Consider the following 72,089-nt stretch of genomic DNA (forward strand, 5'->3'; position numbering starts at 1 on the left):
AGGGTCAGGACTATATGACTGTGACAGCCCACTGGGTAGATGTATGGACTCCCGCCGCAAGAACAGCAGCGGCGGCACCAGTAGCAGCATCTCGCAAACGCCAACTCTTTCCTAGGCAGGCTACGCTTTGTATCACCGCTTTCCAGAATACGCACACAGCTGAAAACCTCTTACGGCAACTGAGGAAGATCATCGCGGAATGGCTTACCCCAATTGGACTCTCCTGTGGATTTGTGGCATCGGACAACGCCAGCAATATTGTGTGTGCATTAAATATGGGCAAATTCCAGCACGTCCCATGTTTTGCACATACCTTGAATTTGGTGGTGCAGAATTTTTTAAAAAACGACAGGGGCGTGCAAGAGATGCTGTCGGTGGCCAGAAAAATTGCGGGACACTTTCGGCGTACAGGCACCACGTACAGAAGACTGGAGCACCACCAAAAACTACTGAACCTGCCCTGCCATCATCTGAAGCAAGAAGTGGTAACGAGGTGGAATTCAACCCTCTATATGCTTCAGAGGTTGGAGGAGCAGCAAAAGGCCATTCAAGCCTATACAATTGAGCACGATATAGGAGATGGAATGCACCTGTCTCAAGTGCAGTGGAGAATGATTTCAACGTTGTGCAAGGTTCTGATGCCCTTTGAACTTGCCACACGTGAAGTCAGTTCAGACACTGCCAGCCTGAGTCAGGTCATTCCCCTCATCAGGCTTTTGCAGAAGAAGCTGGAGGCATTGAAGAAGGAGCTAAAAGGGAGCGATTCCGCTAGGCATGTGGGACTTGTGGATGCAGCCCTTAATTCGCTTAACAAGGATTCACGGGTGGTCAATCTGTTGAAATCAGAGCACTACATTTTGGCCACCGTGCTCGATCCTAGATTTAAAGCCTACCTTGGATCTCTCTTTCCGGCAGACACAGGTCTGCTGGGGTTGAAAGACCTGCTGGTGACAAAATTGTCAAGTCAAGCGGAACGCGACCTGTCAACATCTCCTCCTTCACATTCTCCCGCAACTGGGGGTGCGAGGAAAAGGCTCAGAATTCCGAGCCCACCCTCTGGCGGTGATGCAGGGCAGTCTGGAGCGACTGCTGATGCTGACATCTGGTCCGGACTGAAGGACCTGACAACGATTACGGACATGTCGTCTACTGTCACTGCATATGATTCTCTCAACATTGATAGAATGGTGGAGGATTATATGAGTGACCGCATCCAAGTAGGCACGTCACACAGTCCGTACTTATACTGGCAAGAAAAAGAGGCAATTTGGAGGCCCTTGCACAAACTGGCTTTATTCTACCTAAGTTGCCCTCCCACAAGTGTGTACTCCGAAAGAGTGTTTAGTGCCGCCGCTCACCTTGTCAGCAATCGGCGTACGAGGTTACATCCAGAAAATGTGGAGAAGATGATGTTCATTAAAATGAATTATAATCAATTCCTCCGCGGAGACATTGACCAGCAGCAATTGCCTCCACAAAGTACACAGGGAGCTGAGATGGTGGATTCCAGTGGGGACGAATTGATAATCTGTGAGGAGGGGGATGTACACGGTGATATATCGGAGGGTGAAGATGAGGTGGACATCTTGCCTCTGTAGAGCCAGTTTGTGCAAGGAGAGATTAATTGCTTCTTTTTTGGGGGGGGTCCAAACCAACCCGTCATATCAGTCACAGTCGTGTGGCAGACCCTGTCACTGAAATGATGGGTTGGTTAAAGTGTGCATGTCCTGTTTTGTTTATACAACATAAGGGTGGGTGGGAGGGCCCAAGGACAATTCCATCTTGCACCTCTTTTTTCTTTTCTTTTTCTTTGCGTCATGTGCTGTTTGGGGAGGGTTTTTTGGAAGGGACATCCTGCGTGACACTGCAGTGCCACTCCTAGATGGGCCCGGTGTTTGTGTCGGCCACTAGGGTCGCTAATCTTACTCACACAGCTACCTCATTGCGCCTCTTTTTTTCTTTGCGTCATGTGCTGTTTGGGGAGGGTTTTTTGGAAGGGACATCCTGCGTGACACTGCAGTGCCACTCCTAGATGGGCCCGGTGTTTGTGTCGGCCACTAGGGTCGCTAATCTTACTCACACAGCTACCTCATTGCGCCTCTTTTTTTCTTTGCGTCATGTGCTGTTTGGGGAGGGTTTTTTGGAAGGGCCATCCTGCGTGACACTGCAGTGCCACTCCTAGATGGGCCCGGTGTTTGTGTCGGCCACTAGGGTCGCTAATCTTACTCACACAGCTACCTCATTGCGCCTCTTTTTTTCTTTGCGTCATGTGCTGTTTGGGGAGGGTTTTTTGGAAGGGCCATCCTGCGTGACACTGCAGTGCCACTCCTAGATGGGCCCGGTGTTTGTGTCGGCCACTAGGGTCGCTAATCTTACTCACACAGCTACCTCATTGCGCCTCTTTTTTTCTTTGCGTCATGTGCTGTTTGGGGAGGGTTTTTTGGAAGGGACATCCTGCGTGACACTGCAGTGCCACTCCTAGATGGGCCCGGTGTTTGTGTCGGCCACTAGGGTCGCTTATCTTACTCACACAGCGACCTCGGTGCAAATTTTAGGACTAAAAATAATATTGTGAGGTGTGAGGTATTCAGAATAGACTGAAAATGAGTGTAAATTATGGTTTTTGAGGTTAATAATACTTTGGGATCAAAATGACCCCCAAATTCTATGATTTAAGCTGTTTTTTAGTGTTTTTTGAAAAAAACACCCGAATCCAAAACACACCCGAATCCGACAAAAAAAATTCGGTGAGGTTTTGCCAAAACGCGTTCGAACCCAAAACACGGCCGCGGAACCGAACCCAAAACCAAAACACAAAACCCGAAAAATTTCAGGCGCTCATCTCTAATCAAAATGTCTACTTACAACTCTCATTTTCTCATAGGAATAATCCTTCTAAATGTTTGCTTTCAATGGTTTCAATGGTATATACTGTATATTGCAAGGCTTCAAACCTAATTAACACAGTGTTTTTCTACAAACAGAGTGTCATGCATCATTATACCATATGAGAACAATGACCTGCTGTGATCTGGAAATAGTCTTGTGATAACAGCATCCAAAATATGGTAGGAAAAGTCATGGTTCTAACAAGATTTCTACACAGTTTGCCTACAGTAGCTGCTGGTTGTTTGCATAATTTGTGAGCTCTTGGTAGCTCACAACCAGTCAAAATAGAAAACCAAATATACAGGTATAGTAATTATAATAATTCCTAAGAAACAAGATAGGAGTGCCCAAATGCAAAATCTAGTCTGCCCCTTTTCTTTAATCCCTTTGCTAAACTTATTTGTTCCATAGTTCCTTCTTAGGATACTCTTATTCCTATCACAAACTTGTTTAATTTGCTCTCCTGTCTTAGCCTCTATCACCTCTGATGGGAGGCTATTAACTTGTCCACTACCCTTTCTTTGAAGTCATATTTCCTAAAATTTCCCCTGAACCTACCTCCCTCCAGTTTCAGTGCATGTCCTCGTGTTCTAATACTTCTCTTCCTTGAAATAATGTTTCCCTCCACCTTTTTAAAACCCTTGATATATTTGAAAGCTTCTATCATGTCCCCCTTTCCCTATTCTGCTCCAAACTATGCATATTAAGATATTTGAGTCATTCCTCGTCATTTTTGTGATGTAGGCCATGCACGATTTTAGTTGCTCTTCTTTGTACAGTCCCTAATGTATTTATAACCTTCGGGAGATATGTGATAGGATTTAATGGAATCCTTGTGATTGCCCCTTAAAAAAGTCCAAGTTCGGCCGGCACCCCGCACCAATGTCAGTCTCGGACTCCATTACAACCAAGAATATGGCTTGCTTTCTCATTGCTATGTTACATTGCTTACCTGCCTTCAAGTCATCTGAAATGGTGACTCCTAAATTCCTTTCCTCCTCTGTAGTTTCCATTATAGTACCTTTAATGCTATATTTAGCCTTAAGTTTTTGAGACCCAAGTGCATGATTTTGGATTTTTTTTTACATCATACCATCAATAGGCATAACTTCAATTGGCATACTTTCCTTTTAATACTATTTTCAATTTACCAACATTTAAGAAAGCAATGGCCCAAGTACAGATCCCTGGGGTACTCCACTGGTAGCCTTTCCCTTTTTAGACTGTACTCCATTTACAATGACCCAGTTTTCTATCCTGTAACCAAGTTCTTATCCATTCAACCATCTTAGAATCCAATCCAACGCTTTCCAGTTTATTTAGCAGTCAGCGATGTGGCACCATGTCAAAATCCTTACTAAGGTCTACATAAGCTACATCTATGGCTCCCCTTGATTTATTACTTTAGACACCTTGTCAACAAAGTCAATAATATGTGTTGGGCATGATCTCCCCCCCAATAAATCCATACTATTTGGGATCGTGCTAGTTGCTGGATTTGAGATATTACACAATGCTTACTTTTAATACCTGCCTTTTCCTTGCTTCCACTTTTGGAAAGTGAGACTACAGTTTATCTCTTCCAGTCCACTGAAATTACCTCTGTAACTAGTGACTGGTTGAATAATTCTGGTAATACATAGTATAGTATAGTATAGTATATGTTTGTTTAGACCTGATTTTGTAAATTAAATTGTACAATGCCAGAAGGTAATTGTTTTTATCATATTTGCCTTGTTTAATGCTAACATTTTACAAATAAGAATTACACTGTATTTGAGTCATACTATAATGTGAGCTGTCAGTATATTATTAGAAGTTGTTGGCCGCAATTGATTCAGAATGTTTTTACTCAGCCTTATGAAATCCCCAAAATTCTGACTCATTACATAATATTATAAAAATTTATAAGCATTCTGCATTGGTTACCTGATGCTGCTCTGCTAAGGTGTGAATCCCCAATGCAAGATCTCAATGGTTACAACAGTAATTGTAACATATAGCTTCTAAAGGTCAACATGAATTTTTCATGAAAGACTTCACGACAGCTGTCATTTTTTTCTTCAATTTACAGAACACTAAAATTGTAAGGACACTTGGGAAATTCAAGGTAACTCAGCACCAAGGGTATACAGTTGCTATTCCTATATGTCAGTTCTATTTACAGAGCACTGGGTAAATAAATATTTGGTCTGTTTGAACTAAACTGACACCAACTTGTACTTTTTTTTAAAGTTTGAAACTCAATAACTTGTGATTAATTCTAGAATTTTGTTGTTCTGCACTTTAAGAAACAAGGACATTCTTTAACAAAAGAACTTGCTTTGTAGCTATGTGATTAATTTCATTGACTGCCTCCTGCTGAATTGCCATATACTAGTGTCAAATGAGACTATATTAGGAATAAAATGTGCCAAATTCTTTTATTCTAGCTAACACTTTATTTGAGAATTATAGATGTACATTGAATTCACTTTTAGATACATTCCAAAGAAAAACATTGAGCTACTAGATAATATATCTTCTTTCTAATGAAAACGCAGTACTGTTTTTATAGACTATACAATATATACAGTGGCCTAAATTCAGTAAATTAAATGTAAATGAGTTAGTCTCTTAATGAACAGAAGTATTTTGTACTATATCACAATGACTTATAATGTTTTTGCCATGTAATTTTGGTTTAACTTACTATAAATTGAAAAATTGCAATGTCAATGAAGGCAGGAGGGAAGGCAATAGTTATTTGAAATGTTAAATAGTTAAGATTTCACATTTAAGCCTATGCAATTCTATTTATAATTGATGTTATCTTATGAAGGACCTTCTAATAAATGGTATAATATTGTATAGACCTATATTACAAGAGAGCTGAACATCAAAAGAATTGTTTTATATCATTTATAATTCTATTACTAGTAGAAGAAATATGAACAGGTGACTGACTTACTGTACATCACATTGCAGGAGCACACTTGGGGGGTGTTTCTTGTTGCCCAAGGAAAAAAATGTTTAAAGCAGTGATGCTTTTGCTCCCATCGAGTAGCTTCCTGCCAGCACAGCTCCTGCGAGCTGGCAAGTGGCTATCCACCACATCCCGAGTCACAACAGCTGCGTGTGACATCAAACAGCCACCACGGTCCGCCCCTGAAATGGTCTGGACATGCCTGCATTGTCCAGACAGTGCCCCATCAACAGTGTTCTAATGCCGTTGGCACACCCCCCTCCCGCCCCATGATGTTAGCATCTCACTGGGCTCCCGGGGTGCGCAGGTGCACTCCATAAAGGGATTCAGACTGCGATTGCTGCCATTGGAGCCATCCAGTCTGAATTACCACCACTGTACAGTATGTCATAATGTGAATTGGGGGTACTGTGGGGCATAATATGAACTGGCTGCCCTACAATGTGACATTATGTGAACGAGGGCACTACTATGGTTCATAAAATGAACTAGGGCATTATTATGACAGTTGTTAAAATTATTGACTGCTGCAGGGAGGTGTCTCTCTAGAAGCATTGGAACGGGGGCCCTTCAAAATGTTTCTACTGGGCCCACACATTTCTGGCTATGCCCCTGATAGTGGAGGCAGAGTATGTCCATAGAATATTGGCACATGTCAGTGAGGCAGTGATGTGCTGCTGCCAGTAAGGCAATGATATTATACTTTTCTGTGAGTGTCTGAGTGATGCTACCATTTACCCTTGTGGCGTGATAGTGTAGTAGCACTGTAGCGGTTTTGGTGACAGCTGGAAATAGTTCAGTTGTGGATTTACGCTGGGAAGTGTGTGGTCTTTGGGAAATGATGTACGGTCATGTGATCTAGTGTGCCCAATCATGTCAGTGGGATTTCTGTCATTAAAACACGCCAGTTGAATATAGCCTGTGGCAATCTACATAAATACATGTAATCAAACATTGTATGTTTGTTTTAACTCTTGACAATATTTTTTTTATGTTTAATATGCCTGTTGCAGCTAACAACTATATCCTCAAATTATTTTTCCAACATGATAATAATAGTCTTTCAAAATATACAATGTTCAAAATAGTTTTTACTATTGGAATGTTTCACAGAGAGGATATCTACATTATTGCAAAGGTCTTCCTCTTGCTCTACCAACATTTTATACAGCATTTCTACTGAGTGATGAGAACATTGCAATTCAGACCGTGCTACTGATTCATCACTGTTTCTACTAATTATACCTCAGAGTTTCTCCTTGACCTGTCAATGTCTAACCTGTATTGAGTGAGTTATTTAAGTTTTGAAATCAATGAAAGTACTGAGGCAGATATTTTTGTGAGTGGCTGTCTATTTACTGCTTTGCAGTGTGTCTTCTCAGAAATTACCAATTCAATCATGTGAACGTATTAAATCTAAAAGTCAGAAAAGAATAACTGAATTTTACTGACAATTTCAGTTGTTTTGACAGGTGATGTACATTAGTGCAACTACGGGGATTTATATTCTCACATAACCCTTCTGCTTTTGTCTTCATTTTATTATAATTGGAATTAAACTCATATATTCTATCAACTATAATTTTACAGACGTTATTCACTAAGAATATTCAACTACTTATTTTTATTGTTTTAATTGAAACTATGAGACCTGGGGGTTTATTTACCAATATTCATGTTTTTGACGTTTTTAAGGGTGTTTGAACTCGAATGGTATCGGGTGCATTTTACTGCAACTTTTTGAATCCTGATACGGTTATTCACTAAGCTGCCGAGTTTTGCACAATCGTTTTTTCCGATGTCGATGTGATTCGTAATATCAGGCAGTGTTTTACGGGAGTGATGAGTAAAACACTGCCTGACAAAACACAAGGAATCCCGGCCGGATCTGTGAGATCCGTGCAGGGCATCATTGTGTACCTTAAAAAGTTGTTTAAAGTCTTAAAAAATCTGGAAAAAAAATTGCGTGGGGTCCCTTCTCCTAAGCACAACCAGCCTCGGGCTCTTTGAGCCGGTCCTGGTAGAAAAAATATGGGGGGGGAAATGACAGGGGTCCCCCCATATTTCTTCAACCAGCACCGGGCTCTGCGCCTGGTCCTGGTTCCAAAAATACGGGGGACAAAAAGCGTAGGGGTCCCCCGTATTTTTGGAACCAGCACCGGGCTCCACTAGCCAGGTACATAATGCCACAGCCGGGGGACACTTTTATACTGGTCCCTGCGGCCCTGGCATTACATACCCAACTAGTCACCCCTGGCCGGGGTACACTGGAGGAGTGGGAACCCCTTAAATCAAGGGGTCCCCCCCTCCAGCCACCCAAGGGCCAGGGGTGAAGCCCGAGGCTGTCCCCCCATCCAAGGGCGGCGGATGGGGGGCTGATAGCCTTGTGAAAAAATGTGAATATTGTTTTTAGTAGCAGTACTACAAGTCCCAGCAAGCCTCCCCTGCAAGCTGGTACTTGGAGAACCACAAGTACCAGCATGCGGTGGAAAACCAGGCCCGCTGGTACCTGTAGTACTACTACTTAAAAAATATACCAAAAAAAACAGGACACACACACCGTGAAAGTATAAGTTTATTACATACATGCACACCTCCATACATACATACTTACCTATGTTCACACGAGGCTCGGTCCTCTTCTCCATGTAGACTCCTTGGGGTACCTGTGAAAAAAATTATACTCACATAATCCAGGGTAGAATCCGACCTTTGAATAATACACGTACATGGCAAAAAAAAAAAAAAAAAAAGGAAACCCGACCACGCACTGAAAGGGGTCCCATGTTTACACATGGGACCCCTTTCCCCGACTGCCAGGACCCCCCCCTGACTCCTGTCAATGAGGGTCCCTTCAGCCAATCAGGGAGCACCACGTCGTGGCACTCTCCTGATTGGCTGTGTGCTCCTGTAGTGTCTGTCAGGCAGCACACGGCACAGATACAATGTAGCGCCTATGCGCTCCATTGTAGTCAATGGTGGGAACTTTGCGGTCAGCGGTGAGGTTACTTTCGGTCAACCTCTGACCTCTTGATTTAAGGGGTTCCCACTCCACCAGGGTACCCCGGCCAGGGATGACTAGTTGGGTATGTAATGCCAAGGCCGCAGGGACCAGTATAAAAGTGTCCCCCAGCTGTGGCATTATGTACCTGGCTAGTGGAGCCCGGTGCTGGTTTCAAAAATACGGGGGACCCCTACGCTTTTTGTCCCCCGTATTTTTGGAACCAGGACCAGATGCAGAGCCTGGTGCTGGTTGATTAAATGTGGGGGAACCCCTTTCATTTTTTCCCCCATATTTTTTCTACCAGGACCGGCTCAAAGAGCCCGAGGTTGGTTGTGCTTAGGAGAAGGGACCCCACGCAATTTTTTTCAGTTTTTACACTAAACAGACCCTTTCCCATAGATAACCATGCACAGATCTCACTGATCCGTGCATGGTTATCCAAACTCGACTGGAAAAAGCAGGTCTATTTTTTTGCTGCTTTTTTTAATGAATCGAAAAAAAACAGACCCGCACTTGAGCACTCAGAAACTAACACTCAAATACGAATGAATAGTGAATGCCCGTATTCTATGAAATAACAGCCGCGTTTGACCGATGGTCTATTCATTCGTATTTGTGAACGTTTTCATTCAAACCATTACGAATAGTCCAAACACTGCCGAGATTGGTGCTTAGTGAATTCCCGGATTGGGACTTAGAAAAAAAAACACAAATCGGACAAACTCGGATTCTTAGTAAATACTGGCCCTGGTGTAAAGAGGCTAATTATGCTGAACCAAATTGTAAGTTTAATACCATGGGGGTTATTCAGAGTTGTTAGCAAACCCAAAAAGTTAGCTAATAGGCAAAACCATGTGCACTGCAGGTGGGACAGATATAACGTGCAGAGAGAGTTAGATTTGAGTGGGTTACATGTTTTCTGTGCATGGTAAATGCTGTCTGCTTAATTTCTACACTGAAATTTAGATTTCAGTATGAACACCCCCCACCGAAATGTAACTCTCTGCACATATTATATCTGCCCAACCTGCAGTGCAACATGGTTTTGCCCAATTGCTAACTTTTGTGGTTTGCTAACAAAACTGAATAAGGCCCCATATCCAGTTTCAATCCAGATCAAATGCAGTTTCAGTCCAGCTATTTAGTAAATGCTATTCTCAATTACAGTTTAAGACCAATAACAAATAAATACATATTATATATATATATATAAGTTGTAACACTGTAGGGGTGCAAGGTGCCTTTTCCCGGGGAATATGGCAGCCCGCAGCAGCTGAGGAACAACACAAGTCCAGTTTCTGGTACAACTGACCCCGGCCAGTTTTATTGAAACAGAAAATAAAACAAACCCCAAAATAAAAATACCTTGCCTGTCCGGCACTAACTAAACATAAGATGTTCCTAACTGTCACTAAACAAAACACAGAGTTCTTCAGTACATACTGTATAGCTTACTTGCATCAGAAAGCGTGTCTCTCACACACAGATCCTGCAGCCTTCCCAGGCAGTCTGCCCATACTAATCAGGTTAGAAGCACTATAACACTCTTACACAGCTGAAACCCTCATTAGCCCTCTGTGAGGCCAAAGACCCGAACTGGGCCCAATGTCTAGAACTCGCCTTATCTCTCTCTCAGAGCCTTTACCCAGCTTTTACAGCAAACTGAAAAGGTTCAGACAAAACAAAAAGCATTTTTCCTAGAAGTTAACATTTTCTAAAACATGTAAGACAAGAACCTGGGACAAATATACCTGCCCTCAAACACTATCCCAGTGTTCTTGTCACATATCCCCCTCCCCTGTTTCGACCTAGGGGCCGGAACACTTGTAGCCCCCAAACAGAAGATGCGAGACAATGCATCTGCGTTGGCCAATTGTGTTCCCGGTCTATGTTCGACAGTAAACTTAAAGTCCTGCAACGCTAGAAACCATCTAGTTACACGAGCATTCTTGCCTCTATTTACATACATCCATTTTAAAGGGGCATGGTCTGTCACTAGTCTGAATTGTCTACCCAAGAGGTAATATCTCAAGGTATCTAGTGCCCACTTAATGGCCAAAGCCTCCTTTTCCACAATGGCATACTTTTTTTCATGCTCATTGAGTTTCCTACTCAAATAAATGATAGGGTGTTCGTCCCCATCTCTGGTTTGGGACAGCACAGCACCTATCCCTACCTCTGAGGCATCTGTCTGTACCACAAATTCTTTTGAAAAATCTGGTGTTATCAACACCGGTTGTGAACACAAAGCCACTTTTAATGCTTGGAACGCCTTTTCTGCATCAGGGTTCCATTTCACCACATTTGACTGCTTCCCTTTGGTAAGGTCTGACAACGGCACCGCTGTGGTCGCAAAATTAGGAATAAACCGTCTATAGTACCCAGTAATTCCCAAAAAAGCCCTTACCTGTTTTTTATTCACTGGACGAGGCCAGTTTTGAATAGCATCAACTTTATTCAATTGGGGCCTAATCAGACCTCTGCCTATGGTGAAGCCCAAGTATTTGACCTCCTCCATTGCGAGGCAGCACTTCTTTGGGTTAGCAGTTAACCCTGCCTCTCTGATTGAGTCCAGTACTGCTTGTACTTTAACCAAATGGGACCCCCAGTCTGTACTGTGAATTACCACATCATCCAAATAGGCAGCTGCATATTTTCTATGGGGCCTCAAAATTTTATCCATCGCCCGTTGAAAGGTTGCTGGAGCCCCATGCAACCCAAAGGGTAACATCTTATACTGGTACAGCCCCTCCGGAACCGAAAAGGCTGTTTTTTCTTTGGCGCTATCAGATAAAGGTATTTGCCAGTAACCTTTGGTCAGGTCCAATGTGGTGAGAAACCTGGCTGTTCCCAGCCTTTCTACAAGCTCATCCACACGGGGCATGGGGTATGCGTCAAACTTGGACACCTCATTTAACTTACGAAAGTCATTACAGAAGCGTATGCTACCGTCGGGCTTCGGGATGAGCACTATGGGACTGGACCACTCACTGTTAGACTCCTCTATGACTCCAAGTTCTAACATGGTTTTAACTTCCTTAGAAATAGCTTCTCGCTGAGCTTCAGGAATCCTATATGGCTTTAAATGAACCCTGACCCCTGGTTCTGTGACAATGTCATGTTTTATTATGGTCGTTCGGCCAGGCAGCTCTGAAAATACCTCCCTATTTTGGATGAGAAATTCTTTAACCTGATTGTTCTGATCAGCTGATAATGTCTCTGACACCTTCACTGCGGGAAGCAACCGGGGTGAAGACACCGAAGGGCAAGGCTCCGCTGACAGAGACAACCTATCTTTCCAGGGTTTGATTAAGTTAACATGGTAGATCTGTTCGGGTTTTCTCTTTCCCGGCTGGTATACTTTGTAATTAACCTCATTCACTTTTTCCCTAATCTCAAATGGACCCTGCCATTTAGCTAGGAATTTGCTTTCCACAGTGGGTACCAAAACAAGAACTCTATCTCCAGGAGCAAATTCCCGTATCTTGGCACTCCGGTTATAGACCCTCTGTTGAGCACTTTGGGCCTGTTCCATGTGCTCTCTGACAACAGGTACCACGGCTGCAATCCTATCCTGCATTTGTGTTACATGCTCAATAACGCTTCTATAAGGAGTGGGCTGTCCTTCCCACGTCTCTTTGGCAATATCCAACAGCCCTCTGGGGTGTCTACCATACAACAAATCAAATGGAGAAAACCCCGTAGAGGACTGAGGGACTTCTCTGATGGCCATTAACAAGTAGGGCAACAAACAATCCCAGTTTTTCCCATCTCTCTCAACAACCTTTTTTAACATACTTTTTAATGTTTTATTAAACCTTTCCACCAACCCGTCAGTTTGGGGATGGTAGATGGACGTCCTGAGGTGAGTGACCTTAAATAACTTGCACAATTCTTTCATGATCCTTGACATAAATGGAGTACCTTGGTCAGTCAAAATTTCTTTTGGTATTCCCACTCTACTAAATACCTGCACCAGCTCCCTAGCTATCGCCTTGGTTGTGATAGTGCGTAAAGGGACAGCCTCAGGATATCGAGTGGCATAGTCCATAATTACCAGGATATACTGATGGCCCCGAGCAGACTTTAACAAGGGCCCCACGAGATCCATGGCTATTCTGTCAAACGGGACCTCTATAATAGGCATGGGAACTAGTGGGCTCCTGAAATGGGGTCTAGGGGCATGATACTGGCATTCAGGACAGGAAGAACAATATTCAGACACTTCTTTATAAACCCCTGGCCAAAAGAACCTTTGTAAAACTCTTTCAGTGGTTTTTTCTGCCCCTAAATGTCCTGCGGTAACGTGACTATGAGCTAAATCTAGTACCGTTCTCCGATAAGGCTGGGGAACTACCAGCTGTTCCACCACATCCTCACCCCTTTTGACAATGTGGTACAAGAGCTCATTACAGATGGCCATGTGGGGATACGTAACCCTGTCACCTGGTACCACAGGTTCCCCATTAACAAACTTAACATTCTCTCTAGCCTTTATTAAGGTAGGATCCTTTAACTGTTCAGACGCAAACAGATCCTTCTTTACCTCCAGGTCAGGCACGCTTTCAGTTCTAACTACTATGTCTCTGTTCCCGGCAAGAGGGTCCTCACTGGACTCCCCATCTGTCACTTCCCCAGCCAAACTAGCAAAAGGCAAAGGGCCAGAAAGTTCCGAAGACCCACGTACATCCATAAAATCACCGGTATTATCAACTGGCTTTTTACTTCTCACATCTGTTGATAACCGTGATTCCCACAGTTTCCAAAAATGAGGAAAATCCCTCCCTATTATGGCCTCATGCACCAAGGTAGGGACCAGTCCCACTTTAACCATTGCTGACCCACAACAAGTTTCTATATTCACCTCAGCAGTGGCATAATGTTGGGTATCCCCATGTATGCAAGTTACCCCAATAGGTATTTGCTGGACCTTTAAGGGGTTCACTAACCCAGCTTTCACGAGGGTAACTAAACTTCCTGAATCTAGCAAGGCCTCTACCCGGTTACCTTCTAAGAACACATCACACATTTGTTTTTCCAGCTCAGGTGAAGGTACCACAGTACAAGCTAACCTAGCAAAGAAAGACATTCTGCGACATTCAAAGGCAGCATCACATTGCATGGGTTCTTGCGTGACTGGGCAATTGGCAATAACATGACCTGGCATACCACACCTAAAACATTTAACCACACGATTATCAACCCATTTGGGCAGCATAGACCGTTCTAGCCCCATTGGCCTGTTTCCAGGGCCAGTGTTTACAGTCTCTCCAGCCTTGCGTTCTCTTAACCGCCCAGCAACGTTTTCCCACGGAACAGTCTTACCAGTCTTTACTGAAGGGCGCTGTCGAGGACCTATGGGTTGCTGGGTGGTCATCAGTAGTTCCTCTGCTGCCAAATACCTCTCTACCATGTCCACTAATTGGTCAGCAGTACCCGGGTTTCCATGGCTCACCCACTTGCGCAGGACCATGGGCAAAGATCTCAAGTAGCGGTCCATGACGACTCTTTCCACCATCTGGGGACCAGTTAATGTCTCTGGCTGCAGCCATTTTTTTGTTAGCTGAATAAGGTCGTGCATCTGGGAGCGCGGAGGCTTCTCCATGGCGTACAGCCAACGGTGCACCCGTTGTGCTCGTACTGACAGCGTGACTCCCAGGCGGGTCAGGATCTCAGTCTTTAGTTTATCATAGTCCCGAGCCTCAGCAGGGCTTAAATCAAAGTAAGCTTTTTGGGGCTCACCTGACAGGAAAGGTGCCAGCAGACTGGCCCACTGTGCTTTCGGCCAGTTCTCACGCTCGGCAGTCCTTTCAAACGTGGTCAGATAGGCCTCCACATCATCAGCCTCTGTCATTTTCTGCAGGAAGTGACTGGCTCGTATAGAACTAGAGCTGGTTGGAGCACTGACGGCCACATCTCCAACCCGAGCTGCAAGTCTCTGCACCACTTCTGTTAAGGCCTCTCTATCCTGACGCTGTTGCCTGTAAAGTTCATCAACAACTGCCTGCTGTTGTCTCTTATTTTCCTCCATTGCCACCTGCTGTAGTCTCCAATTTTCCTCCATTGCCACCTGCTGCTGTCGGTTGGCCTCCTGCTGAGCCGCTGTAGCTTGCAGCAAGGCTTTAAGCAGATCCTCCATGTCAACAGATTTTTCAGGCGGCTTTGCAGCTGCTTTCACCCAGGACATATATCAAACCCTCAGGGGTGAGTCTCAGTAACTTCACACTGGGCTGTATCTGCATAAACCACCGTTTTCTGCAGGCCTCACAAAGCTGCTGCTTTCACTTATGCGCAGAACGGCCTGCTCGCATTCTCCGCCAAGTTGTAACACTGTAGGGGTGCAAGGTGCCTTTTCCCGGGGAATATGGCAGCCCGCAGCAGCTGAGGAACAACACAAGTCCAGTTTCTGGTACAACTGACTCCGGCCAGTTTTATTGAAACAGAAAATAAAACAAACCCCAAAATAAAAATACCTTGCCTGTCCGGCACTAACTAAACATAAGATGTTCCTAACTGTCACTAAACAAAACACAGAGTTCTTCAGTACATACTGTATAGCTTACTTGCATCAGAAAGCGTGTCTCTCACACACAGATCCTGCAGCCTTCCCAGGCAGTCTGCCCATACTAATCAGGTTAGAAGCACTATAACACTCTTACACAGCTGAAACCCTCATTAGCCCTCTGTGAGGCCAAAGACCCGAACTGGGCCCAATGTCTAGAACTCGCCTTATCTCTCTCTCAGAGCCTTTACCCAGCTTTTACAGCAAACTGAAAAGGTTCAGACAAAACAAAAAGCATTTTTCCTAGAAGTTAACATTTTCTAAAACATGTAAGACAAGAACCTGGGACAAATATACCTGCCCTCAAACACTATCCCAGTGTTCTTGTCACAATATATATATATATATATATAATGTACAGTAGATACTCACACCAATTATTTGTACTGGAAAGTGGAAAAGGATTACATGTGTTCACATATGCCAGGAGAGATCAAAAAAGTTACTCTGTACAAGAGCAAAGAGTTTGCATAAATCTAAAGTTCTTTTTCCCCTATCAAAGGGCTATAAAGGAACAGTGCAATTTCTTGGGTATGTTAGTACAGTTTTTAGGTTTAGGGAGCAGGGACAGGTTTAGACCCCTATTGGGGGAGGTTAGTGTTAGGCACCAAAGGGGGAGGTTAGGGTTTTGCTGCGGAGAGGGAGGGTTAGGGTAAGGGGATTGGGCAGATCACCCCTTACTCACCCTGTCGGCTTCGTACACATCAAGATCCCGGCATCGGTACTTTGAACACCGGTAAACCATACTGCTCCCGCTGTTACCAGACTAGTAAAGACTACATAGACTCATTTCTTTCTTTATTGACAAAGCTTGAGTTAGAAACCACATCCATATTTTTTCAATGGGCTCTTTATTTACTAAAATTTAAAATGTTCCACACAGGATAACATATGCCTCACAGTCTCATAGTTTTTGAACAGATGTAGCCATGCTCATCTGTGCAGCGATGCAGCATTCTTCAACATGGCTTACTGCGTTGTGCACTGAGCTATGACTACTTGCAGCTGGTAATCTCTCCATTAATTCCATTATGAATTAATGGATCAATCGCTGGGTGCAAATAGTCATAATAATCACAGCCTGGAATGCCAAGCAGCAAACCATGTTGCAGCAAAGAAGAGCATGACTACTTGGTGGTTTCCAAAGACCTTATTGCAGTGATTTCCAATCTTGCTGCTCAAAGTACACTAAGGAGCAGATATACTAAGGCTTGAAGAGTGATTAAGTGGAGAGAGATAAACTACCAACCAATCAGCTCTTGTAATTTTTCAGACACAGCCTGTAACATGGCAGTTAGCAGCTGATTGGTTGGTACTTTATATCTCTTTCCAATTTCTCACTTTCTAAGGCTTAATATATCTCCCCCTAACAGTTCAGATTTTAGTGATATCTATGCTTAAGCACAGATGTTTAGATTAAAATAACTGAGGTAATTCAGGCGTCTATTTACTATGACTTGGATGGAGATAAAGTAGGTGGAGATAAAGTGACAGCCAATGAGCTCCTAACAGTCATTTTATAAACACAGCCTCTGATATGGCAGTTAGGAGTTGATTGGTTGGTACTTTATCTCTGTCCACTTTATCTCCATCCAAGGCTTTGTAAATAGACCCCTAAGTTACTTGTGCTAAAGTATGGCTATCCTTAAAAACTAGTCTGTTAGTGTAACTTTAGTACAATGGATATGAATGCCTGGCTTATGCATTATAAATAGTTTTCAGAATAATAGTAACTTTATACAGTCAGGACCGGTTCTAGACCTTGTGGAGGTCAGGGTGAAAGTTTCCCCTTAGCCCCCCCCCCCCCCCAAGGAAAATAGGGTTAGTGCGCACTGAAGGCAAGCAGCAAAAATAGGGGTGTGGCTTCATGAAAAAGGGATGTGGTCACAGAATCATGCCAATTCACATTACTTCACACAGTAGTTTCCATTAGTCACATTACACCACACAATAGTACCCGTTATACACATTATGCCAGGTAGAGCCCCTTATATAGCACAGGAAATATAAAAACACAGGAGAAAAAAACTTATTCATGCCCTTTACATTATTTTTAATTTTCCCTCCTTATAGTAAGGCCCCTTGCACATAATGCCATACACTGTAATGCCTATTACAACTTATGCCACACACCATAATGCCCATTACATGTTATGCCACACACCATAATGCCAATTACAAATTATGCCACACACCATAATGCCCAGTACACATTATGCCACACAATGTAATGCCCATTTCATATTATGCCACACACCATAATGCCCATTAAATTACCTACTCGTTGCCAGGGGTTTCCTGCTCATTTCCAGGTATTTCATGCTCATTGCCAAGGGTTTCATGCTCTGGGTTCCTTGCTCATTGTCAGGGCTTTGCTGCTCATTGCCAGGGGATTCCTGCTCATTGCCATAGTGTTTACATAGGAGAATATGCATTTCTACATCGTCTCCTGACGAAAACTGCACATCCCTCGCACCCTGGCTGCAGCAGATGCCATGGGCTGTGTGGGTGCCAACTGTTGCTGATGCCATTGAGGGAGACAGTCAGATGGTAGAGGTCCCACTTGACCCCTAGCATCTGTCTCCCTGCTCTCCAGACTCTAGAGGTCAAGTGAGACCTCTAGTGTCTGACTGCTTCCCTCAATTGTGTCGGCAGCAGCAGGCACCCAGACAGCCCATGGTTCCTGCAGCAGCTGGGGTGCACGGTGTGGATGGATGGCAGCTTCATGTGGGGTAACTGTGGCTGCACACTCAGTGTGCAACACCCTGGGCGTGCCCTCCCTGCTTGCCCACACCTAAAACCACTCCTGTACAGTGTACAGTGTACACAGTACATATTGTTTTAATAAATGTGAATCTCCTTTATTAATACATCATTTTTATATGTCATTATTTCTTGCTTAAAGAATGATTTTTCATTAAACCGAACTTTCTACTTTTCCTGTTTATTCTGTTTAAGAAATTATAATTTTTTTCAAGAGCAGAATAATTTCCTGTCACCCTTCCATGGTTGCAGTTTTGATTTCTGCTACTTTTGTTATTATTTTAAATATCTCAGCTGCTGGTTTTTGTGTATGAGTGCTCACAGTTTATTATGCACCACTTGTAGGGTTTTTACACTAGTTGTAGCTGCGCCTAGTAGCACACGCGACTAAGTTCCAGCTATCATGCACATGCCGGCATGCACATTCTTATATTAGCACCAGCCACCCATATGCATTTCATTGACAAGTCACGGGTGTGAATAGGTGTGAATAGCATCGAGGCAGTCGTGCATATGCATCAAGGCAATTATCAGCCTGGCTACATCTGTATATGGGCTGCATTTTTGTGCTGTGCAGGTGTCTGTGCGCCCTCCAACTTTTTTGTCATGTGGAGCTCGCGCTCCACTAGAGACACCCTCGCTAAACTCCTGGGTGTCACAGACTAAAATGAGCATGGAGCCAAAAAGTGGGTAGAACACGTTAATTAGTTCAGAACAGGCACTATATGAGAGTCTCATGCAAGGGTATAGCTCGAACATTGTGAGTCTGTAGTAATGTTTCCTAAAAACAGCCAATTCTTTAGTTCTTTAGATATATACCTCTCTCCACAGTGGTTGTTCATTCCATGCCGTAGTTCACATTATGCCTTATTTTATTACCCCTAGTTCATATTATACTAAACAATGCACCCAGTTCAAATTATGTCACAATTGTAGTGACCACAGCTCACATTTTGCCACATAGTGTCCCATGATCTCAGAATGCAACACAGTGCTCCCCAGTAAAGTTTGCCACTGCTCTCAGATCACATTATGCCATAGTGCCACTGCTACTCATCACACCAAGGGGAAGATGTATTATAGTGGAACAGATCATGGCACTATAGCACTTCCTGCTTCACCTCATTTCCGAGGCAAATCAGGAAGCTACCATAGACAAGTTGAATTAAAATCTTGTCTGTCGAAGAGGGGGAATGTAAACTCCCCCCTCCAGTGATCCCTGACAGAGCCCACAGTCCATCAGCTTAGTGAAGATGCTCTGTGTCTCCTTGTCCGGCCGGCTTTACTAGTAATGTGAGATATCCTGTGCAACCCAGAGCCAGCAGCTGGCACAGTCAGGGATAGCATTGTCCCTGCTGTGGTGTATGGGCAATGACACCTGCAGCTGTCAAAATTGCTAGCTGCATGTGTTGGACTGATCAGTGCTCCTGACTGTTCATACATTGCCCTACATATTGGTGTGCTACCTGGTAGATAGCAGCGCTGATATAGACAGAGGTGCATAGAGCCTGTCATTTCACTTATACCACCAATCATACATAGGGTAAAAGCAGTATCAGTGTACATAACGTGTGCTGATACCACTTCTCCCCCATATTGGATGAAGGGCTGTAGAAAGCCATGTTAGGCCCCAGTATTGGCATGGTGGGCTTGGCCTAAAAGGGGTCACGTCCATGCCCCCTAAAAACAAATTACAGAAAAAATATTAATTGCGGGTTCCCGCACGCTCCACGGGGACACCATTAAAATCCAGGGGAGGGGGGCATGTGGGAGGGCAACTACCTCCTGCCTTACTTCCTCCGAGAAGTAGGCCCCTCCATCTTAGCTGGTGCCATCTTCCCAGTGATATTATAGAAAATTATACATGTGCCACCTTTCCGAAGATGTCACTAGGAAGATGGCACCAGGGATCTGCTTCCTGGATGAATGTAAATATATTCTGGAAGAGGGGGTAGCAAACCTGGGCCCTCACCAGGCCCCTCCAGCAGTCCTTGGCCCGGGTAACTAATACACGCTACCCCCTTTTACATCTACCCCCTAGTACACTCTGCTGCCTCTCTCCTCAGATAGTGTTTGTCAGGCTTATGCTTAGCTTCTTGACACAATGCAAGGTGCAGCTGTAAAAGATCCACTGTGAGGCTGGTAGAAATGTACTACTAGATACAAACTACTCTCCATGAGATAATATATGCAATGCAATGTATTGTTTACACAAGTAACATGGGATATAGTGTGTAGACTGTCTCTGTCAATAGCATATTCAATATAATGTAGAGAATACACTGATACTAGGTGTCTACTAAAATATCCAGGGAGGTGCAAGTGAAGTGGGGCCCCTATTGCTCTGGGCCACATAGCAACAGCACCCCCTGTCCTCATTGTAGTTACACTTCTTGGTGTAACTAGCAGTGGCTCAGTGAAGAGTTGAATTGCCACATTACAATGCAAGATGTAGCAAAACTGAGACAGATGTCAAAAAGTTCTGCCACAGGTTAATTGGATTATGCCAGAAAAAAATCTTGTCTTTGTTGATTCAAAGAGTGATAGACCATATTTACTTGATAATGGAGTCTTAGCAGTGCAAGAACTTTGAATTTGTATGCTCATCTACTAGAGAAAGTGGTAAGAAGTATTGCTGCAAACTGAGAAGGGTCAAGATGTGATGAAGTGCCCTGAATATGGAATAGACTTTTACCATTTTCTTAAAGACAATGCTATTTAGCATACACATTATGACAATTGAGGCTAATTTATATTAACATTTTGAATTACTGTATAGTGCCTGGAGGTGGATCATTATTTTGCATATTTGAGTTGATTTAAATAAAGTAAGTGCATACAAACCATTCTTAAATGAAAAAAGAAAGAAAAAAGAAAACCGTGAATACTGTACACATAAAAATATAATATAAGACAAGTACAATAAGTAAATAACTGTAGATTTTATCTTTATGTGCCCATATTAACCTAGTGAAAAATAGAAAATACACATTGCTTATAATTTTAATATATTTTACCTGAAAAGAAAATAAATCTGGTTTACAGAACATGCATACTGTATATTTATTTATTTTCTGCATGTTTATATTTAATACAGTATTTTAATTTTGTCTCATTTTTATTTTCAATTGTCTGTCATTTCAGTGAATATGTAATAACCTGAATGGTACAATTTAGCTATTTGACATATTTCTTTAAGACATTGCAATGTGAATATTTAATTCACTTCTTTGAACACTATCAATCAATACAATTGTCTGGAAATATTAATCATGTCTAACATTTGTATCTCTTGAAGGACAAAGTAAAACCCTTTCAATTATTTCATTGAGAACAAGACATAACCTACTGATCACATAGAGTCAAGTCAGATTTCCAGGTCTATAAACCTAGATATTAATCAGAACAATTTTCCACTCCATGTAGTATGACAATGAATAATCAGATCCCTCTGTTTAATATGACATGAAGTCTACATATCTTGAAAATCTGGAAGACATTTACTAAATGTAAGTTTGACCAAACTGATAATTTCAAGCTGTTTTCAAAACACCTTAGTTACTAATAGAGATGAGTGGGTTCGGTTCACAGAGAACTGAACCCTCCAAACATCCCATTCTGAGCCCAGATCCGAGACCAGCTTGGGACTTTCCGGCAGTCTCGGAAACTAGAACGAGGCTAAACATCATCATCCCGCTGTCGGATTCTCACGGGTTTTTGATTCCATATAAACAGCAACTTTTCACTGCCATTTTCACTCCAGACTTGGAGAGTGAGGGAGACAGACCTCTGTCTGTCTGCGGGTGGTGGCATTGGGAAAGGTTAGTGTGTGCTCTGTAGGGGTGCTGCTGAAGTCACTGTGGTGTACCTGTGCTGTGTTAGGGGTGCTGTCCTGGCTGTCCTGGCTGTCACTGGTGTTTCATGTGCTGTACAAGTGCTGCAGCTGTACATGGGTGTAGCTGTCTTCCTGTATGCTGTAAAATATAGGTGTGCTGCTGTTAAAATAACATTACACTTCCCTGTATGCTGTAACAATACAGGGGTGCAGTTGATAAACATTAAAAGCACACTACTCCTATATGCTGTAAAAAGATAGGGGTGCAGCTGTTAAAATAACATTACACTGGCACTGTATTTTGTAAAAATTCAAGGGTGCAGTTGTTAAAAATTAAAAGCACACTGGTCCTGTATGCTGTAAAATTATAGGGATGCTGCTGTTCAAATAACATTACACTCTCCCTGTATTCTGTTAAAAATCAGGGGTGCAGTTGTTAAAAATGTAAAGCACACTGCTCCTGTAGGCTGTAAAATAATAGGGGTGCTGCTGTTCAAATAACATTACACTGGCCCTGTATGTTGTAAAAATTCAAAGGTGCAGTTGATAAAAATTAATAGCACACTCCTCCTGTATGCTGTAAAAATATAGGGGTGCTGCTGTTAAAATAAAATTACACTGGCCCAGTATGCTGTAAAAATTCAGGGGTGCAGTTGTTAAAAATGTAAAGCACACTGCTCCTGTAGGCTGTAAAATAATAGGGGTGCTGCTGTTCAAATAACATTACACTGGCCCTGTATGTTGTAAAAATTCAAAGGTGCAGTTGATAAAAATTAAAAGCACAATGGTCCTGTATGCTGTAAAAATATAGGGGTGCTGCTGTTAAAATAACATTATACTTGCCCTGTATGCTGTAAAAATTCAGAAGTGCAGTTGTTCAAACAAAAGCACACTGGTCCCGTAAGCTTTAAGAATATAGGGGTGATGTGAAAATAAAGGGGAACTGTTCTGTGTGCTGTATTAATAAAGGGTGCTGTCCTGTGAAATGGAGACCAACAGTTTGGAGTAGAAATAGTGGAAGATCAGGAACCACCTCCAGTTCCTAGTACTAGTGCTTAAGCTGCTGCTGCCACCAGTCATGACATTGACGATGCAATTCCATCAACGTCGTCTGCTAAGGCTGATGCCCAATGTAATAGAGGGCATATAAAATCCAAGAAGCAAAAATTAATAATCAGAAAAAAAAAAGAAATTATCTAATAATAATAATAATAATAATAATAATACTTTATTGTCATCAATAGTTCAATGAACAATCAACGAAACTAAAAAGCAAGCATATACAGAGACCATAAGAACAGAACGAAGAGAGCACTCCTAAACCCAAGACATTCCCAATTGTCAATTTATCTCGGTCCTATCTGGTTTAACATGTTTATTGCTTTTGGGAAAAAACTACCCCTTAACCGGTTTGTCCGACAAAGAATAGAACGGTAACGCCTATTAGATGGCAACACAGAAAACATCCCCCCATTTGGATGAGATAGATCTACCAGAATACTTTTCACCTTAGTGAGGAGCCTTTTTTCATATATATCCTGAATACAGGGCAGGCTGACTCCAATTACTCTACTTGCAGTTTTAACCACTCTCTGAAGGGACTTACGTTCTATAGCAGTACAGTTTCCAAACCATACCATAATTCCGTATGTGAGGACACTCTCTAAAATTGCTGAATAAAAGTTTACTAAAATCTCCTTACGTATCCCCGCCATGCGCATTTTCCTCAATAAAAACAGGCGTTGTTGAGATTTTTTAACAACACATCGTGACGAGAAACGTAAATTGGCAATATGCCATTCAGGACATGAAGTGGCAAGGAAAGGCTAAGTTCATGACTGGTGGCTCAGCTTCTCATGAGGATTGAAGCCCTCCTCTCTCTCCTCTCTCTCTCTCTCAAAAAAAAAAAAAAAAAATAAGCTTGTTAAAGAACAGGTAAAAACAACGGTGCATTCAGAGATATCACAAATCCCCAAGGAGAGTACAAGTGTGTCCGCAGTTACGATGTCTAGGCCTCACCTTCCCAACACTATATGGAAAGATGAGGCTCCTACCACCATTTGCACACTCCCTGCGAGTACTGGGAAGAGCACAGCCAGTCCACTTGCTGATATTGAGATTGAGGATGCCACTGTAGACGTACATCAGGATGAGGAGGATATTGGTGTATCTGGCGCTGAGGATGAAGTTGATGATGAGGATTCTGATGGTGATGTGGTTTGTTTGAATAAGGCACCAGTGGAGACAATTGTTGTCTGTGGGATAAGAAAGCCCATTGTCTTACCTGGGCAAAATACAAAAAAAGCCACCTCTTTGGTGTGAAATTATTACTCCACAAATACGGACAACAGTTGTCAAGCCATGTGTCGCCATTGTCAATCCGTAATAAGGCCGTTAACCACCTAGGAACAGCAAGCCACACCACCAACTCCCTCAAAGTCAATTTCCTCCTCTGTGAGTAACGTAAGTAATCCTGCAGGCCATATCACTGGCATGACTGACGAGTCCTCTCCTAACCGGGATTCCTCAGGAGGATACTTAAGTGGTACGCCTACTGCTGCTGCCACTGCTGTTGTTGCTGCTGGGAGTCGATTATCATCCCAGAGGGGAAGTTGGAAAACCACTTGTGCTACTTCAAGCAAGCAATTGACTGTCCAACAGTCTTTTGCCAGGAAGATGAAATATGACAATAGTCACCCTGTTGCAAAGTGGTTTACTGAGGCCATAACAACTATGCTGGTGTTAGACATGTGTCCGGTATCCGCCATTAGTGCAGTGGGATTTAGACAGTTGATGGACGTACTGTGTCCCCAGTACCAAATCCCATCTAGATTCCACTTCACCAGGAAAGTGATTCTCAGACTGTACAGAGACATTTAGAAAACAGCAGCGGCAGCAACTCACAAACGCCAACTCGTTCCTAGGCAGTCTATGCTGGGTTTCACTGGTTTCCGTAAGAGGCACACCACTGACAACCTCTTACAGAAACTGAGGGACATCATCACACAATGGATTACCCACTTAGACTCTCCTGGGGGTTTGTGATATCGGACAATGCCACCAATATTGTGTGTGCATTACATCTGGGCAAATTCCAGCACATACTATGTTTTGCACATACAATTAATTTGGCTGTGCAGTTTTTTTTAAAAAAAATGACAGGGACGTGCAGGAGATGCTGTCAGTTGCCGAAAAATTATGTGGTGAGCGCAGTGAGCCCGCAAGGGGCTGCGTTGCACTCGCCCCCCTGTCGGGATTGTGCTGGTCAGGATCCCAGTGTCGGTAATCCGACCGTCGGGATCCCGTCCGGCGGTATCTCGTACTGATCCCAGTGACAGCATCCATATAGGCATGTCAGACAGTCCATATGTATACTGGCAGGAAAAATAGGCAATTTGAAGGCCCTTGCACAAACTGGCTTAGTGTGTACTCCGAAAAAGTGTTTAGTGCCAGTAACCTTGTCAGCGATCGGTGTAGGAGGTTACTTCCACAAAATGTGGAGAAGATGATGTTCATCAAAATTAATTATAAATTCCTCCAGGAAGGCCTGTACCAGCAATTGCCTCCAGAAAGTACACAGGGACCTGGGATGGTGGATTTCAGTGGGGACGAATTAATACTCTGTGAGGAGGAGGATGTACACACTGAAAAAGGTGACGAATTGGAGGATGAGGACGATATCTTGCCTCTATAGAGCCAGTTTGTGCAAGGAGAGATTAATTGCTTCTTTACTGGTGGGGGGATTAATTGCTACTTTTTTTGTGGGGGCCCAAACAAACCAATCATTTCAGCCACAGTCATGTGGCAGACCCTGTCACTGAAATGATTGGTTTCTTAAAGTGTGCATGTCCTGTTTATACAACATAAGGGTGGGTGGGAGGGCGCAAGGACAATTCCATCTTGCACCTCTTTTCTTTTTTTTGCATTATGTGCTCTTTGGGGCCTAGTTTTTAAAACTGCCATCCTGTCTGTCACTGCAGTGCCACTCCTAGATGGGCCAGGTGTTTGTGCCGCCAACTTGTGTCGCTTAGCTTAGTCATCCAGCGACCTTGGTGCAACCTTTTGGCCTAAAAGCTATATTGTGAGGTGTTCAGAATAGACTGGAAATGAGTGGAAATTGATGTTATTGAGGTTAATACCGTAGAATTAAAATTACTGCCAAATTCCGTGATTTTAGCTGTTTTTATGTTGTTGTTTTTTTAAAAAATCATCCAGATCCAAAACCAAAACCCGAAAGGGTGGTTTTGGCAAAACCAATCCAGCTCCAAAACACGAGTGGGGATCCAGATCCAAAACCAAAACACAAAATACGAAAAGTGTCCACCACACATCTCTAGTTTCTAAATGTAAAACTCATTGGCGTTTCTATAATGGGTACAATGTGTGTGGTGCACACGGGCCCCTGGATCCAGGGGGGTCCACACCACACACATTGCACCCATCTTTTAATACTTACCATTCCCTCAATGGGCACTGCAGCCTCGGCAAAAATTGCAGCCAAAAAGGCTACCGCACATGTGTAGTAGTGAAATTAGTCTCTGAAACATGGCGGGTGCTATGTTTCAGGAGACCTGCGCATGCGTTATAGATTCCGGCACAATGCCGGAGACTACTGTACAATGGAGAGGAGGAGGCCCACCACCAGTCTGCACAGGGGTGCCCTCCTCTGTTAAAATGCCCTTGTTAAAACTTGGTTTTGCCCAGCTGCTAACAAAGTTGCTGCTACTATCATGTCTGAATTACCCCTATGCGCACTGCAGGTGTGGCAGATATAACATTTGCAGAGAGAGTTAGATTTGAGTGGGTTATTGTATTTCTGTGCAGGGTAAATACTGGCTGCTTTATTTTTACACTGCAATTTAGATTTCAGTTTGAACACACCCCTCCCAAATCTAACTCTCTCTGCACATGTTATATCTGCCCCCCCTGCAGTGCACATGGTTTTGCCCAATTGCTAACAAATTTGCTGCTGCGATCAACTCTGAATTACTCCCATTATCAGCAGTTGTTTAACGATCAATCCCACTGGGCATTCAAGTACGTACAGTAGATGAATTTGTGGCTGTTTTAAAACATTTTAAAAAATGTTTTTTTAATATATATATAAAGTTCTCGTCAAGTACTGTATGTTATTTGGATGTTTGTCATATTTTTCTACTTTTATATTTGAAGAAAAGTTGGTTGCAAACTAATAATTTATATTGTAGAAAAAAACAACTTCACATATATTTTTTTCTTTTTTTAGCAGAAGTGCATTAGGGAATAATAAACCAATTTTATAATTATTTGTTCTGGGAATCTCACTAAAAACAGAAAAGCTAGTTTCTCTAAAGTACATACAAGGTATTTGTGTTCTGTTCATTAACTGTTCAAATATAGCAAAAAGTACCTACAATTATGTTTATTTTTAAAATTTTTGAAGAGTACGGGTACTTTGCCGCATTTTTCTGTTATTATGGAGCCAGAAAAAAATATATTATATACATGTTCTACTGTACATTTGTAAGTTGTCAAGTTTGTTGATCAAAAAAAAAGGTTAAATTGCTGTATCTTCTTAAAAGCCCTTACAGTCATTTTAGATGCTAAAACTTCTTGATCTTCCAAAATTAAGTGAATCAACCCATTAAACTGCAGGGATCCAGTCAGGACTCCAGAATCCCGACACTGTTCAGAATTCCGGCACCGGCATCCCGACAAGAATTACAATCCCAGCACCGGAATCCCGACCTCTTGGATCCTGAATGACGGTGTGCTGGGGCTATGGACAGGTAAGCTGCAGGGAGGGGAGGTTAGGTTTAGGCTGCGGGGGAGATGATTAGGGTTAGGCTCTGTGAAAGGGTGGGTTAGGCTGTGGGGAGGTGGGTTAGGTTTATGCATCCCCTGGGAGGGTTAGGGATAGGCTGCAGGGCAGGGAGGTGGCGTGTGGGGTGGGGGTATGTTTAGGCTGCAGAAGGGAGGTTTAGGAGGACATTGGTATATGGTAAGAATACTTATCTAGCCCCTTTCGGGATTCTCATCATCAAGATGCCACAGTCGCTCATCTGACCACTGGCATCCTGACTGCTGGCATATCATACCCAACCCGAACTTCATTATACCCCTTTTGCACTGTCATAAAAATCCCAAGTACAGTAATTACATGTGAACGTGCATCAACCCAGGAGTTTAGTCAGTGGAAACGGAAACTACACAGTGTGAAGCTCATGACTCTGATCTTTACCAGAATTGGGGCTGAGACCAAGGAATTTACTGGGTTGATAAACCTGGTAATTTGCTGGTCACAATGGAAAAGGGGTATTAGTTAGAGACTTAAACATACTGTATCTGTAATGGACATGTTCAACTTTGGGACCATTTTCTGCACTTTTTTCTGCATTGGTCATATACTGTATATTAAGATCTATTTTGCCAATTTATTATTTAGACATAACTTTTTTATGCATTGTACCTGGTCAATATTAAAAGTTAGACAGGGACAAAATAGACTATGTAAATCTATTACATCTAATTGATAAGACAATAAACTTCCAAAAAGATGTACATATAATTTAACAAGTTCAAAAATATTTCCAAAATGCGTAGTTTACAGGTATACAGTATACTGTTTATGTTGCTCAATTGGACTTCTCAAAATAATGAAAAATATATTATAATTATGGGGAGATGTATCAATCCGTGGAGAGCAATAAAGTATCAACCAATCTATAGTAATTTTTCAAACAAAGCCTGTAAAATGAAAGTTACTGTAGAAGCTGACTGGTTAGTACAGGCCTGGCCAACCTGTGGCTCTCCAGCTGGTGTAAAACTACAAGTCCCAGCATGTCCTGCCACATTTTTGCTATTAGGCAACTCTAAAAATCTGGCAGGGCATGCTAGGACTTGTAGTTGCACAACAGCTGGAGAGACACAGGTTGTTCAGGCCTGGGTTAGTACTTTATCTCTCTGCAAGATTTGATACCTCTCTCCCTTAGGGTTTGTTTGTTAATTAGAATAAATTTGGTTTATTCTGTATGTTATTATTACTAATATTTTAGAATACAATATATAATGCAAATTTGCAACACAATTTCCGAGAGGGACATTGCCCCACATGTATTAAGCTTGAAAAAGTGGATATGGATAAATAATGATAAAGTACCAGCCAATCAGCATCTTCCTGCCAAATCAACTGCTATGTTACAAAATGTGTTTTCAAAATGACAGGAGCTGGTTGGCTGGTACTTTATCACTCTTTATCTATCTCCTTTTTATCACTTTTTAAGGCTTAATGCATATGGGCAATTATGCTGAAAAATTCTGTATTTTGTTAGAAATATTCTGTATGATTTGTAAATTGGCTTGTTTTGAAATTTTTCAGATTGTAGATGAAAAGCATACAGTATGTGCTACTATTTTTCAGAATAAATTGGTAGTTTGTTTAACTTTTCTTTTTTACTATACCTTGACAGAGCAAATTACATTCATAATAAATATAGAGAATCAATGCTTTTTGTGCTGCCTGACATACTGTATACAAGTAAGCTTTTTCATTATTTTGAACAAATAAAATAAAAATTAACATAATTCACAAGTTACTAAAGCATATTTTCCATTTAAATGGTACAGGTTGAGTATCCCTTATCCAAAATGCTTGGGACCAGAGGAATTTTGGATATCGGATTTTTCTGTATTTTGGAATAATTGCATACCATAACGAGATATTATGGTGATGGGACCTAAATCTAAGCACAGAATGCATTTATGTTTCATATATACCTTATACACACAGCCTGAAGGTCATTTTAGCCAATATTTTTTATAACTTTGTGCATTAAACAAAGTGTGTGTGTACATTCACAGAATTCATTTATGTGTCATATACACCTTATACACACAGTCTGAAGTTCATTTAATACAATATTTTTAATAACTTTGAGTATTAAACAAAGTTTGTGTACACTGAGCCATCAAAAAACAAAGGTTTCACTATCTCAGTCTCACTCAAAAAAGTCCGTATTTCGGAATATTCCGTATTTCGGAATATTTGGATATGGGATACTCAACCTGTACAACTAAAGTATCAACCTCAAGAAAGATATATATTGTAAACAATTAATATAGTAGGTTACTAATTCAAGTCTATAATTGTGAACAAAGTAGAGTATGATGGTGTCTGCCAGAACCTAAATTGAAGTCTTTATGAACAGATTGTCAACCAGACTGTAGTAATGATCTTCCTAGCCACCATGCTGTCTTACAGATTGCTATTTTAAGCTACTTCCATTATCACGGTGGCTTGGCAGCAGATCTGAAACTTCAGGTTGGGTTCTTGGATTCAGCGGCACAGTCAGTGAATTAACTGATTAACAGGACAAAATATACAGTATTTGTTTTAGACAATTAAAAAATAGTTGCTTGAAATTTGACAGTGTTGCTTGACATCTTTTGAGACAAATGTTTTCAGATATCACATTGCAGGACCTTACCACAACATGAAAACAAATGTAGTTCTTAAACTTACAAATCAAATCTGAAATTGATTCCATGAAAAAACATATGGCTTATGTTGTTTTAATAGTTGTTTGTTTTGTGGGTCACAGCTCTGCAGTCTTATAGAGGTACTGTATGACCTACAGATTTAACAAAATGACTACAGTATACTCAAAACACTAAACTATAAATGTGAAATTAGTAGCAACTATCTTGAGTTATTGAGTTATTGAGTTATTATCAATAAAACTCTTAACTTACAAAGCTATTAAAGTTTGGGTGACTGTGGACGACTTTGAGATGTCAGTCCATTATGTTATGTTCAGTTGGAACTAAAAAATAACTTATTAACACAATATTTGTAAAATGATTTACAGCATATGGTCAACAGAAGATGTTTCAGATATTGGTGGAGATGTATAGGCCTTGGAGAGAGATAAAGTTGACATTATTCCCAAAGCAATCAGTCATCTTCTGTTATTTATCTAGCACAGCCTTTGAGCTAATTGGATGCTTTTGGGCAACTACTTCACTTTATCTCTCTGCAAGGCTTGATACATTTCCACCATTGTCTATACTCTTGATCACTTTTCTTTTTTTATATGGAGAAAATAGATAAGTAGAAGGATAGTATGGTACAGTTTTACTGAAAACATTTTCATTATATGCTGATGTTTGGCTATACTGTACAGAGTGTACATGGCAAGTGCATTGGTAAGTGAACACTGCCTAATTTTATTTATACCAAGTTTTTCTCCTCATTAACCACCCCAGCCAGTGGTGGCTCTGGAGGTGGGGCTGCAGCGCTGTCTACAATTTAAATAGGGAAGCCACAGCAAATACCAGTGAGTATCGGCCACAGATGTTTGCCGTGGCAATTGGTGTGGCTCTCCATTTGAATTTTGGACTGTGCTGCAGGTCCACCTTTGGAGCAGCCACTGACCCCAGTCTATGAGTAGAACAGATGAATATGAAGTACAGTAGCTGCTTTGATGTGCCCATAAGAATCAGATAAGATTAATTTCTTCAGATTTTCAGATTTGAACTGGATTTCTGCAAAGCTGAAATTTTTAAATCTGTTGCAGAGGTTCCCAAATTTGGTCCTCAATGCACGCTAATGGTCAAGGTTTTAAGTATATCCATTCTCGGCAACAGGTAATTTTATAAGCACCTTAATTTGATGATCTGTGCTGAAACCATGGATATCTTTAAATCCTGCATTATGAGGCTGCCTTGAGGATCAAGTTTGGGAACCACTGATCTATTGTCTTAAAAATCAGCCTTTTTGTCATGTACAGTAACAATTTTTAATACTACACTGCATGATTCTGGTTGCCTATAAAGACCTGGTTATACTGTAACATGCCTTGTGCAGTTCAATATGGAGTAATTTCTCAGGCAAATAAATGATGTCGCTAGTCATTATCATTTCTATGCATGTCTGACAGGTTGGAACGCTCCCACATTTAAAGAAAGGGTTAATTTTTTGTGGCATAGGAAAGAAGCACACCCTTTCTTCAGTTAATATAAGTTCAGGTGTATAACCTACTTCTGTGTGTCAGTCAAGCGGGGGGAGAAAGGAGGGTGTTTGCCTTTAGCAATCTTCTGTATGCTCAATACTACAGACCTTAACCTACCTGTTTGCTGTACTCCTGTGAATCTGTACTCTTATGTTGCTGAATTGCTGTTGGTACTCCTGTGTAAGGAGCCACTGCACTGACTGTTCCTCTTTTAAAAAAAAAGAAGATTATTTGTTTTGAATCACTACAGTCTCCAGTAGTCTTCTGAAATCTATCGGATAGAGCATGGTTGTAAACAATCCAAAACAGTGCCGTAAATAGGTGTGTGCCGATGGTGCCTTGCCCACAGTGCACATGCACTGAAGGCGCATCATCGGCTGCACCCAACCCCCTCACCCCCACAGCACGGTCCCAGCCACTGTACTCACTACTATAGAGTCCAGCGCTGCCACCTGTCTTCCACTGCCCACCGAACCCCCGCAGCACCTCCTCTGAAGGACTTTGTGTGCCACATCCCCCCCCCCCGCACTTCTGCAGTGTCACCTGTCTCCCAACTCCTGCTGGAGCCGTCGCCTCTGAAGGGTCTCTGAGCGCCCGCCTCCGAGTCCCACTGGCGCCTGCCTCCCATTGCTGCCACCTCTACAGAGGGATGCAGGAGTGCTGCATCCTGCTCCCGGATCTCTGCCTCTCTGCAGCCTGCCTTGATACCTAGCTTGCCAAATAACCACAGCAGATGGATACCGGATCGCAGGTCACAGGTGAGTATATCTCTCTCCCTCTCTCCCTCCCTCCCATAAAAGGGGACTTCCTTCCATAATGTGTAAAAAAAATAAGGACTGCCTGCCATAATGTGTAAATAGGGGGACTGCCTGCCATAATTTTTTTTTATTAAATGGGGACTGCCTGCCATTATGTGTAAATAGATGTACTGCCTGCCATAATGTTTTTTTTTTTTTAAATTGGGACTGCCTGCCATAATGTTTAAATAGGGGGACTGCCTGCCATAATGGTTTTTTTTTTAAATGGGGACTGCCTGCCATAATGTGTAAATAGGGGGACTGCCTGACATAATGTTTTTTTTTTTAAAGGGGACTGCCTGCCTTAATGTGTAAATAGGGGGACTACCTGCCATAAAGTTGTTGTTTTTTTTTAAATGGGGTCTGCCTGCCGTAACGTGTAAAAAGAGGGGACTCTGCCTTTTTAATGTGTAAAAAAAAGGGGGGACTCTGCCTGACATAATGTGTAAAAGTGAGCTCTACCTGCCTATTGTGTAAAAGTGAGATCTACCTGCCGTAATGTATAAAAGTAAGGTCTGCCTGCCATAATGTGTAAAAGGGGGCTCAGCCTGCCATAATGGATAAAAGGGGTCTCTGCCTGCCGTAATGTGTAAATGGGGGCTCTGCCTGCCGTAATGTATAAAAGGGAGCTAATCCTGACGTAATATGTAAAAGGGAGCTCTGTGGCCATGCCCCTTCCCCATGAAACCACGCTCCCTGTGGTGTGCACTGGCCCTTATTTGTATATGAAGGAGGGGGCGCCAATGCTGTTTCTTGCACACAGCGCTAAAATATCTAGTTACGGCACTGATACAAAATATGCATATCCTGACATTTAAAACTTCAGTCATTTCATGACAACTTGGTTTAAAATAGCCAAATTACTGAATGAGATGACAACAATAATTATCAGTAGGAATTTTAAGTATTTTTCTGAAACCAGCTTTCTGAAATGATCTATCAGTTATCTGTCCTTGACAAAGACAGGACATTTAAGGCAGACTAACATAAAGTATTTATTAAATTTAAGCCTGTGGTCATAAATGTATCAGAATATAGATGACATTTCCAGTTTAATAAAGTATATGTGAAAATTGATTTCAGAATGCAAACCCTACATCTGACTATATGCAGTTATAGTGAAAGGGAAATTGTAAGCAGTAAGGTATCATAGATGACTTGCACTGAAAACAGCAGTGATGTGTCAAATTTACTGTAAATTGCTATTCACAGGTGAAAACCAGGCAATATGCATGAAAATAACATGTCATAGGAAGTGCTTAACAAATATATAAATTTCATTGGCATATCTATAATGGGTGCAGTGTGTGCGAGGCACACGGGCCCCAGGGTCCAAGGGGGCCCACCCCACACACACTGCACCCATTTGTTTAATACTTACCTCTCTGGAGTCCCCCGTCAGAGCCATCCCTTCTCGGCAGCGTAATAGAGTTTGAACACTAGGGGGAACAAACTCTATTGCGCCTTCTGAAAACTCTGGAAAGATGGCACAGCATTAGCAAAATCTTTGTGAAAATGGCCGCTGCGCTGTATTTCCGGAGGTTTGCGCATGTGCAATAGAGTCTGTTCTCAGACTTGATTGCCACTGAGGAGAAGGATGGCACCGCCGGGGGACTCCGGAGAGGTAAGTATTAAATCCTGTGCATCAGTCAGAGAGGAGGGGACCCCAGAAGCAGAAGGCTGCACACAGGCCTCCTCCTCTCTTAAAACACCCCTGATAAATTCAGTGCATTATTAGAGATAATATATTGCATATATCAGAGATGCATATCTTCACACAATAGTTAGATGCCTACTGCAAGTTGAATAACAAGCAATGTGCCCAGAAATGTATGTCCATAGAGAGGTGAATTACTAAAATGACCACAGCACTGTGTGCCAGTAATGCTGACCACTGTATCACTAGGCTGTCCTGAAAAAACGGGAAAGGGGGTAGGAGGGAGGGGAGGAGGAAGGGACTCTGTACTGCAACCTTCATAAATGCAGAGGGAGGATCAAAATGATTCACATTATCTTTATAATTGAGAATGTCATACAATGAAAACCACATGGCACAAGACACAGGAAAAGGTACAGTACTCAACTGATACACTGCTATAGTTATAGAAAATTCCCATGTGCAAATTGTACCAGAATTATTTAAATCAATGATTTCCAAATGCAGTCCTTAAGGGTTTGGATGTGTATTTGAAAAAAAACAAAACTGCTAAAAACTGCTGAAATCATGTCATTTTGGCCTATTTATGTTCCACTTCCTACAAGTATATACACTCAAATAACATTAATTTCCATTCAATATGACCACCTCATAGCTCAGAATATTGTTTTCATCCAGTTTAGGCCAAAAGGTTGCACCAAGCTAGCTGGCTGGCTATGCTAAGTGACAGCAGTGGACGGCACAAACAAGTGGCAGTTCAACTTCAAACTAGAGATGTGCACTGGGCCATTTTTTCTGGATTTGTATTTGGTTTTAATTTGTCGGCCATTTTTGGATTTGCAAAATTGCCGTGACTGACTTTGGATTTGGATTTTTTTTTTAAATTCACAAAAAAAGCTAAAATCGCTTAATTTGGGTATTTTTTTGTCCCTACAGTATTATTAACCTCAATAACATTAATTTCCAGTCATTTCCACCCAATTTTGACCACCTCACAGCTCACAATATTGTTTTCACCAATATTGTTCAAAGGCTTGCTGGCTGGCTTGCTGGCTAAAATGTGTTATACAGTGTGGGTTAGATACAGTGTGGTTCAGATACAGTGTGGGTTGGATACAGTGTGAGATACAGGACAGGTTGGATACAGTGTGGGATACAGAATCGGTTGTATACAGTGCTGGTTGGATACTGTGTCAGTTGGATACAGTGTGAGTCAAATGTAGAGCAGGATATATTAATGGTTTGATACAGTGTGAGATACAGTGTGGGTTGAAAACAGTGCATGTTGGATACAGTGTGGGATACAGTTTGGGATACAGTGTGCATTGGATACTCTGCGGGTTTTATACAGTGCGGATCAGTTACAGTGCGGGATATATTAATGGTTTGATACAGTGTGGGATATAGTGTGGGTTGAAAACAGTGCAGGTTGGATACAGTGTGGGTTGGATACAGTGTGGGATGCAGTGTGAGTTATATATAGTGTTGGTTAGATATTGTGTTGGTTTTATACAGTGCAGGTCAGAAACAGTGCAGGTTGGATACAGTGTGAGTTGGAAACAGTGCTGGTTAGATACTGTGTGATTTGGATACAGTGTGAGTCAGATACAGTGAAGGATACAGTTTGGGTTGGATACCGAGTTGGTCAGATAGTGCTGAATACATTGCTGGTTGGATACAGTGCGGGATACAGTGTGGGTTGGATACTGTGTGGGTTGGATACATTGTGGGTTGGAAACAGTGTGGGTTGGATACAGTGCTGGTTAGATATTGTGTGGGTTTTAAACAGTGTGGGTCAGATACAGTGCGGGATATATTACTGGTATGATACAGTGTGGAATACAGTGCGGGTCAAAAATGGCAGGTTGGATACAGTTTGGGTTGGATACTGAGTTGGTCAGATAGTGCTGAATACATTGCTGGTTGGATACAGTGCGGGATACAGTGCGGGTCAGGTACAGTGCAGGTTGGATACAGTGTAGGTTGGATACAGTACTGGATGCATAGCTAATCGGATCAGTGCATGTTGGATAAAGTGCAGGCTACAGTGTGGGTTGGAAACAATACAAGATACAGTGCAGGGCAGATACACCAAGAGTGCACTTACTGTGACAGGGGATGCCGGTGGTGTCCTCACTGCGAGAGTGTCAGCAGTGCAGTGATGCTGGCAGAGTCCTCATTGTGGTATTGCCAGTGATGTCCGTACTGCTGCGGTGCTGGCTGTTTTGGCAGTGATGGTGGTGTCCTTAGTGTGCGGTGTGCTGGCAGTGTCCTCGGTGAAGATTTGCTGGTAGAGTTGGTACTGCTGGCTCTGTCGGCAGTGTGGGTGTGCCAGGGGTTTCCTCACTGTAGGTGTGCCAAAAGTGTCAGAGTGCTGGCAGTGTTCTCTGTACGGGGTTGGCGGTGGCATTAGTACTGCTGGGGTGCTGGTGGAGTTGGCAGTGCAGGAATGTTGGCAGTGTCCTCAGTGCAGGGGTGTCAACACTGTCATTAATGTGGGAGTGCCAGTGGTGTCCTCAGTGCTTGGGTGTGTCAGCAGTGTGTGGGTGCCAGCTGAGTCAGCAGTGCAGCAGTGTTGGTTGTGTCAGCAGTGCAGGAGTGTCAGCAGTATTCCCAGTGTGGGGGTGTTGGCAGCACGGGAATGCCGGTGATAGACTCAGTGCAGGGTTGCCGGCAGTGCAGGTGGAGGCATCAGCAATGTAGGTGGCGGCAGTGCATGCAGCAGTGTCTGAGTGGTGCGGGCCACCATCTTTCCCCCATTAATGTTTATGGGGACATGCTGATTGGCTGAGAGCTGTGACAGACGGCTCTCTCAGCCCTTCAGTGGTCAGTTCCATTATCTTTTGAAATTGGTGCCCGAGGCAAACACATGAGATCCGGCAGTGGGATCTTGCGTGTTCAGATCGGTCCGGGCTCGAGGAGGCCGGGGGAGATCCAAGCCCCGGGCTCGACTGCTCTGGATAGTGGAAGTTTGGAGCTGTTCAGATTTCTCAAAATCCGAATTGCTCATCTCTATTTCAAACATGGCACATCTCGGAAACAGACTGGCACTGCAGTGGCAGACAGGATGTCAATTTAATAAACTACATGACCCCAGAGAAAGTAACCAAGAATGTTTTCATTAATCAAGAACTAGATCACACCTGAGTGAAGGTGGAGTAACTATGCATGGAATGGGAGGCAGGAAAAGGAAGTGTATTAATTTAATCCATCTGTTTGATTCCAAAAATGTTAATCAATCGGGTGCTTTTGGGACTGTATTAATGACTGAATTTTATTTTATTATTTTATGCCTTTTTCTACTCCGTTGCTGTAAAATAAAGGATTGATTAATTAGTTAATTGAGGACCTGGGTCCCCACTACCAAATTCCATCTCAACTCCATTTTACCACAACAGCAATTCCTCACCAGTACTGGGAGGTTAAAATTATTGGCCTACAAAATGCCATTGTACCTACTATCCATTTACACACAGATACATGGACAAGCGGTATCGGTCAAACTAAAGATTACATGACTATGACAGCCCACTGGGTAGGTGCATTGCCTTCACCAGCAGCATCACCACCAGCAGCAGCAGCAGCAGTATCTAGCACACAATGCCAGCTCATTCACAGGCAGGCTACTCTCTAAATCACTGCCTTCACTAAGAGACATAGCAGTTTCAACCTGTTATAGCAAAATAGCTTACTCCAGTAAAACTCTCCTGAGGATTTGTCATTACTATTAACACATGTAACATTGTGAGAACATTCCAATGGAGTGAAATTGAATATGTCCCATGTTTTGGCCACAAATAAACTTGGTGGTCCAGATTTTTTTTATTAATGCAAAGGGGGTGGTAGAGATGCTGTTTGTGCGTCAAAAATGTTTTGGACATGTTTTGGCATAAATTCGGGCAACAACATGTAGAAGATTGCAGCAGCTGCAAGAACACTTCGATATGCCATGCCACCAACTGAAGCAAGGGGTAGTGACCAAGTAGAATTGCTACCTTTATATGCTTCAGCAAATGCAAGAACAGCAATAAGCCATCAAAACCTACACAAGGAGCCATAACATGGGGACAGCAGGGGGATGTACATTACTACAGCACACTGAAGAATTATTTCTGTTTTACAGATGTAGCCATGCTCATCACTGCGGTGCGGCAAGCTGCATCGCTATGCAAGCTACTGAAACCATTCAAAGTAGCAAATAATGAAATGTGGAAAAAGTCTCAAGTTTGTAAAAATGAACTACAAATTCTATGAGGAAGAGAGCAACAAAATGCAAAGACTTCTGTAATGGTGGACTCCAATGGTGACAATTTTATATATTTCAGCAGTAAACTATACCTTTATTAGAGGTGATGTTTTTTGTTTTCTTGTTTAGCATTGTAAAGTATTGTTTGAATTTTAAGTGTCCTTTATTAAATCCTCTATGCCCTTAAGCACCGGCTTCAGTAGATGTTGAAGTACTAATACCATTATCATCATGACTGCCAGCAGCCACAGCACTAGTTCTTGTTGGCTACTCCTGCTATTCCACTGACTGATCGTGATCCTTATCAATTCACAACGCTTTTATTATAAAGGTGCTGCATGACTTGACCCTGAACACACACAACTATTACAAAAAAGAAAATATTTTTTTCTGTTTTTAACAAATGGCAACTATTTCACACTGCCAATCTCACAGTGCTTAACATGGTCAGATTTCATGCGACTGCTACGTACCACCCTGTCCCCCCGTTTTTGATGAGGAGATCCATTCTGCAGATGTGCACAATATAATGATTAAATATTTAGAAAAATACTTTTTAAACTTTATTAAATAAAATACATTTTTGAAAAACAATGTTATTAACAGTTTTGAAGGGACAAATCATCAGTTAAGTGGTTAATTATTGTTATTGTGGTGGCATCACTTGGCCCTGAACACTTACATTTTTTAAATTTATTTTTTAATATTTATTATTTAACACATGACAATTTCACATTTTACAGCACTCAAATTATTAGCGCAGTGTCATGGTCTTGCTTTGAACACATACAAGTGAGGTTTTTTATATTTAATTTTTTCACACAGCTGCAAATCACTGTGCCTATACTATAGTAATGGTGGTATGCACAAGTGTGCAACAGTAAAGGGTTAATGCAAAACTGCGGGCAGTGACAAAAAAACCCCACCAGTGTGCACCAAGGGTTAATTCTTCCCTTTTATTAGAAACTCTGGGCTGCACTGTGGGCAGTTATAGCACCAGTGTGCACAAGTAACGTAAAGGTTAGTGCTGCCGTGTATAAGAAGCTCTGGGCAGCACTGTGGGCATTTACAAAAATAAAAAAACAACTCCAGTTTGCAGTTGTATCAGGGGTTAATGCTCAGTTAAATACAGCACCATTGTGACACACTTAGGTAATACAATATAGATGTTTCTGCACTATAAAAAAATAAAAAAACAATGTTTTGCTAACCACCTACATATAAAACTAGCTTTGCCAGCATTTACTCTAAGGGACATGTGTGTGCCTCTGCCCATCAAACAGTGTTCTCGTTTGCACCTCAGTCCAGTGTAAAATTGCAACCAAATCATTGCAGGAGGGAGTTATATTGAATTCAAAACATGCAAAAACTAACGATGGGAAGATGACATTTTGCCTCATTTTAAATCTGAGCAAGGCGGGAAATCCCAAGCCAGCCCTCAGATTCCCACAGATCCTTGAAGTTGGGATAGGCTCGGTTTTCAGAAAACTGAGCCCGCACATCTCTAGAAATAAATAGGAAATACAACCAAACAAAAGAGAACTACAGTCAGAAAAGACAATAACTGTAAAGACCCATTACAATGACCAGATACATAACTTCATTGATTAAATCCAAGAGACTAGAGACATTCCCTTACACTTAACTATGTAAATCATGAAGATCCCTCCCAACCTATCCTCATAGGCTGCTACATAAGTACAAACTGTTAATCAATTGAATCCCCTAAACTTAACCCTTAATTTATAGAACTGTATCTCTCTCAAGTCCATGTGTTTATATATCCTCAACCTTATTTTGAAGCACTTTTTAAGTTCTGTTGTCATGTGTAATAAAGTTTAATTCAAAACAGCAAAGGGAATACATAAAGAGGCTGGAGCAAAACTAGGAATAATTATAATGCAAAGACAAGAAGACACAGACAAGAACACTTTGCATAACGAAAATGAAGAGATGCCACACAAAAGTGCAAAAATGCAACTAGTAGCACATATTACTTTCCAAAAGATAGACTTGCCAAAAGGAAAACCACATGACTTATCTACTGTAAGTAGCTTAAAAGTAAAGTAATACATACTGCAATGTTAACACCATATACAATTTTTTGTAAATTTACTTTGTAAAATGTTGTTGACAAAAAACATTTGTGCAATATTGATAAAATAATAATATTAATTTTTATGTAAAATTAGCTTTTTTATATTTGGAGGCCTACTCAAATATGCCCTCCTCAAATAAATACACAATATCCCATAGAACAGAAGGCACTCACAGGACTTATAATGTCAAAAAATCAACTGTTCCCTACCGAAGATTTGCAACATTTAAAATTTTGCTCTTTCATCAGGCTAAGTGCCTAATTCAGATCTGATCGCAGCAGCAAATTTGTTAGCTAATGGGCAAAACCATGTACACTGCATTTAAAGTAGGGGTGGGCAAAATACGGCCCGCGGGCCGGATGCGGCCCGCGAACCGATCCTGCCCAGCCCACTGCCTCCCACCTGCATGCAATGACAAGCGGCCCGACAGGGCCGCTTGTCATTGTCCCGGCCAGCTTCCAGCCCAGGTCACCAGCAGTGGCTGCGAGCTGATGCCTGCGGCAGAGCGGCTCTGTTGCCGCAGCCGGCACTATGTGATCTCTCCCCCTTCTCCCTGTCAGCACAGCTCCTCCTCCCCCTGCTATTCTCACTCACCCATCCAGCCAGGCGAAGCTCCGCCTCTGAGACAGGGGGAAGGACTGCTTTGCCGTGCGGAGAATGGTGGGCTCTCAGTAGCAGAGTCTCTCGGGGCATGTGTCCTGGGCCCCCCTCCTTTAATGGGAAATCCTTGATTATCAGAAAGAAGAAAGGAGGAAGTAGTGTCCCTGCAGGGGGCGGGGCTATCCAGCACGGGGCACAGCCCTGATGCTCTTGCACTTTATTATGAATGGCAGGTAGTATGATGGGCTTCCAAAGAAGTCAAAGTTTTCATGCAGTGACAGTCTTTCATTTAAGGTATGAGGGACCATAAATTATATTATGTCTGTGTAACTGTAAATGATAATGTGCCTGTAACTCTGTGTATGTGTCTGTATATGTATATGTCTCTGTGTAACTCTATATGTGTCTATAGCTCTGTATATGTGTCTGTAGCTCTATATGTGGCTGTAGCTCTGTATATGTGTCTGTAGCTCTATATGTGTCTGTGTAACTCTATGTATACTGTATGTCTGTAACTCTGTATATGTGTCTGTGTAACTCTGTATATGTGTCTGTGTAACTATGTATATGTAACTCTGTATATGTGTCTGTGTAACTCTGTATATGTAGCTCTGTGTATGTGTTGGATCAGTATGATTCACCGCCACTTGGGATCCCGTTGTTCAAAATACCGACGCTGGGATCCCGATATCTCGAAACTGACAGGGGTGAGTAAGGGGTGTTCTCCCTTCTTCCCAACGCCCTAACCCTCCCTCCCAGCAACCTAACCTCCTCCCTTGGTGCCTAACCCTAACCACCCCCCATGGCTGCCTAAACCTAGGGCCCTTCCCCCAGTAGCCTAACCCTAACCCTCCGAGGGCGGTGCCCAACCCTAACCTCCACTCCTCTCAGCCTAACCCAAACCCTCCCCCACCCACAGTGTGTAAAAGAGACCTCTACCTGCTGTAATGTAAAAGGGGCTCTACCTGGTGTAATGTGTGTAAGTGACGCTACTGTGTGGCATAATTTAAATAATGGAGACTATTGTGCAGCCTAATATGAATCTGTATGATTTTTTGGCCACGCCCCTTCCACACAAGCCACGTCCCTATATTTTTGGCGCATGGGGGGGGGCTGCTATTTTGTATGCGGCCCTCGAATACTGACAGGAAAGTGTCAAGTGGCCCCTCAGCTGAAATAATTGCCCACCCCTGATTTAAAGGCAGATGTAACATGTGCAGAGAGAGTTAGATTTGGGAGCGGTGTGTTCAAACTGAAATCTAAATTGCAGTGTAAAAATAAAGCAGACAGTATTTACTCTGCACAGAAACAATATTACCCACCCAAATCTAACTCTCTGTGCAAATGTTATATCTGCCACCACTGCAGTACACATGGTTTTGCCCATTAGCTAACAAATTTGCTGCTGCGATCAGATCTGAATCAGGAGGGTCATTCCGAGTTGATCGCTAGCTGCATTTGTTCACAGCGCAGCGATCAGGCTAAAAACGGCAGTTCTGCGCACGCACAACGTATGGGTACAACCAATGATGTATTTTCACACAGGGTCTAGCGAAGAATTTCAGTCGCACTGGCTGCCGCAGAGTGATTGACATGAAGTGGGCATTTCTGGGTGTCAACTGACCGTTTTCAGGGGGTGTTCAAAAAAACGCAGGCATGCCAGGGAAAACTCAGGTATGGCTGGGCGAACGCAGGGCGGGTTTGTGACATCAAATACAGAACTGAATGGTCTGAAGTGATCGCCAGCGCTGAGTAGGTTTTGAGCTACTCTGAAACTGCACAAACATTTTTTGCTGGCACTCTGCGATCCATTCGTTCGCACTTGTGCTAAGCTAAAATACACTCCCAGTGGGCGGCAGCATAGCGTTTGCACGGCTGCTAAAAACTGCTAGCGAGCGATCAACTCGGAATGACCCTGCAGGCCCTAAGTACTGTGAGTGGCACCTGTTCTATGGAATATTGTGTGTGTGGGTGTATGTATATACTGTATATATATATATATATATATATATATATATATATAAATTGTGTGTGTATATACAGGACCTGTGTATGTCCCTGGGCAGTGCCTCACTTGTTATAAAGGTGGTTAAGCTCTGCTATGGAACTCCTGACGTCATAACGCGGTAGTGACAAACTCCATAATAGCGTAATTAAACAGACTGGATGTCTTTCTTACAAGAACTGGTGTCAGTAGCTATAATTAGTAGTGACCATTATGGGGGTGATTGATCCCGGGGTCTCCTACAAATGTCCTTTTTAGCTCAGGAGTGAATTATTTACCCCTTCATGAGGCTACATTTGAAACTGCCACATGAGGGTGTTTTTTATTTGCGAATACTGTATACCTAACTATTTAGCTTAAATGTCTCACATGTGCATGGAACATTTTCTTGCAGAAAGATAATACATGGTTCTAAATTAATTCCTCCCTCCCCCTACAAGAGAAAAGAAAACTGCTACAATCCTTAATTCCCAATGGCTGATGCAGTGCAGACATGAAAGTACAGATTGCAAGTAGTACCTGTATGTCATGTCAGATTCAAGTGATAAGAATATAGAGGAGCACAGCACCAACATGTAGAGGTCCTCCAACACCGCACCGAAATACAATCTAGAAATACCACATATACTACAGCTCCCAGCAGCCCTTGCTGTTGTGAGCTCCCAGCAGCAAGGGATGCTGGGAGCTGTAGTTTATTTAGAGTGTCTAAGTGACGTTTAGTGCCAGACACCAGCGACAGTACAGGGAGGGTATTAAGTGGCTGCTGCTTGTTGCCAGGTGAGGCATCTGCCGCCTGGCTGTGAGTGGCACTGCCGGGCAGCACCCCTCCTTGGCTGGTGCCCCTGGTGAGTGCCATCCTGGCCAATGGGTAGATACGCCCCTGACCATGGACAACTTCTCCACTGGCTCACTTCTTTACTCTTTTCACTGCTCAGTACATTTCCCCCTTAGTGATTCAAACAATCTTGAGTAATTATATATTGAGCAATTCATTTTCATGATTTACATGATATTACAGTATCATAAAAAGGAAATGAGAAATAATATTTCTCAGTATGGTGACAGAGAAAACTTATAAAATATAAAAATATATCCTCAGACCACAGGTAATTACTATACTCTGGTAAGATTTAAACAATATCTGCAAAATGATGGCCTGACAAAATGAACATGCTTGAAAATAATATCAAAAAGTCATGTCTATATATTGGCATTCCTGTGCTTATGCTGAAAGATAAGTGTTCAGAAAAGTTATAAATTGACCATATTATATGGATTATTTTAGTGTACTAGATGGACAATTTAATTTTCCCATACATGCATAAGATAATGTTTTACCTTTTAATTAAACATGTTTTAATTAGACATGACACATTTTATGAACATATATACCACAAGAAACAAGACCTCACTCTTACAGTGCAGGTTTAATAGTGCGGTCATTTTATTAGTAAGAAATGCTAGCATGGCAAAGTACTGTATATGATTGTAGTGATAAACAAACACAGTGGCTGAAAAAATAAATCACCCCTTTGGCATTTTCACATTTCATTTTCTTAGATCATGAAATCAAAATGGATTTATTCAGATTTTTTTTTTGATAAGCACAAAATACTCTGTAATGTCAAATAAAAAACTTTTAAAGCTTTTCCTTAAGTAATTAGAAATACATAAATGACATATGTATTCACCCTTTTTGCTAAGATAACCAATTAAATCCTGGTGCCATGAGTAGCCTACAAAGGTTACATAAATAATAGATTGGATTTGTCTGTGAACAAGAAAAGTGTTTTGATTAATTTTAAATTAAATATACCTGTCTGAAAGATGTCACATGGTTTTCTAGTGCATTTCCAAACAATAGCTCCATTTTAAAGATCAAAACATTTAAGGAAAGTCTGAGAAAGAATTATTGAAAAGCATCATTCAGGGGAATGTTTTCCTGGAGCACCATCTACTAAAATGAAATGGAAATAAAGTATTGCATAACTAGAACCAGACAATCTTCCAATGCTAAGCATCCAGACAAGAAGGTACAGTGGGGGTCATTCCGAGTTGTTCGCTCTGTAAATTTAATCGCATCGCAGCGATTTTCCGCTTAGTGCGCATGCGCAATGTTCGCACTGCGACTGCGCCAAGTAAATTTGCTATGAAGTTAGGTATTTTACTCACGGCTTTTTCTTCGTTCAGGCGATCGTAATGTGATTGACAGGAAGTGGGTGTTTCTGGGCGGAAACAGGCCGTTTTATGGGCGTGTGGGAAAAAACGCTACCGTTTCTGGGAAAAACGCGGGAGTGGCTGGAGAAACGGAGGAGTGGCTGGGCGAACGCTGGGTGTGTTTGTGACGTCAAACCAGGAACGACAAGCTCTGAACTGATCGCAGATGCCGAGTAAGTCTGGAGCTACTCAGAAACTGCACAGAGATGTCTTTTCGCAATATTGCGAATCTTTCGTTCGCAATTTTAAGAAGCTAAGATTCACTCCCAGTAGGCGTAGGCTTAGCGTGTGCAAAGCTGCTAAAAACGGCTTGCGAGCGAACAACTTGGAATGACCCCCCGTATTAGAGAAGCCATGTGTTAGAGTGGACTGAGGGCCTAATTCAGACCTGATCACAGCAGCAAATTTGTTAGCTAATGGACAAAAGCATGTGCATGCACTGTGGGGGGGGGGGGGCAGATATAACATGTGCAGAGAGAGTTAGATTTGGGTGGGGGGTGTTCGATCTGAAATCTAAATTGCAGTGTAAAAATAAAGCAACCAGTATTTACTCTGCACAGCAACAAAATAACCCACCCAAATCTAACTCTCTCTGCAAATGTTATATCTGCAACACCTGCAGTGCACATGGTTTTGCCCATTAGCTAACACATTTGCTGCTGTGATCAGGTCTGAATTAGGCACTGAGTGTGACTCTGACAAAGATACAGTTTTCATTTGTGGAGATAATAAACACTTTCCTTGGGAAGACAAAGACAGGATGCTTCATAATCTGGACTGTATAAGAGAGTTGGGGAAAAATGTGTTGAAGTTTGTCAAAACATACAGTATGTTACTGTGCAGATGGCTCTGGCCCCTACTCTGTCAGCAGCATACGCTGCCATAGAGACACACATGCTGCTTAGTGTTAGAATTAAAGAGCAGGTGTGCCAAAAGTGTGACAACGCATTAACCATATATTTTAACCACTCCCTATTTAAGGAAGGCTCTGGAGCCAAAGTTTTAGGCAGCATACCTGTACTCCAGTGTCTTGTTCTCTGTGACTCCCAGTATTCTGATGTTGCCTGCTCACTTAGTACTGCTTCTCCTGATTCTGACACCCTGCGATCTGTTGCTGCCTGCTCCTTTGTTTCTGCTCCAAGTGGTCTCCCAGTTCTGACTTTGGATGTTCCTTTGACATGATTGTGCTTCTCCCCTGGTACCACATTGCCTGCCTGGTTTAAACCCGGTTCCATCACTCATGCTTCAGTACACTTCATGTTTGTCTGTATCTCAGCCTGCCTCAATGCCCCTGAGTCCACCAACCTGGAGTTATAGGAAACGTGTCATAGTGCCATGACATGCTTATCAGGAACAGCAAATCCCAAACCCCCTTGTGTGGGGTACTTGATTAAAGCTATCCATACTTTAGACCATGGGTCTTCAACCTGCGACCCTCCAGCTGCTGTGGAACTACATATCCCAGCATGCCCTGCCTCAGTTTTAGCATACCTTAATAGCAAAACTGTGGCAGGGCATGCTGGGATGTGTAGTTTCACAGCAGCTGGAGGGCCACAGGATGAAGACCCATGCTTTAGACTCTGCTCCTCTGGTCCAGGTATTATCAAATCCTGCTGAGTACGTTCAAATATCTCTATGATCTACCTGATAGTTGTGATAGTGTATGAAAGTCCCACATATTAAATGGGCGGGGGATATTTACTATAGTTGGATCAAAACCAAAATCAAACTATTTGGCTTTAATATTAATAAATGTATCAAAGTAGAGGACAAAATAGGAGCACAATGAAAAATAAGTTCTGGAGAACACTTGCTGTAGTGTTCAATAGATCTAGGACTGTGAATATATATATTCCATGAGGATTACCACAAGTTTCAACAAAACCGAATTTATTTAGCTTTTGTCATGAGCTTGCACTCATAATATTTGTGACTTGGTGTTGTCAGGGGTTAAATAAAGTGTCCATGCACAATCTTGCACTCACCTACCACCCAGGTACCTTCCTGAATTAACCCAAACCATTTATCACATACATACTCAATGTTAGGAACATCAAGCAGGTAATGTGACTTTATTCTGTTGCAGTTGTCTTTCCTCCATTGGGACGACAGTATGATTTTGTTCTATGTGGATTGACACCAGGGTTTCCAAAATGTACTCTCCTTTTGCCCCAGCCCTTGCTGACAAGAGATATTCCTACACCATTTTTCCAGAGAATAGTATGAGACACACCGGACTTATAAATTCATTGCAAACTTGTAGAGGTGTGCTGTGTTAATGTAATTTTATGGAAACAGGTTTGGTAGACGTGCTTGGCCGGCCAGATCACAGCTCATCTTGAATATTTGTCCTGCCATTAATAAAGGCACTGCATAAAACCAAAACCTGTTTTTGTGAAATTACGTTATCACTGTCCACCTTCACACATTGATGATGAATTTCACCTGCTGATGTGTCCTTTATATTCAGAAATCTGATCACACTACACACCTCAATGTGTTTGCCCACCAACCTCACCATCTGACGACTGTTGGGATAGTATGGCTGATATTAGTTGTAGTCTAAAGGCCATGAGGAGAAGAAGTGATCTGCTTGCTCTACACACATACATATGAACTTACTGTATGTAGCTCATAAACTCACAGTATGAGATGAATAACAGTTCATTCACAGCTCATATACTGTAAAGCATTACATTAGTTGCTCTTTCATCAGTGTTACACCTTGTTTTCAAGAATACAGTAGCTTAAAAACTTAATGATTTTATGGCACCATAATTCTTCGCCATTCTTCCACATTTGTTTGCCAGAATAAGTTTTATATTGTTTAGTGTACAATTTCTCAAGATAGTATAATTATTTGCATGATCTCTTTTTGTATATGAGCAGTATGAAGTTCATGATTTGTTAGTAAAAAATGACAAAAAAATTATTGTCTCCAAGAAAACACCAAACTAGCCTCTGATGCTTAAATACATAATTAATCATATTACATTAATAATTGAAAATTTTGAACCAGTTAAAATTTTGCCAGTTCTTGTGTCTGCAACATATTATTGGTATAATCAGGTACAATCTGTTAAAAAAATGTAGACCGCTATACAATTTTGCCCTTTTGAACTTTAGTAGCATTACTCCTCTCCCATTTACATCTCTGACCTTATCTCCCTTTACTCTCCCACCCGTCCTCTTCGCTCTGCTAATGCACGCCGGCTCTCCTGTCTTCTGATTACTTCCTCCCACTCCTATCTCCAAGATTTTTCACGTGCTGCTCCCTTCCTCTGGAATTCTTTACCTCTCCCCCTCAGACTCTCCACCTCTCTACAAAACTTCAAACGGGCTCTTAAGACCCACTTCTTTACCAAACCCAGCCAAATCTCATCCTAACCCTCTGTTCTACGCTCTCTATGTACCCCATCTGTGTCACCCCTGTCTGTCTACCCCTCCCCTTAGATTGTAAGCTCTCACGAGTAGGGGCCTCTTCCCTCATGTGCTTATCCTTTTCTTACTTTAATAATCCTCAACTGCCCAAATCAAGCAGTTTTTTGGCCACCTGGAACTTCTCTGTCATTTACTGGTGTAGTTATGCTTAGTTACCCTGTACTTGTCCTAAATTGTCATCAACTGTAAGTCACTGTTTTCCTGTTTTGATTATGTGCATATGTACTCTGTAATTGGGCGCTGCAGAACCCTTGTGGCGCCATATAAATAAAGGATAATAATAATAATAATAATAATAATTACAGTATTTATTATTAGTTTTTAAGTTTTATTTGAGTTCATTTTAACAGTGAAGTTAACTTTTTGCATTCAAAGTTCAAAATTCGTATTATAAAATTGTTTAAAAGTAGCCAATTAAACTTATTTAAAAAATGTCACCATGTATAAACTATATTGGTCATAGCTGAACATGAATTTATTTAAAATTTGCTAATATATTTAAAGTTCAGGCATTTTCAGAGTATTTTGTAAATCGATGTGCTGATTGAGACACATTATATTTTATATTTGAGCATTTTAAGTTTTATGTAACTGAGTTTAGTCTGTTATATACAGGGGTTAAAGTGAGCCGGAATGGGGCGGAACTGCGTTCCGTCAGTTCCACTTGGAGACAGAATGCAGTTCCGCCTCCTCCAGCTCACTTTAACCCACTGTGTGCAGCGCTGCAGGGAGATGCTGGGCACCCGCTGAGATTGCGTTACCAGCGGGGCGCCCGGCGGCAGCTGGAGTCATGAGCTCAGTACTGAGCTACGGCTTCCAGCGCTGTCACTGTGCGCTATGGGAGAGACATCATGACGTCTCTCCCACAGTGCAGAGGAGCGGGTGGCGAGAGAGGACTGCATTGGTCTGGAAGCGGGAGCGGGGCTCGGTGAGTATTGTGATTGTTTTCTTCCTTAGTGTAGCGGCGCATCTACGGGGGGCATCTACTTTGGACATTACTACTGGGGGGCATCTAGACGGGGCAAACTACTGGGGGGATGTACTGGTTTCAAACTACTGGGGGGCATCTACTGCGGGCAAAATACTGGGGGGCATCTACTGGAGGACATTATTACTGGGGGCCAACTACAAGGGGGCAAGCTACTGAGGGCAAACTACTGGGGGCAAGCTACTGGGGCAAACTACAAGGGGGCAAGCTACTGGGGGCAAGCTACTGGGGGCAAACTACTGGGGGCAAGCTACTGGGGCAAACTACAAGGGGGCAAGCTTCTGGGGGCAAACTAAAAAGGGGCTAACAACTGGGGGCAAACTACAGGAGGGCATTACTACTGGGGCAAACTACAGGAGGGCATTACTACTGGGGGCCAACTACAGGAGGGCATTAGTACTGGGGGCATAACTACAGGGGCATTAATACTGGGGATGTAACTACAGGGGCATTACTACTGGGGGCGTAACTACAGGGTCATTACTACTCGGGGCATAACTACAGGGGCATTACTACTGGGGGTGTAACTACAGGGGTATTACTACTTGGGGAAAACTACTGGGGGCATAACTACAGTGGCTAAACTACTGGGGGCATTACTACTGGGGGCTAAACTATAAGTGGGGCATAACTACAGGGACTAAACTACTGGAGGCATAACTACAGGGGCTAAACTACAAGGGGGCATACTACTGGGGACATTACCACTGGGAAGCTAAACTAAAGGAGGGTAAACTACTGGGGTCATAACTGCAGGGGCATGCCGCATTACTACTGGGGGCATAACTACTAGGGCTAAACTACAGGGTGCTAAATGACTGGGGGCATTAGTACAGGTAACATTACTACTGGGGGCAATACTACACAGGGGCATTAACATTAAGGGCATTACTACTGGGGGCCCTTCTAATGAGGGCATTGTAAAGGGGGCACTTCATAAGGGGCATCACTCCTGGGGACATAAGGGGCACTACTATTGCGGGCATTGCATAAGGGGCACCACTTTTATGGGGTCTATATAAGGGACACTACCACTGTGGCCACTACCAGTACAGTGGGCATTGCATAAGGAGCACTACTACTGTGGGCATTGTATAAGAAGCGCTACTGCGGTAGGCATTATGTGTATTATGGGGTGCTACTACTGTGGACATTATTACTATTCTGTGACCATGCCCCTTTTCTTTTTGAGACCACACCCATTTTTTTGCGGCGCGCGCAATACCTTTATTACATGGGAGCTATGGGGTGGGGGGTGAGTTCCACCACCTCTCTAGGACCACTTTAAGCACTCGTTATACATGTGCTTTGTATAACTACTCTGATACCAAGAGCGCCAGCAGAAGAGCACAGGCTGATGGCTTATTCAAAAAATAGGAAGTCACAGTAACATGATCATGATTGGCTGTCAAGCACAGTGCAGATCAGGTAAGTAATATAAAGAATTTGATGCTTCAACTGCGAACATGTCATTATCACTCTCAGTATGGCTTTTGTATATGTGTATAATATAGAATATTGTATCCCTTACTGTGAAATATAAGGATATGGCTGGAAATAATACTTAAGAGTTTTGGGGGCATGTATAAAAGATTGCATTTTGTAATGGCATCTCCTAAGATCTTTATATTTCCCAACAATGGTACAGTATATCCTAGATACTCATGTGAACACCATGTGGTGCAATTCTATTCCCAAAGTTGGATGATGCATGTCTTTTATCTACAATATAGTCCTGGGAAATCTATATAAGCTGTGTACAATATGTATAGACACATACAAGCAGTATCAGTTTGGAACATAATGGCTTAACATATTTTATGTAGTTAATCTCTGTTATTTATTTTAACCTACACAGCTTGCCTGCTTTAGTGAATATATTTGCATAAAATATTGTGTGACAACAATTAGGGAAAATTAATCTCTCTATCTTTGCCTTCTGTGCGACTATAACCTCAGCATTTAATTTTAAAACTGAATAATGTGCAAGTTCTGTTGATGTCACATCAAAACTCTATTTAATTTCTGGCCAAATGGCATTGCTTGTTTGCTTACTAAATCTTTTACTTTTGGAGCAATAAGGAAGCCCTGCTGTGATTCCAAACAAGTGTACAAGTAAAGAAGGGTCTCTGTGAAATTAACAGCCTTCTTATAGCTAATTAAAATCTCTCATCTTTTTTTTCCACATGGCCAGGGCAGCTGTTTCACAGCCTTTCACTGCTATGGAAACCATAAATTCAAATACAATATTGTGAACAACACCTGGTTACTGCTGTACATATCATGATGGGACTACATTTCTTTTTGTCAGTATTTTTAAATTCTCTAGGGCTACCAAGTAGAGATTTTCCTTTTACATTTTAGTTCTTCTTTTTTCCCCAATGGTAGAAATATAGTAGTTTGCTTCCATTTGTGATTCTAAATATATCACATTGTTGCTTGCTGCACTAATGCACACACCTACCTCCTGCTGAAAATGCTGTGTTCTCATTTTTTTTAAAACTTCCCTGGGGCTCTGCATTCAAGTATAGTCATGTAAGTATAGTGTAATTTTATAATATCTAAAGAAAGATGCAACTTGTCAATTCATTTTAAGATTCAACTTCAACCTGAATTTCTCAATATGTTCTTTTATTGCTGAAAGGTTGAACAGACAAATTAAAGGGTAGCAAGTCATTTGTAAAGATAACAGCATGCATCTTCCAAGTCACTTGTTTTCATGAAAAGTTGATAACGACCAGAGTGCAAAGCACTTATCCTGCTTATTTAAAGCTCATAATGATTTATAAAACTTGTATATATTCTGTCAAAATAAATGAAGCAACAGGAAAGAGAATGCTGTACTTCCTTAGCTTATATGTATACTTCTTTTATGAAGCATTTCTATGTATTTTGTGGGACTTTTTCCAGTAACTTACTTTGATGCTTATTATAATTTATTACCCTGACGTGTTGGTGTAAGACAGTGGTTGGCAAATGTTTTTGAATTAAGGTGCCCTATGGTATCATATTTTTGTTCATGGTACCCACAAGACCTAAAGTTTCTTAGTCATAAGAAATTGAATAGTTACAGACCAGTAGAAGCTACAGAGTAGTAGGAGCACCCTGCTGTACCCACTGCCAAAAACCTCCTTATGCTCTAAGTACTTAGGAACTATGGGCTGAGGTGTAGCGAGGTGAAATGGTGCCCAGAGCAAAGGTATGGTTTGGTGCCCCCCTTCTCTGTACTAAATTGGGGATATGGCCAATATGGGGGGGGGGGGCATTTTACATTTGTACTGTAAATAAATAACTCCTGAATTGGTGACAGGGCCAGTTGTAGACATTGGGGAGTTCAAGGCAAAAGTTTTCTTTTGTGTCCACCGTGTCTAAAACAGGGACAATGCACAAGCCAAAAATATAGGTGCATGGCTTCATGAGGAAGGGGCGTAGCCACTTAATAGTACCATTTCACATTACACCACAAAGTTTTGTCCATTATTCACTTTATACCACTCAGTAGTATTCCTTATACACATTACACCACACAGTAGTACCCCTTATACATGTTATGCCACACAGTAGTACCCTTTTACATATTAAGCCACACAGTAGAGACCCTTATAACCATCATGCTACACCGTAGAGCTCCTTATACACATTATGCCCACAGTAGAGACCCGTATACATGTTATGCCACACAGTAGAGCCCCTTATACATGTTACAACACACAGTAGAGCTGCCTATACATGTAATGCCAAGGTAGAGCCACTTATACATGTTACACCACAGTAAAGCTACTATGGAAGTAGCTGTATTTAACTAAATTTTTGTTCAATTCAAATAAATTAAAAACAAATTAGACTACATCCCCCAACTGACCTGATCTCACAACCCCCAATACCCCAATAAAACTAATGCCCCAAACCTGACCACCACAGTCCTGATAAATAAAAAAGTGTCACAGAACTTCCAACCCCAGTACTGATTATCAACACCCCCTCCAAGAATATAATTCTCTAGAACTGACTCCCCCTGCCAGACCTAATGACTGCCCCACATTAACACTTATTCACTGGGCAATAAAGAAACTGTGTAAAATGATACTTCAGATCTCTGGGACGACCCAATATATCTTCATCCATTGATATGTTATTCTATTGCAAAAAATATTAATGAACAGTAACTTACAGGCTGTGCTGCTGCTGGGGCCGGGGTCTTGTTCTCCTCAGGGCCAGGGGCTCAGGGCAAGGCAGGCAGACTGGTGAGTGTTTTTGGCCCCTAAAAAAACACCATTCCTGTGAGCTGCAGTATGCTGGTGGGTGGCAGGTAATGTAGTCGGACTGTGGTATGCCCTCTAACCTTTTTTATGCTTGGAGCTGCAATCCCTACACCTCTGAATATGGGAGCACACTGTACGAGCTGAAAGGCGGAGCTCAGTTTTGAACTCCAAACCCCTGGAATCTGAAGTGAGTGGTGCATCCAAGATGATCATGTATAAGTTATGCTCTGTTGCACATCCTTTAGTTCATGGCCATCCTTCCCTCTACTTCAATTGTTCCTCTTACATTTTGAAAGATCTGGGTTCCAGCCTCTAGGAGGAATGCAGAGATCCTTGGATTGCAAGGAGTGGTGTTTGCCATACTCCAATCCCCAGGATCAAGATTAAAGGATGGAACTATGTGTACTGCCTCTTCCACACCATCAGTGCGGGACCATAGCATTCCTGAGTTGTGCCTGAATGGAGTCCTGCTGGTAACCCTCCAGTGGCTGGACTGATTCTTCACAACAGTGCTTGTAAAGCCTATGGCATGGAGCTACACAGTACCTTGTCCATGGCTCACTCTCCCTCCCACATCCCACATCCCACTCTAGTCACCACTTGTGGTGTGAGCCTGAGTTCCAGGCCCTTCTCCACTGGTGCAGCTAGTGCTAGAGCCATCTGTAGCAGCCTAGTATCCTGCAAGTATCCAGGGGCTTCTTAGATCTCCTGGCCTCCCCAGCCTTCACCTCACCATCTGGAAGCACCTTGGACTATTGGGCTAACCTTTCAACCAACTCTGGCCTTTTCTACAGTCCTTGTTGTGAGCCCTCCATTGTTTCTGCCCTTCTAATGTCCTCACATTAGTTGGACTGCCTCTCCATTGGAGTGCCTCTTGATGCCTGGCACAATAAGACATACATCACACATGGCTCTTTTCTTCTGCTGCTGGCCACAGCTCCTCTAGACTCAGTTGTGAATATCTCCTGTATTGGTAGACACTTGTGATGTTGCAGCTTCATTCTTCTGCAGTGTTAAGTTCTCTTGTTGGCTCCCCTGTGCATCTACATTTAACATCTCTGCTATACTGTTGTGGAGCTGGGTGACATGGTGTTAACATGCCCTACTATCCCATCAGAGCTATTGCCTCCACATTGTCCTGACTGGCTCATGGCCTAGTGGTGACTTTATAACTATACTGTGGGTCCTCAGTCTAATGCTAGTGTGAGGTTCTCACTTGTCAACCTGTAAAACATTGTGGCCTGCCTCTTTGCTCTGGATTCCCAGAAGTCTTTTCATTCTTCAGTGCCTGTTTGGAGCCAGTTGGGCTTGTGTTCATTGTTACCTGCCCCCTTGGTACTTCAGTGTGGCTCCTGGGATGCTTTGCACTCCTGCCAGTGTGACGCAACTGAACATGTAGCTGCCCTACACCTCTGACATCTTGCAGTCCCTGCTTTAGGGGCTGGCTCTAGTCTGGAGTTGTGTTAACCCGGACTCACCCAGCTTCATTGCCAATGGGGGCTTTTCTTTGGTAGCTTCATTGCTGCAGATCCTAGATAGTCAGCTGCAGCATGATTTGTGCTCTCCTCCTTGTACTCCTGCAACCCCCCCAACCCCATGTGTAGTAGCAGACTGTATGGAAACTTCGCTTTTTGCTGCTGGAGTGGCTCCCAGCAGAGATTGCGGGACTTTCCTTGGCAGTTTCTCCCAATCCAGCCCATGAGTAGTATTTATTTGCACTTGTTTTTCAGTTCATTTTACATTGTACTTTATTTCTGTTTGTGTAACTACATTTCTGGTGTTGATGCAAGTGTTGATGTTTTAGAGTTATACCTTATTTGTACAGTAATTTTGCTCAGTGTGTTTACTCAATTCACAATACCACTTTTATGAACTGGTTGCATTTTGCGTATTGTTAATTGAATTCATTATCCTTTACTGTTTTATATTTGCTATAACTTTAATTGCTGGTTGTGGTTGTTTCTACAGTATGTTACCCTCCAGAGCTGAAATAGGCCCACCTTCCCTGTCAAAGTTTCCTTTATTATATAAATTTTTTACCATTAAGTTGTACATAATGTCCTTTACAAACTTTGGCCCTGGAGTCTACAATATATTTAGTTACTGTATGCTGTTCATTGTAATGTGGTATAACATGAACTGGAAGGCATTATAATGTTACATACTGTAATATGAACTGGGGCATTGTAATGTCGCACAATATGAAGTGTAGGCACTATACAGTGGCATACTATGAACTGGGGCACTGTAATGTGGTATAATATGAACTGGAGACACTGTATGTCATAATATGAATTGGTGGTAATGTGTTGCATAATGTGTACTGGCAGCCTGCAATGTAACATAACATGAACTAGGGCATTGATACAGTTCATAAAATAAACTAGTGCATTAATATGGTTCAGATAATGAACTAAGGGAGTATTAATGGGGCATAAAAACTGGTGTAGAGAGGTGTCTCTCTTGAAGCATTGGACAGGGGCCCTTTCAAGATGTTGCTATGTATCCCACAAAGTTCTGGCTGTGTCACTGTTTGTCTCAGGGTAATTAATCTGAGATAATTAGCATAAATGAACCTTCTCCTCTTTTATTTCACAATGTTAGGGAGATATACATATGGAATATAGAATATTCACTCCCTATTGGGATAAACAATAAACAGAGTGTACATTTTTCTGGTAGTCCCAAGGGGTGGTATTCATGTGACCGCCGGTCAGCTGACCGACAGTCACATGACCTCCTCCACCAGCCCGACAGGTCACTGTCCCGATGGTCGGCATGCCGACCAACAGGGACTATTTCCACTGGTGGGTGTCCACGACACCCATAGAGTGGGAATAGAACCCGTGGCGACCGCAGGTCGCCACCGAGCCCGCAGCGTGGCGAGCGCAGCGAGCCCGCAAGGGGCTTGCTGCACTCGCCCCTCCCCGCCGGGATCCCAGCGTTGGTATGCTGCCGGGATCCCGGCGTTGGTAAGCTGACCGGCGGTCAGGAGACCGCCGGTCAGCCGTACTACACCCGTCCCAAGAGCGATGTGTCATTTCACTTTTCCCACAAACAAGTCTTTTTACTGTCTGCTGATTTGCCCATTTTGGGCCTAGATTAGGCAAAAAGATCACACATGTAAGACACTAGATGTCTTCAACCACTCCTTCGGAGATGGAATTTCTTTCTTGTTATTAACCTGTCTTACATGTGTGAACTTTTGGACTAATCAAGGCCCAATAAGGGATAATCAGTGGATGGAAAAAATACTTGTTTGTGGAAAAGCGAAACAACACATCACACTTGGGACTCTCAGAAAAACTTACACTATGTTTATTGTTTCTACCAATAGGGAGAGCATATTCTATATCCCATATGTATTTTTCCATTTATTGACATTTGTTGGTGAGTGTCCAGTTTATTGCAGCACCCCTGTGACGCGCAGAGGATTATGGATTAAAATGTTAGGGAGATACTGTCTGTTTTACTTTAATCACACAGTCAAAAGAGTAAAAAAGGTTTGTTTGACATGATCTTCCCCCAATGAATCCATGCGGTTCAGGATCCTGTAAATTGTTCAATTTGAGATAATCTACAACTTTTTCTTTTAAGAGTGTATCTATCAATTTCCCTACTAATGATGTAAGGCTCACCATTGGCAAATTTTGTTGAAACATTCTTGAAGACTTTGGTGTCAAAGATGCCCAGCTACATTAGGGATACTCCAGATTTCCTTGATAGGATTCAGTCTTTGGGAGCTATACCCGATGATGCTTGGTTGGCAATTATGGACATACAATTACCCAGATTTGAGGCAAAATTGTTATATATTGGTGGATACCTTGACAATCTGATTTTGGTATGGTTAGGCACTGACATTGACTTCCACAAGATGGTTACATATTTCAATACTCTAAACAGCCCTATTCACTTCACAGGCACTATTGACCAAAATAAGGTGAAGTTCCTTGATGTGACCATCTTCCACCGCAATGGTTGTTTGGCATCAACCTTATTTAAGAAAGAGACAGACCGTAAAACACTCTTCTACAGGCTTCTAGCTACTACCCCACTCACCTCAATGGGAGTCTACCAATCTCACATTTGATGTGCATGTTGCACAATAATACAACTGCTAAAGCAACTGAGCAACAGATTATACAGATGAGAGACAGATTCCTTGAATGGGGTTATACACCAAGGAACATTAAGAGGTGTTTGAATAAAGCATGGTACAGTCTCTCCCATAATACAACACAACAGGCATCCATCATCGATAGGAATCAAATGATATTCACAACCACGTATGTCACAAACAGTTATACGTAAACACTGGCCGATCATTACTAGTGATCCAGTTTTCAAAGAGGTGAGAATGCAGTCACCGATGTGTGCCTATACAGATGGAGCCACGCTTATCTAGTGCTGCTCCATCACAGACATGTACTCCTAGTGGGACCAGGCGATTTGGTGCCTAGTCCCACCACCGAAGTGCATGGAGACGCTCCCATTGTTGTGAATGGGGTGCATGTGCATCTCACATGAACACGCATCCCATTCACAGTGATAGGCATGACTACACAGGTGCGCTGCGGCTAAGACGGAGCTGCGATTAGTGTGGCTCTATCTGTAGATGTGTGAAAAATCTGCGACAGATGCACCCTACACTACACTACCCTACACTACAAACTATGGGTACAAGTGATACGTGATTGCCTACAGTAAAAAAAATGGTTGTTATCATTGCCCAAATTGTATAACTTGTAGGTCGCTAATGGTCGGTCAATCTTTTCCACATCCACACAGTGGCCATAAGATCAAAATACAGCATGGATTACATTGTACAAAGAATCATGTTATTTACATCATCATATGCCCCTGTAGCTACTATTATGTGGGGATGATGACCAGAAATTTCTGTGACAGTATGGCCAACCACATCGATCAGGGCAGACCTGATGATGAAATCATCAGATAATCCGGTTGCTAAACATTATCTGACAAGTGGACACACAGTTTCTAGTGTAAAGTGTATGTTAATCAACCATATTCTGAAGTTACCACATGGAGGTGACCGTAAGAAGTTGCTACAACAACGGGAGGTCAAGTGGATTCGGGAGTGATACTTTGGTCCCACGTGGGTTGAATGAAGTCAATCCTTTAAATATCTTTTTGCAATAGGGCTGTTTACAAATTGAGATTATTCTATATAGCTTAATATTTCATATCTTGATTTTCTGGCAAAATATACTGTGTTTTTTTAGAAACTAAGTATGTCTTATTGTGATAGGATATCTCATATGATTCCTATAGTAATGTAGTGTCTATGTGGTCTTATATGTTTTTTTAAGTGTTTTGCTTTTTGTGTGTTTATATTTACATGTTGGTGTTCTCCCAGGCCCAGCATTGTGCATATGCACTCCTCATGACCTAGGATACGTCAATCTGTTAAATGCGGAACAATATTGTTTTGTGAAACTTAAAGCTGGTGGAATGCATGGTGTCCATTTCCGAGTTCCATGTATGTTGCTGCATGTATGCACTTCTGCATCCTGCTAAGATCAAAGTCAGTGGAACGCATGCTGGGCACTTCTCCATTCCATGTATGCTGTAGCCTGTCCTACTGCATAATGGCGCATGATGCTACTTCTGCTTCCATCCAGATTGGTGCGTTTCATGGCCTGTGGAAGGCACAGGGCTTCCAGTATCGCAGCAGACGTGGGTGGTTTGATGAGTGGCTCCCGCAGTCAAGCTATAGGTATTGTTTTGATATGTAATATATAGAACATTGCATTAACTATGTAGCGTTAGACTGATGTACGTAAGTAGCGTCTTAGTACTTGTTGATTGGTTTCTGGACCTCTTCCTGCTTGGTAATTAAATGGGAGGGTCATTGAGGTGTGCACTTGCTATATAATGGGCTCATTGGAGAGTGTACATTGTGGGCTGCTGGGTGACCAGATGATGTGCTGTTGCTGTTCTTGATAAAGGTCCACAAGGGACCAAAATATCCACAAACTGCTGACCTACTGCTACTCTGATTGCCATTATGTGTTTATGGATGCACATGTAAGGTAGAATAAAGGGGGTAATTCAGACCTGATCGCTAGGCTGCATTTTTGTACAGCGCGCAATCGGGTCTAAACTGTGCACGCGTATGCACCGCAATGTGCAGGCACGTCGCACGGGTACAAAGCGGATTGCCGCTCAGCGATGGGTTTGTGTGAAGGATCCATTCGCACTGGCATTTGCAAGGTGATTGACAGGAAGAAGGCATTTGTGGGTGACAACTGACCATTTTCTGGGAGTGTTTTGAAAAATGCAGGTATATCCAAGTGTTTGCAGGGAGGGTTCCTGACGTCAATTCCAGTCCTGGATAGGCTGAAGTGATCGCAGTAGCTGAGTAAGTCCTGGGCTGCACAGAGACTGCACAAGATCTGTTTGTACAGCTCTGCTACACATGCATTCGCACACTTGCACAGCTAAAATACACTGCCCCTGTAGGTGGCGACTATCTGCTTGCAGCAGTGCAAAAATCGCCTGCTAGTGATAAGGTCTGAATTAGACCCAAAGTGATTTCTGGAGCAAAATGGTGAGTGCCTATACCATTGGATTTAGTCGATTATGGACTTGACTAGCCAATTATGGAGCACTGCCTAGTGATTATCTTGGAGCAGTGAGTGCGGATTTATTGTGTGTATATATATATATATATATATATATATATATATATATATATATAGTGGAAGAAACGAGGCGGCACTCAGAGACTTTTCACTTCAATCATGTAATTGTGCAAATGGTGCAAATGGTCACATCAATGTTTCGGGGACCTGGTCCCCTTCTTCAGGATATTATATTAAATTATACATATGGGGGCCATGCCCTCTCTAAAGTTCAGCAAAGCATAAGCCCCTACAGCTGCATTCCCCTGATGGGCCCTTCATGTCTTTGTCTGACACTGTATTGATGTTGCAATGTAATGAATACAAATATGGAAAAGTGGTAATAGCACTGGGGTGACAAAACTGTCAGCTGTGAAGTGGTTAAGATAGAAAAGCATATCATCCCCTTACATGGTTCACAAAGCATGCATTCTTTGAGGCTGCAATGCTCATCCATGGGTCAAAGCATTTCTCATATTTAAAGTGTTAACCCATGTGATAATTTTTAGCTTAAATAAATGCTACACATTTATATCTAGAAAATACCCAATGTTCAACTGCTATTGTATGAGACCGCCTTTGTAGGTTGGGAGTTTATTTCTATGGTGATTAACATGCATTATATACTGTAGAATTCCGGTTATTGCAGTGTAGGCAATATGACGTGCTATTTTCTCTATTTAAATGAGTCATAGTGAAGGTTGCTTCTTCCCATTTTAACACAATATTATTTTTAGTTAATTGGTATTTACATTATTGGGGAGTTTTGCAAATTGCAAATGTAGTTCTCAAAATAGAACAACTAAATCTTTGATTTATATGAACAAAAATTCAAATTCTATATTGCTGTCTTTGTATAATAGCAGACAGAATTGCTTTTATAGTGTAAATAATTTGAAAGTTTTGTATTTCTGCTGCTTGGTATTCTGTTCTACACTATTGTGAAATGGTGCTTGAAAGAAATTAGTGTTGTCCTTTTCTGACAAGTTTTTTTCATCAGGTACATTAGACATTTAGTTAGCCATTATATGAATGATGCTAAGAATGTTTGAGAAGATTATTTACAATATGAAGGCTAGTTATTTCCAATATGCTATGGAATATATTAAAATATTTTATAGCAATCATATCCTCCATCAGCTTTCACACTCTAAAGGGGCCCATACATCAGCAATAAATTGGGACAATCCAACGTTTTGCAGATGATTGTGTCAATAAATCTGCAATGTATGGGGTTCACAGATCATAGATTTTGGCCACATATCAATTGGGATTGCTAAATTAGATTTTTCAACATGTTTAATTTCACATATCAATTGGGACTTTACAGTAGTTTGCTAGTATATGGGTAAGAATCAGCAGATCTGCAGATCGTTTCTTGTAAACTGATGGGCCTTTCAAGATTGGCATATCTATTTAACTTAAAGTGATCATTGAAAAATATCTGTAATGTATGGACAAAATTAGATGGATTGGGGAAACAACATATCTGGGAGAAAAAAATTGGATTCCACCTATTGTGTTTATCAGGGTCCCAGCACTTACATTATAGCTACTGTAGTGTAGATCTCTGTTGATAACCTTCATTGCTATTTCAGGAGAGATACAACACAGTGGCTTTAATTGAAAGTCTTAAGGCTGTTGTGTCATATATTCCTTGCTGCAAAGTAGAAGGACTTGGCTATATGAAAGATCGTGTGCAAAGGGGAAAATAAAGACTCTTTGTTGGGGCGCTCTTGTGGTGTAAATAACACTTAACTTTTTATATAGAATTAGGTTCACATAGAACATCCACTTATTCGGTCGAGTATGGATTCTAAAATGACTTGAATAAGCCAAGGTGAAAATATTTAAAAATTAACATGAAGGGTATAGTCAGCCTTCCTCTAATATCTCATAAATCACCTGTCTGACATTGTACAGACACAGGCTGAGGCATACTGTGTCCCCACAGCAATCACTACACCGCTATTACCATTGACATTCAAGAGCAGCGTCTTCCATCTTTACCTTCAGTCACATTGTTTCTAAAGTAACTTTCTTTGCTACAACCCGCAACAATATATTTCAGTTGTCTGCAATCAGTCTTTTTGTTACAGTTCCCATCTGAACAAATTAGCTTCTTAACCTTGGTTGTGAGCAAATATTCCAGCTAACCATTACAGTTTTACTGGTCTATGAACTATTATAAACACTATTTACTAGACAATTCTTGTGGTATCGTCAGTGAATAAGGGTCATTCATACTTTTATATATTTTTAACTATTACTGTTGTTTATATTATGTCATATACTTAATGATGCAGGATTTATTAATTATTTGACATTCATTTCTAGCTCCCCATCTATTTTAGTTTACTGCTGCTCCCATGAGCGCTGCTATTTTTTCTATATTTTCTTGAGAACTGTAATTGTCTACATAGCTTGTTTCAATATGTCACTGTAGCAGATTGCTTGTTTATGGCATAGTGTGGGTAGTTCAGTTTCATTGAGCACTAGTAAGAGGAGAACAAAAGATTAGAGATCTCACTCAAAGAAAGTGTTTTTTTATAATTTTTAAAGCAAAAAATATCAGCGCTATGAGTTGTTTTAACCAAAATACTGACAGAAAACAGTTGGATCAGTTAATCAGTATCTTTATTTTACTTACTAAATATAAGGAAATAGTATTTAAAACATTACTAAAAATCGTAATAGAGACTAAATAGCCAATACACCATGTAAATAAAAAATGAATAAAACATGAAGTGATCTTGTGTGGCTCAAAATATTATGTTTTGCTGATAGGAACAGTACCATCAATTTAAAAGATCCCGGACTTAAATGGAAATCCGCTCCTCCTCAGATAGCAGTAAAAAGCACAGTCAGCTGGTAATACCCTAGATATACCTCATCTACAGTTCCACGAAAAAGATGACACTCAATATTCGTCTGTGTAGGTGATTGAAGGGGTTTCCATAGATTGCTGGAGGTGCTCAACACAGGAGGTATCTGCGGTTTTTGTTGTATTCCAATGAGAAAGGAAAAGTCCTTATCCAGATCGATATTAGATGGTATAAAGTGCAAAAGTTCCTCAGCATAGGCCTATGCTGAGGAACTTTTGCACTTTATACCATCTAATAGTCCATAGCATCAATGCCTTCATCTTGCAGGAACTGCTGACACACTCCAGCCACATGAGGTCTAGCATTGTCTTGCATTAGGAGGAACCCAGGGCCAACTGCACCAGCATATGGTCTCACAAGGGGTTTGAGGATTTCATCTCGGTACCTAATGGCAGTCAGGCTACCTTTGGCGAGCACATGGAGGGCTGTGCGGCCCCCCAAAGAAATGCCACCCCACACCATTACTGACACACTGCCAAACCGGTCATGCTGGAGGATGTTGCAGGCAGCAGAACGTTCTCCTAGGCAACTCCGGACTCTGTCACGTCTGTCACATGTGCTCAGTGAGAACCTGCGTTCATCTGTACAGAGCACAGGGTGCCAGTGGCGAATTTGCCAATCTTGGTGTTCTCTGGCAAATGCAAAACGTCCTGCACGGTGTTGGCCTGAAAGCACAACCCCCACCTGTGGACGTCGGGCCCTCATACCACCCTCATGGAGTCTGTTTCTGATCATTTGAGTAGACACATGCACATTTGTGGCTTGCTGGAGGTCATTTTGCAGGGCTCTGGCAGTGCTCCTCCTGTTCCTCCTTGCACAAAGGCGGAGGTAGCGGTCCTGCTGCTGGGTTGTTGCCCTCCCACGGCCTCCTCCACATCTCCTGATGTACTGGCCTGTCTCCTGGTAGCGCCTCCATGCTCTGAACACTATGCTGACAGACACAGCAAACCTTCTTGCCACAGCTTGCATTGATGTACCATCCTGGATGAGCTGCACTACCAGAGCCACTTGTGTGGGTTGTAGACTCCGTCTCATGCTACCACTAGAGTGAAAGCACTGCCAGCTTTCAAAAGTGACCAAAACATCAGCCAGAAAGCAAAGGAGCTGAGAAGTGGTCTGTGGTCACCACCGGCAGAACAACTCCTTTATTGGGGGTGTCTTGCTAATTGCCTATAATTTCCACCTGTTGTCTATTCCATTTGCACAACAGCATGTGAAATTGATTGTCAATCAGTGTTGCTTCCTAAGTGGACAGTTTGAATTCACAGAAGTGTGATTGACTTGGAGTTACATTGTGTTGTTTAAGTGTTCCCTTTATTTTTTTGAGCAGTGTATATTCAGCTTACCAACTTGACAAGTGAGTTTCGGTACTGATGGTCCCATTAGAACCATACTGAATTAGCCTCCTTAATGAGATAAAATCTGAAAAGTGTGTTTGTATAAAAGCAATACCACACATTGTATCATTTTCCTTTATTTACTTAAATCATCTTTCGAAGAAAAACTTTGCTTACAAAAGGATCCATCACTTGTGAACCGGTGGACTTAATTGTTTGACTTTTATAGTGTTGCCTTTGATCTATTGTCTCACTCTTTTATTTTATGTATTTTTTATTGGGCACGTATAGTATTTGACATTTGATTGGGCTTACACTGGTAATTTGTGCCCGGATTCCCTTCAAACCATTTTTGTACTGCCACTGATTATGTATGTATGTATGTATGTATGAAAGATCCCATAAAAAGTATGACACCACAGTACTAGAATGTAAAATGGATAATATTTAGTAAAAAGTTGTGTAATTGCTGAAGAAGAAAACCAATATATATTTACATTATTATGAATAATGGAATACAAAACAAGAGCTGAATTATTAAAAATACAATATAATTGTAAATTAATCTTTAAGACAGAATTCTAAAAGTCTGCACAAAGTTTTGTATTTTATTGCCTTGTATACAGTAAATATATTTGGTAACAAACATCAGCTATTGGTGATTTACAGGTATATGATAGTTTGTGTTTGGGAAGTTCAAGAAGAAATAGAGATGGCACTTAAGGATTATTTTTGCATTGCAGTTGTAATCATGAGTTTGAACTGTCATTGTGTTCACATCACAGGCTGCATGCCACAGCCTGCTCCCAATACAGTATAGCTGGGGAAACCAGCAGAGGTAGCAGGGAGTAATGCTTGTACTATCCATAACTTAAGCAGGGGAGATGCGGAAGTTAATTTAGCAGGACAAAGGTAAGCTCTGCTCCCACTACCCATAGGTTTATTTGTGGTGACCAGCAGAAGTAGTGGAGAGCACACATCTGCATGCTCCCATTACCCATTCATTCACTGGGGGAAGCTTGCAGCTGAAAGAGGCTGCAATATGACGCAATGAGTACACATTGTGGCAGTGCTGGGATACACTGCTTCCCACCGTTATATTATATGAGGACACAGCTGTATGTTTAGACAAATTTGGTACATAAGTTTCAGGATCTGTGGTTTTTGTGGACATGACGCATGATCCAAGTGATGTGCATGGTTGGGGACCAGAGATTAGAACAGTTCCTTGACAGTTCAATGGGGTTTTCTCTTGATCAGTAAAATGGAAATATTAATTGATACTGGCTTATGAACATGTAGAGACCTGAGAATGCATGATACTATGGTCACTGATTACCAGTAGAGACAAAGGAATTAAGAGAGTTCACAGTATATTCTTGGTATTGAGAGTTCTGTATCTGTAGTGATGATTACAGTGATAGAAGACAATAGCTGGTAGATGCAACATAGGAGTCAATGGTGAATCCAGCTGAGATTCTTGTGTAGAGGATATTACACAGCAGCACATATAGGTAGAAGTCTGTAGAAGGGACCAGCTTTCTAACTGGCACTGAATAAGCACTCAACCCTTAATGCTGGAAACTGTTGATAGCACTCAGCAGTGGTGACTCACACTGAAAGTAACACTGGAAACTGCAGAGAGCACCCAGCAATTGTGACTGGTGATGTGCACTACACAGGAGAACACTGGAAACTGAGAGTTCAGAGCAATAATGACTGGAGCTGGGAGTAACACATGAGCCCCTGGGAAACTGTGGAGAGAACCCTGCAATGGTAACTGTGCTTGAGCATAACACAGCAATAGATGGAGCACATTGGAACTGAAGATACAAACTCTGGAACAACATCATTCAGAGGGAACTAAGTCATGTGCACACCTCAGGTCCAGTACTGGTTGAAAATTTGTCAGCTTACTGAAGGTATGATGGCAGCACCTATGTTCTGGAGGCAACATATAAAAACAAACAACTACTGGCAACAACACAGCATGGGGGCATCCAGACAATGTGGGAGATTATTAATTTTCATCTAAGTGGCAGTGCCAAGTATGGTGACGGGAACCACAACTCTGGCATGTGACAATATGGCAGTATGACTATCAAATTGCACATCTCATTTTACTTACTTTGTATGGACTGGCATAATATTAAGGAGATTCCATTGTATAAAATTTTTATTGAGGTCCCTGCCAAGATCAACCCATCATTTACACAAGAAGAAGCAAGGAAGAAGAAGGGCTTTGAGCTGAGGTACTTAAATAAACTGTGGCCTCAAGGTACAGTACTAGCTTAGCTTCTTACTCTGCTTCTGTCTCTGATCATCTGCCTTTGTGTGTCATTGTTGGCTCGTTCTTGTGAAAGTTATCTTAAAGATTGTGTAAATGTAACTAAAATATCTTAAGATCTATTATTATTGATATTTTTAAATTTGACAGTTGATTTTTTGGGATATTTTGTCTGCTAAATCTTAATAAATTAAGAGTGTTTTCTGTGAGAACTAGTATGTGTAAATGGTTAGGCCTTAGTGGCAGCTGTGTCTAGACAGGGACTGATGCAAGGGAGAGGTTATGGTTATTCTCCCATAAGCTGGGTAGTATAAGGGATACTCCATACTGTGACAAAGTACCTTACACACTAGAAATTTAGTTGAGCATGGAACATTTGTGTTTGTAAAGGGCTATTTAACTTGATAAGGTTTCTAACAAAGCGGAGTAATTTTACTTTAAATGGGAAAAGTAACTACTACATTGAAATTGTCACTTGGTGAACAAGTCAATTTCCCGGCAAAACATGCATCCAAGGTAGGAGGTTTCAGGTCCCGTGCACAGGACTAGAACCAGCACACTACACAAGCCTCTGATAAGTATTACTTTAACACTTTATCTGCAAATACCATATTTACTGTTTGTCCACCATATAGTATTTTTGTACCTCATAACTTAAAACTCCAATTCAGGGGGACTTTCATTGGGACTGTGCCGGCACACACCCCTTGCACTGGTTTTTCCACCAGGGGTGGTGACTGGTTTAGATCTCAAAAGCAGATCCTCCGCACTTCATCTGTCTTTCACTCTACTCCGGCACTGTCCTCCTGTAATCTCACCCACTCGTTCACTGTTCATTTGTAACACACAAATGAGCAGTAGATGTAGAGACAGTTGGGAGTGAGTATTTCATATTTACTACCCACTCAAGGGTTAACTATACTCAAATATCAATTACTGCATACTGTACACTAAAAGAAGATACACTAAAAAAGAGGCATCTAAGAGGGAACATTATTAATATCTTCAAATATGTAAAGGGTCATTACAAGGAGCTAGCAGGGGATTTGTTTATTAAAAGAACTCTGCATAGGACACATGGGCACTCGCTGAGGCTATAGGAGAGAAAATTCTGTACACAACATAGGAAAGGGTTCTTCACATAAGGGCAATACAAATTTGGAACTCCCTGCTTGAGAAGCTTATAATGGCAGACTCTGTAAATGTAATTAAAAATCAATTGGACAAATTTCTAACTGGAGAAAGTATCCAGGGATATAGCTTTTAACATAGTGACATCAATTGGGGAGTGGTAAGAATCCTAGTTGTCAATTGGTATAAACCATTACTTCAGCAGGTGCATTATAATATGAACAGCTTAACACAAAATACAGGTTGAACCCGATGGGCATTTTGCCTCTTTTCAACCTCACTAACTATGTACTATGTACTAAGATGCGGTACAATATTTGTATTTATTAATTAATATCAGATCACTGCTTACCAGCGATCGAGACTTGCCTGTGCAATATATATATATATATATATATATATATATATATATACACATACATACATACAGTATATTTATATATATATATATACAGTGTATACATATATATATATATATATATATATATATATATATATATATATATATATATATATATAGACTCCAAATGTGCCGGCACTCTGTGCTAATTGAACAGCTGGTCCCGGTACCACAGTGCAATGAAATAATGCAACTCCTCCAAAGATGCACGGCACTCCAGGGACACGATATAAACGTCTTTTAATGGTGCAAAAAGTTTTGCACCATTAAAAGACATTTATATCATGTCCCTGGAGTACCGTGCATCTTTGGAGGAGTTATTTATATATATATATATATATATATATATAACACTTTCCATAAGCCGGCACTCCTTGGATAGCTTACTGATACCTTGCCAGGGTGCTCTCCTTGGGTCAAACGATCCCTAGATATAAATTGCAATACACAGAGGCACTCCCGGACTTCCAACTTAGTGAAACAAATGCGGTGATTTAATTCAACGTTTCGGGGGAACTGCCCCCCGTCATCAGGACACACACACATCAAACAATGTACAAAATACAGTGCTTAAATACACACTTACAGGTCTCCAGCCTCCCAGCGTGTGCTCCTGGCGTCTGCGCCTCACTTCCGGTCTCGAGTGTGACGTCGCCCCGGAAGTGACGTCCACCGGGCCACAACACCAGGGCTATTCAGGTTGTCATGGTGATGCCGCTGACACCGCCGCTCCAGCATGTAACAGGACTCCAAACTCCCAGCGTGTGCTCACGACGTCCGTGCCCCACTTCTGGTCCCAAGTGTGATGTCGCCCCCGACGTCCGCCGGGTCCTGACACTAGGGCTTGTCCAGGTTGCTATGGTGATGCCACTGCAGCCGCCGCAGTCCCCATATGACCTGCAGATACATAATAATACCATAATAATAGTGCAAATGATAAAACAGTGCAACATCAAATAATCACAATATGATTTAAATTTGATATAATAAAAAACATGTGCAAATGCATTAAACACAGGATTATACCTAATCTTGTGTAAATGGATGGCTCCAAAACTCTCTGTCACCATCTAGTGACTAAAAATCCATTAGCAAATAATAGTGAATTAAAAAAACAAAAACAATATTGCTGCACTAGACATCAATATTGAACCATTTGTGTTATTACATAAAACAATATCCATATTCATATAAATCTGTCAAAAATATCCAGACTGTGCGGCCTCCTAATGAGTCTGTGCTATTAATCACTAAAATACACCTACTACCAATACAATGTAAAACTGTAAAAATGTGAACATAGCTGGACTAATGAATAGTCTGCGAACCATCCTTCTACGGTAAAATCTCCACTTGTAATATAATAATCATTATTTAGACAGTATGGACCTCCGAGGGGGTCTAATTCTAGGTCCTAGATATATTTGTTCACTCCTATGCCAAGCCCATCTCCCGCCCCAGCCCCATTATAGAGAACACCTAAAGTTTAGGGCTTCATTCAGCCCATGTGGGCTAACCGTGTTCAGGCAATATGTCCATTTGCATTCCAATTGCAACAAGTGCTTATCTCTATCTCCCCCTCTCAGATTAGGGGGGATCTGATCTATTATTCTATATCTTAAGGTTGCCATGGAATGCTTGGCCTTCAGGAAATGCCGAGCTACTGTCTGGTCACTCCTGCCTTCGCTAATTGCTGCTCTTATGGCTCCTCTATGTTGGGCCATTCTCTCTTTAAATTGCCTTTTGGTTTTCCCAACATAGTGGAGCCCACAGGGACAGGTGAGTAGATAAATGACATATTTCGAGGTACATGTCACTGGATGCCTAATACACAGTATTTTGCCAGTATGAGGATGCGTAAACCTACTGCCAGCAATCATGTAGCTGCAGGTAATGCAACCTGTGCATTTGTAGCACCCTCCTGGTCTGGTCAAGAAATGTGTTTTTGGGGGTTCAAGCCCCGTGATGTCTGTTTTTACCAAAAGATCTTTTAAATTAGGGCCTCTCGTGTAACTGGGCATGAGTTTAGTATTCTTCAACACAGTTAAATGGGGATCTTTAGTAATTATTGGCCTTAAAGATGTGGCCCTTTTTGTAGTATAATTACTAAATAGTATTTGTACACTGTTTGATGTGTGTGTGTCCTGATGACGGGGGGCAGTTCCCCAAAACGTTGAATTAAATCACCGCATTTGTTTCACTAAGTTTGAAGTCCAGGAGTGCCCCTGTGTATTGCAATATATATATATATATATATATATATATATATATATATATATATATATATATATATATATATATATATATTAGAGATGTGCACTTGAAATTTTTCGGGTTTTGTGTTTTGGTTTTGGGTTCGGTTCCGCGGCCGTGTTTTGGGTTCGACCGCGTTTTGGCAAAACCTCACCGAATTTTTTTTGTCGGATTCGGGTGTGTTTTGGATTCGGGTGTTTTTTTCAAAAAACACTAAAAAACAGCTTAAATCATAGAATTTGGGGGTCATTTTGATCCCAAAGTATTATTAACCTCAAAAACCATAATTTCCACTCATTTTCAGTCTATTCTGAATACCTCACACCTCACAATATTATTTTTAGTCCTAAAATTTGCAAAGAGGTCGCTGGATGACTAAGCTAAGCGACCCTAGTGGCCGACACAAACACCTGGCCCATCTAGGAGTGGCACTGCAGTGTCACGCAGGATGTCCCTTCCAAAAAACCCTCCCCAAACAGCACATGACGCAAAGAAAAAAAGAGGCGCAATGAGGTAGCTGTGTGAGTAAGATAAGCGACCCTAGTGGCCGACACAAACACCGGGCCCATCTAGGAGTGGCACTGCAGTGTCACGCAGGATGTCCCTTCCAAAAAACCCTCCCCAAACAGCACATGACGCAAAGAAAAAAAGAGGCGCAATGAGGTAGCTGTGTGAGTAAGATAAGCGACCCTAGTGGCCGACACAAACACCGGGCCCATCTAGGAGTGGCACTGCAGTGTCACGCAGGATGTCCCTTCCAAAAAACCCTCCCCAAACAGCACATGACGCAAAGAAAAAAAGAGGCGCAATGAGGTAGCTGTGTGAGT

The sequence above is a fragment of the Pseudophryne corroboree genome, chromosome 2 (assembly GCF_028390025.1).
Source record: "Pseudophryne corroboree isolate aPseCor3 chromosome 2, aPseCor3.hap2, whole genome shotgun sequence".
NCBI classification, from domain to species: domain Eukaryota; kingdom Metazoa; phylum Chordata; class Amphibia; order Anura; family Myobatrachidae; genus Pseudophryne; species Pseudophryne corroboree.